The 70,634-nt window shown below is 44.4% G+C and overlaps 3 protein-coding genes and 1 long non-coding RNA gene across 11 annotated transcripts in view; 3 read left to right on the forward strand and 1 right to left on the reverse strand.

Annotated features, from left to right (window-relative positions):
* LOC128344021 (cytochrome P450 2C31-like) overlaps window positions 1-487 on the forward strand; it is an 18,829-nt gene extending 18,342 nt beyond the window's left edge. The window contains exon 10 of the mRNA XM_053293457.1: window positions 1-487. This exon is cut by the window's left edge and continues 382 nt beyond it. The gene's annotated coding sequence lies outside the window, so the exon portion shown is untranslated.
* A 3,795-nt stretch (window positions 488-4,282) lies between these two features.
* On the forward strand, window positions 4,283-39,878 carry FBXW10B (F-box and WD repeat domain containing 10B). 5 transcript variants are annotated; one of them, XM_053292259.1, is made up of 16 exons: window positions 4,283-4,398; window positions 4,859-4,995; window positions 6,707-6,794; window positions 9,499-9,621; window positions 11,134-11,313; window positions 11,392-11,519; window positions 12,729-12,848; window positions 13,591-13,700; window positions 15,269-15,472; window positions 20,432-20,553; window positions 21,206-21,354; window positions 25,243-25,385; window positions 31,815-31,973; window positions 32,906-33,183; window positions 37,934-38,089; window positions 38,549-39,878. In XM_053292259.1, exons 2-16 carry the CDS (start codon window positions 4,888-4,890, stop codon window positions 39,415-39,417), a joined length of 2,937 nt encoding a protein of 978 aa, XP_053148234.1. In that variant the 5' UTR covers window positions 4,283-4,398; window positions 4,859-4,887; the 3' UTR covers window positions 39,418-39,878. The 5 variants fall into 5 exon arrangements, with proteins under 5 accessions (XP_053148234.1, XP_053148235.1, XP_053148237.1 ...); XM_053292260.1 differs by lacking the exon at window positions 6,707-6,794; XM_053292258.1 differs by lacking the exons at window positions 4,283-4,398; window positions 4,859-4,995 and having other exon boundaries at window positions 5,993-6,794.
* LOC128343350 (uncharacterized) lies at window positions 11,679-31,363 on the reverse strand. Of its 2 annotated transcripts, none has more exons than XR_008315488.1 (4): window positions 30,573-31,363; window positions 26,413-26,502; window positions 14,087-22,635; window positions 11,679-13,644 (listed from the first exon to the last, which is right to left on the reverse strand). It is a non-coding gene; the product is annotated as an uncharacterized LOC128343350 (long non-coding RNA). The 2 variants fall into 2 exon arrangements; XR_008315489.1 differs by lacking the exon at window positions 30,573-31,363 and adding an exon at window positions 30,137-30,551.
* A 6,834-nt stretch (window positions 39,879-46,712) lies between the features above and the next one.
* Window positions 46,713-60,332, forward strand: TVP23C (trans-golgi network vesicle protein 23 homolog C). 3 transcript variants are annotated; one of them, XM_053298015.1, is made up of 7 exons: window positions 46,713-46,867; window positions 50,641-50,723; window positions 51,860-52,004; window positions 53,099-53,188; window positions 55,274-55,405; window positions 55,504-55,632; window positions 57,979-60,332. In XM_053298015.1, the coding sequence occupies exons 1-7, from the start codon at window positions 46,805-46,807 to the stop codon at window positions 58,009-58,011; spliced, it is 675 nt and encodes a 224-aa protein (XP_053153990.1). In that variant the 5' UTR covers window positions 46,713-46,804; the 3' UTR covers window positions 58,012-60,332. The 3 variants fall into 3 exon arrangements, with proteins under 3 accessions (XP_053153990.1, XP_053153992.1, XP_053153991.1); XM_053298017.1 differs by lacking the exon at window positions 46,713-46,867 and adding an exon at window positions 47,625-47,741; XM_053298016.1 differs by lacking the exon at window positions 46,713-46,867 and adding an exon at window positions 49,491-49,812.
* Window positions 60,333-70,634: the final 10,302 nt, after the last annotated feature.

The following is a 70,634-nucleotide window of genomic DNA, read 5'->3' on the forward strand; positions in this document are numbered from 1 at the left end:
TATGGTAGTTATTCTAATACAGCTGTTGATCTTGGAATACTGGCTCACATATACACAGCAAAATGCCTGTCTAAGCAACAGGCGAGCTCACTGCTTCCAAGCCCCTTTAAACCTTGCTGGTGTGGCTTGCAAAGGTGAGAAGGTTCTGTATCTACTAAGGGGTGCATGCTTGTACTCCCACTTCCATAGTTCCCAATGGGAATAGCAGCAGGGCCTCCTTGGTAGCCATAGGGCCTCCCCGCCTTCACTTAGCCAGGCAGTGTTACTGCACAGTACATGAACCACTAGTGTTAGCCAGCTCCAGTTCAATATCCAGTAGCTCCTGCCCTACTTCTTACAGCCTACCCAAAATAAGAATTCCAAATAATAATCTGAATGTTTATTGAATTTCAGACCTTGACCCATATAGAATGTTCACTGCTGTCTCTCTCAAATGTAACCAGAGAGCAATTTCTTGTAAACTGCTACCTTAAAGCAAATAAAAACTTTTTAGTGGATTATTCTCAGTGGGATAATAGATAGGATGTGAGCCCTGTTTGTACAACTGAATATCTATATCTATCTATCTGTCTTCTCTCTCTATATATATATTTCTCTTAGGCGTACCCGTCGCTAATCCCATGTGTGGCAGCTCTCGTGAGAGTTCGTGAGCTGCCAGCAGGGGAAGAGGAAAGTGGCGGCGCTGGACAGGCTTGCTTGCGGGCGGGTGGAAAGAAGATGGTTGCAGGTGCAGATAATGGCGGTGGTGGGCGTGTGGGGAGAAAATGGCGGTGGGCGGGCAAAGAAAGTGGCAGGCAGGTGGGTGGCTGGGTGTGGGGAAATGGTGGCAGGGGGAGAACGAGAGGTGCAGATGCTCTGCACCCAGCCCAGCTAATATTAATGGATAACCCAAACAGAATGCTTATCTCTCTTCTTTGCAAGGGTTATGGGTAAAATAAATAACTTCCAAAACTCGAATTTTAAACATCTCTGAAAAAGCTAACTCATGGCAAAAAGTAGCATTTTCCAGAGGAGATCAAATCCCTTTAGAACGTTTGGGCACAACTTAAAAACTTCTATAACAAAGGCTCAAATAAAATATATTCCACATATCAGAAAAAAGTCACAAAGCAGCATAAAAGAATACAGGTGCAGTTAAATAGTATGTGAAGATCTCCTTTAAAGGACAGAAGTCTGAAGAAAACAAAAGACCAAATTCTGGCAGACCTAATGTAAAATGATTACAAAGAAAGCCAAGGAAGAGTTAGAGATTAAATGTTAACAAAGTTATCTGAAATGTTTGAAGCAGGAAACCATGCAGGGAGGCAGTAAGAGCTAAAGATGTAACAGAGAGTGCTCTAAGAAAGCAGGAGCAAAATTTCAGAGAAGCTAAACCAATTCTTTCTATCAGTCTTGATGGCCAAAGATGTTCAGGGAACAATATCCACCCATTCATGAACCATTATTCTTGGAGAGTGCATTTAAGAGAACCCCTATACACACTTATCATCTAGGAAGAATGCCATTGGACACAGTGAGACATTTTTGAGTCAATATCCATAGGATTGTACTGAAAGGATGCAGTTTTAGATCTAAACTTTCACACTGAAAAGTAAACATTCCTCAGGTCTAGACTAAATTTACCTTAGAATTCTTGTCACGTGCGGGACCAAGTGCTAACCTGTTGATCTCTTAACTAAAATATGTTTTGCTAAAATCTTCCTCTTTATCAGAGAATTGGCTGAATGTAGTCAATGTAACAATTTCCTCAAGAAAGAATCAGAAATCACAGGTTCATCAGCCTCGCCTGTTCTACCAAATAATTGGTAGGAAAGCATTCTTAAAGCATATATATTTCTTTTATATGTTTGTGTTGAACATGAAGAAGAAGAATCAATGTGGCTTCTTCAAAGGGGAGTCCTGCCTCACCATCCATATGGAGTTCTTTTATAGTGTTTACAAGCATATAGATAAGAATGAGCCTGTAGATGTGCAAGGCAAAGTGCTGGGTCCATGGAACATCTTAATGGGACGGAACTCTGTTAACATCCATTTCTGCCTCTTCCTCCTGAGTGGCTGTAGATGGATGGGATTCATTCTGAATCATCACCACCATCCCTCTTGTTGCTGGCTATCTTCCTGAAGCTCCATCCCCAATAGTAGACCCCATCCCCAATAGTAGAAGTGCCATTGACATTCTGCTCCTGGAGCTCTTATACAGGATACCACATGTTTTGAGTGTGTGAGATTGTGAACCCACTAGTAATAAGAAGTTGCATATGCTGAAAAGTCTTAGGTTTCCTAAGAGATCCTATGTTCTGCAAGAGTGTGCTTGACCATGCTGTTCAGTGGATCAGATACCACTAGAATACCCTAATCTGCACACAAAAACTAGTCAGTTTTGGACAGGATTCTCTAACTAGGGTTTCAATACTACTGCCTCCTGCTGACAAATGAGTGTATATGCCTTACAATATATTGTGTCTTCAAAAGGCATATAAGTCCCTCACCAAATACTCTTTAAGAAAAAATAGCAAGTATACATTTTCTTAGGGATTAGTAAGTGGTTAAAAACAAAGTAGATGGCAGCAAGAAACTGATAGTTTTCACTGTGTAAGGAAGCAACAGTGGGCTTTCCCCAAAGATCTGCTTTGGAATAAGTGCCATTGAATGAATTCATAAAGGATCCGAAATTTACACTGAGATGGTGGCCACGTTTTCAGAGGATGCCAGATTATTCAAAATGATCAGATCCCAAATAGATTGGGAAATGCTCTCCAAAGATCTCTCCAAACTGGATGACAGGGCAGATGATGTTCTGAGTGAATGCAAAGTGCTTCATATTTGATATTTTGGGGGCATAAAATGCCACACAGCACTGTGCCAAATTATGAGTAAGAGAAGCTTACTTAAATAGTGAAGCCTAGTTAAGTGAGGGAAATGACAGAGGCAGGACAAACTGCACAATGAAACAATAGAATACAAGCGTCCAGGTTCTATTTGGTTACTAATCTGTGACTGCAAGCAAATAGTTACCTGCTAGTGAGCCAGCCCATGGTAATCTGCAGTCCCTCTTTCATAACACTTTGGCCATGAGGCCTCAATCCAAGATGAATGTTTCTCAAGCTAGGTCAAAGAAGTTAATGTTTTTATCTTTAAACATCTTAATGTCTCTGCTGCACCTCCATCTCTGGTTTTGCCATATTTGGCTCTGCATGGGAAAATCCTCTCCTCTAACAATAAACCACTTTGTTTATTCATTGAGGTTATTCACACAATCAAAAAAAATTGTGCTCTACCCAGGTTTGGGTAGTGGCCAGTGGATAACGGGCCACTTGTATATATTTCTCTGTTTCCCCCAAAGCATTAAGAGGCCAGCTGCTCACATGCTTAGCTCAGTAGTGGCTGGACTAAGCAATGCCTTCGTCTAATTCAGCACTTTTCACACTGAGGTCATTCACACAATCAAAAACTGTGTTCTGCCCAGGTTTGGGAGCTCTGTGTGCTCCCAATTTTCGGTTGTGTGGAAGCAAGGTAGGAGGAAAACCTGGGTAGACGTGATTGTGAAGAAGCAAGGTAGGAGGAAAAGCTACCCAGGTTTTCCTTCTACATTGCTTCCACACAATCACTTCTTCCCAGGTTTCCTTCCTACCTTGCTTCCACACAACTGAAAACTGGGAGCACACAGAGCTCCCAAACCTGGGCAGAACAGTTTTTGATTGTGTGAATGACCTCAGTGTGAAAAGTGCTGAATTAGACAAAGGCATTGCTTAGTCCAGCCACTACTGAGCTAAGCATGTGAGCAGCTGGCCTCTTAATGCTTTGGGGGAAACAGAGAAATATATACAAGTGGCCCGTTATCCACTGTCCTGGCACCCACCGTTTTGCATATCTGTGGTTGGGTCATAGGGAACCAGTTTCTTTATTCATAGGGAGAAAATAGGCGGGGGGTGGGGTTGCCTATGGGAACATAGGAAGCTGCCAGATACTGAGTCAGACCATTGGTCTATCTAGCTCAATATTGTCTACACAGACTGGCAGTAGCTTCGCCAAGGTTTCAGGCAGGAATTTCTTTCAACCCTCCTTTTTCCAAGGAGAAGCAAGGGAGGGAACTTGAAACCTTCTGCTCTTCCCAGAACAGCTCCATCCCCTGAGGGGAATATCTCACAGTGCTCACATATGGTCTCTCATTCAACTGCAACCAGGGCAGGCCCTGCTTGGCTAAGTCATGCTTGCTACCACAAGACCAGCTCTATGGTTCCTGAGTGGCTGGAAATAACTTCTGATGTCATTTCCTGCCACCATTTTGTAGTGCTGAGCCATTTCATAGCTCTTTTCTGCAAAAGAAAAATCCCCCCCCCACCCAAAGAACAAAAATCAGAGATTTTGGACGTTTGGTGGGTGTCGGTGTAGAGTAAGGTACTGTGCTTATTTCTGCACCCCCTGCTTTTTCTTGTGATTTTCAGCACACTTCATTGTGCTTAGGCACCTAATCCCCCAATCCCCATATGGTCTCTATTTGAGGATTCATTATCTGCAGCAATAGGTGGGAACAGAAGCCCCACGAATAAAGAGGGCCTCCTGTATGCAGTATACCAGCTGAGCCTATTGAGTGGTGGATCCTAAACTACCTGCCACCAGCATCCCTTTCCAGTGGGAGGGAGGGAAGGAGGAACCTGCCCCACCCCACAGTTCCTCTCACAAGCTAGCTTTGCCTGGTATGATCATTTATGGGGCACTTTGGGCACTTTGCCAGTCCACACTGGAGAAGCTAGTACATTTTTAGTTTAAATTATCACCATGAATTGGGTCTGAAAAAAGGTAGGGGGACAGCAAAGAAACTAATGGAATGCAACAAGGTGGCAATGATGTTTTTCAGAATCTTTGTGCAAAGTGGGCGAACGAAGGATGGCACTTCCAGCCGAAAGAAGCTTGTCTGCAAATAACCAAACTGCATTGTTTGCCTTCTATTTTCTGCTTATCTGCTTACCAAAGAGCAAATGTTGCTCAGTGGATGTGAGTAGCATCTATTCTATAGTAAACACAGCCAGATCTGTTGTGACATTAAATAATAAATATTCTTCAGTAGCTTAACAAAACAAATATGTGATTAATTTGCAAAAAGAAAAATAAAGAAAAGCCACCTTCTTCAGAAACCAGGAAGCAATAGTCAGTGAGGGCAGACTATTGTAAGTTAACTTACTATTGTAAGTTAAATGAAGTACACAGTGAAGAAGAGCCTTCAACAATATTCAGTAGTGGTTGTGGGGATAGGGGCTCAGACAGTAGTCTTTGATGCAAGATTATTAGACGCATTCAAGAGTGCCCCTATTTTTATCTATCAAATATAAGAATATGCAACAAGTTATACCTGGGCTGTCAAGCAGCACTCTACCCACGCCCTTCACCCTCTGTGCCTTTCCTACCCGCAAGTAAAGGATAAAAACTGCTCTCTGATGTCACAATCTGAATTGCACAGGGAGGCTTGATGATAGGATATGATGTCATCAAATCTCCCCCCCCCCCGAGAAGCAGGAAGTAAAGTATTTAGCATATTGCACGGGTGTGCCTTGATGCCATTGCAAGTGCTTCTTTTTTATTTTTAATCTTCTGATTGTACCCATGAGAAGATAACATCTCTAGCCCCTCTCCCTCATTTAGTTCCTTAAATATCAACATAAAAACATATTTGGATGGCTCCCGTTCATGATGAATACACACAAGCATCAACCCTATATTGATAAAATGTGCTTCTGTTAGAGATGCCCCTTCCAAATCCCACAAATGCCCACTCCATAAAGTTAGTTAGCTGCTTTCAGTTTGGCTATTTATTCTCCAAGGCTATGTGACAAGGATCCTATGATTTCAGAGGGCTCTGACTCTCTTAGAACACATCTATGATATTTTAACCCACCCCACCCCTTGCAAGTGATCACTGTGTTCTGCAGTAAAAAATTTGGCCCAGAACAGGGTTTGAGCTTTCCAAAATGCCGAAGTAGCACTCTTGGTCTATTAGAATCTATGTGGTATAGTAGCTGCAAGAGTTTTTACTCAGGCACATTCTAGGAGAATTATGGTAGTAACTGTTTCCTAGGAGTTCTGAAAAATAAAGAGAGAGTTCCACAAACAGAAGCCTTGTAGTGCATCTCTTTCTCTTGTTAGGAGCACTGGCCTGTTGTTTGCTAGAAGGAGATTTAGAGTGAGACAAAGGTGGTGGTAATTAGGAAGCTGTTTGTATTTTGCTGGTTCCTCTTGTGTCTCTTGTACGCCTGGTACAATGAAGAAGGACCAACCAAGGATGCCAAGAGTGCCAGAAATCCTGGAATATACACTAGAATGCACCCCTGACCTACGGTGTGAGAAGCAAACAGACTTGGTTCCTGTTTGCCATCACTGCAAATCCTGCATCTTGTCCTGGAAGATTTTTTCCACTCAAGAGTGGTTTGTACGGGCCAGTCATACTTCCCAGAGGAAATTCCTGATGGGAATACTAAGACGGTTAAAAAATCAGGACCTGCTGATGTATACCTGGAAAATCCTACAGCCTATCAACGGCAAAGACTTCACCTATAGTCGTTCCTGTGCCCGTCCCACCATCACAACCTCTTCCCCTTTGGATCGGGCATTGGATCCAAAGAAGCTGCAACAGTCCATGACAGACCTCTGGAAATGGTTCTTAAATGCTTCTTTCTGGACCAAAGCAAACTATGCATTACTTTTGCTGCAGATGTGTGATATGCAGTTGTTACATATGGCTGCCAGCCTGATTCGTATCCTCTTGATCCCAAAGGAGAAGATTAAGAAGGTGAAAACAGGTAACACACTGTGCAATGTGCTAGGGGGGCTCAGGTCTGTCTCTGATGCTCCATTAGGAATCAAAAACAATAAATGGAGGAAGAAGCACGCCAACTTTATGATCTCACATCCCTAAAATAACCTAAATTGGGCAGCTTCCCACCTGTTTCTGCTTGACCATCAAAGTTTTATCAAAGGAAGGAATTGTCCCAATTTTACATTGGCCAAAGCTCTGGCCAATTACTGATTCTGACATTCTTAAATTCATTTCTCGTTGACTTAACTTCATAGAATAGCATTGTTATGTCCACCTAACCTCATAGCTTACAAGCCTAGTGAACAAAAAACTCTGGAATTCAGCTGCACTGGCTCCCAGACCGTTTCTAGGACCAATTCAAAGTGCTGATTTTAACTTTTAAAGCCCTAAATGGCTTGGGACCGGGTTATTTGAGAGAGCGCCTTGCCCCATCTCTCCCTGCCCAAACCTTAAGATCTTCTTCAGAGGCCCTCCTCTGGATGCCCCTGCCAATTTAGGTGAGGCAGGTGGCTATCAGGGAGAGGGCCTTTTCGGTGGTTGCACCCCGTTTATGGAATAGCTTCCCCGGTGAGGTTTGCCTAGCTTTGTTCTTTTAGATGCCAGATCTAAAAGAACTCTTTGTTCACCCAGGCCTTTTATATTTTGGTATTCAGATTTGATCTGATTTTTAACTATTTTTAAAATGAGGTTTTAAGCTGTATTGTATTGTATTTTGTATTTTCTTTTCTTCTTTTTTGTCTGTTATGATTTAATGTGTTTTTATTGTATGTGTTAATCCTCTGTTGTGAGCCGCCCAGAGAACAATTTGTTATGGGGCAGCTAACAAATAAAGATTATTATTATTATTATTATTATTATTATTATTATTATTATATTACCTAAGCCTATGTGCACAAATGCCATGCGTTTCTCATGCAAACCATCATCCACAAAAAGGGAGTAGATGTATTATGTAAATGCATTGCAGACTTCCCTGCACTGGTGTGGTGTTTATGTGTGTAGCCCCCAGTTCATATTCAACATGTAGTGGTAGGGGTGTGTGTGTGTGTGTGAGAGAGAGAGAGAGAGAGAGAGCGAGAGCGAGAGAGAATGTGAGCCCAAGGCTCACTCCTTGCCCCACCCAGGAAACAAGTGAAATGCTGTCTAGGCAGGAGCACTTCTGAGTAAGATGTTGAGGTTATGGTGGATAGTAAGCAGAAGGTGAGTAAATTGCATGGCCGTGAGCCATGGAACTATTCCATTTTATGTTGAGGGGCATAGCAACATAATTTCCAAGACTCGGGATTCAAGAGAGCCTTTCCATGCAGCCCTAGATACACTGGACTGGTGCCCAGATCTTGTTCCAGGCCCTGACATTAAAGATAGAGGAATGTTGACAATTTGGAAGGAACAGAGCAAGTCAAGGTTTTAGGAAGATGAAGACTGTAGAAAACGAGAAGGATGAAGAAACTGGATGTGCTTAGCCTGCAGAAAAGAAGTTTAATGATGTTCTGAAAAATGTCCATACATTTCAGGCGGTGTTAAGAAAGCTTAACTGAGAACAGGAAAAGAAGAATAGCTGTATTTAGGAAACAGGAGCAGTGGGTCAAGGAGCCAAGGGAGATTTTGGAAGGTAGTTCCATGGAGGTTTTCAAGAAAAGATTGGAAAGGCATCTGTCACGGATGTTTTGCAAATAGTGTTTACTATCTTAAGCCAGTATGCTAGTAGGACTAGGTTTCCCACTGAACCATCCCAATTCAAGGAGGGACTTTATGATGGAGGTAACAGGATAGCGAAGGTTGTGGGGGACAGGGAAACACTGTGCATGTGCCCCAAAATCCACAAGCTCCTTCTGGGACCAATGGTATTGACTGAAGAGGTAGCCCAATACATTGAACAGCACTTGAGCCAATAAAACTTTGTGATGTGAAAGGTAATTCTAGCTACATTGGATCACCTTTATTAGTGCTAAGGTTCCTCACTTTTCTGCCTTTCCATCATCATGTCAGGAAGAGACATGAGCACATAGATACATCTCAGGAAGATGCTAGTCTCCCCTTTTTGGGGAGTCTGGGGTGTGCTGCTTTGGGGTGCTAATTTATTTATTTATTTATTTATTGAATTTATATACCGCCTAGTATAAAAATCTTTAGGCAGTTTACAAAATTAAAACATGCAATAGAACACATTTAAAATTCATAAAAAGATAAAAATTATAGATAAAACACGTTAAAAACACATTCAAATTTTAAAATATAATCTCAGTTGAAGGCCTGGGAAAACAGGTGCATCTTCAGGGTCCTCCTAAAAGCAAACAGAGAAGGAGATGCTCTTATTTCAGCAGGGAGTGCGTTCCAAAGCCATCTGGGGCAGCCACAGAAAAGGCCCGGTCCCGAGTTGCCACCAAACGAGTTTGCGGCACCCATAGTCAGACCTCTGTTTGATTCAAATAGTCTGCTGAAAGCCATAGAATATTGTTGGAAGACTGAAATGCATTTTGAATTTTGAACTAGGCAGTGCCCCAGTCACACATGAGTATCTACATTGCCCCAGTGCCATGCTCTGATTGTGCTGAGGGTGTGTGGGAAACAATGGAGTCAGTTTGTATCCTCTCATCTGGAAAGATTTTATGTAAAATGTTTTTGCTTATCATTTCCTATTTCCTGTGTGATTTGGTTCTGTTTATCCCTGCAAATCTCTCTGGCAGATAAGCTTCTTCAGAACAATCATCTGGAATCTGGCTCTAGTCTGATGAAGCCTAAATCTCTCTCCGCTGTTGTTTCTTCGGTCTTTGAAATCCGTCTTCCTGTAGACAAGAGCAGCATATTTGGTATTACTTGGTATTGCATTTTTTCAGTTATCTTGGGTACAAGTCCAGCAAGGTCTCCACACCGAGTTTGTTTTTGTTTGAGATTTGTATTGAATTTTTAGGGTACCATAAGATTAGATGTGAGAAGTGTTGGCAGGAAGAAAGAGATGAGGTGGTGAAATCAACTAGTGGGGAGAAGAAACTCTTGTGTCCACTGTGTGCCTTTATTATTATTATTTATTCGATTTCTATACCGCCCTTCCAAAAATGGCTCAGGGCGGTTTACACAAAGAAATAATTTACAATTTTAAACAGCACCCTGTTTAGCTGGAATCCATAACATCTTGCAAATTTTACAGAAAAGCTCAAGTTATAACCTAAGGTAGGCCTTAGAAGAACAGCTATCTAGATACTACACTGGATTCCCTGCTAACCTTATCACTGCACCTGCTTCTCCTCTCACGGTTGATGATTTTTTGCAAATTCCTTCCCAGGTTTTAAATTTTTAATTGGTTGCGTTTTTATCCAACCCCACCTCCAAAGGACCTCAGGGCAGCACATGTATTCCTCCATTTTATTCTCACAACAACTTTGTGAGTTAGGTTAGGCTAATGACTGCCCAAAATCTGCAGGGCGAGGGGTTGGTTTTAAAATAATGGCATCCTCCAGTTTCCTTGCGTAACAAAAATCAAATATTTGGGAGTCTGTCCAAGATGGGGCATTGAGTGTACAGGAGGCCGTCGATTACTGGAGTTCTCAATTCGCAGTTTCAGATATTTGCGGTTTGGCTGCATATAACCGGTTTCAATTATTGTGGGGTGAATTTTGGCCTGTGTGCACATTGCATGCTTCCAGCATTTCCAGAGGTATTTATGACTTGTAGGCATTTCTGGAGGCAGTGCGGAACCATGTTGTGTGGAATCTCAAGGGTTTTTGTTTGTTTGTTTGTTTGGGGGGGGGCATTGTTTTGGTTTGGGGGGGCATTGCTGGAGGAGCTGGAGAGCTGGAATGGCAAAGGTACAATGCTGTACTCCTCTTATTTCTCTCTCCCCCCCCCTTTTTTTTCTCATGGTAATTTTTAGCACTTTAAAATGCGCTGGGGAACCTAACCCCATCATTCTCATTGGCAAAAATTTCAATTATTGCTGTTGCAGCATTCACAGTGGTAGCGCAAAACATAACCCCCGTGATAATCAAGGACCTCCTGTACTCATATAAAGCCTTGTTCTATATTTGACAAATGTATGTAGGAGCATATTTGCTTAAAGACACAGACTATTTGTCCTGGGTTCATCCTTTGAGCACATAGAGCAGAGCTGCCCAACTTTGGCCTTCTAGTTGTTAATGGACCTCAGCTCCCATCATCCCCAGCCACAATGACCAGTAGTCTGGGATTAGGGGAGTTGTAGTCAACTGGAGGGATGAAGTTGTGCAGCCCTGATATAGAGGGATGGTTGTGAACTCTTAGTAGTCCAGCCCTTCTTTGGTCATCCCTTAATACGTCCTTTGCCGGCTTTCCTGTCCTTACCATAGATTATCCAGAAATGGAAAAAGTTTGGTCTAAAGACACACATCCGCTGTCTGGCAATGAAGAAGAATCCAGTCACTGTTCTGTTGAACTGAATGACTCCACCTCTTTCCTGAAAGCCCCTACTGTCAACTGTATAGACTTCATTTCCTGCCTGCCCATTCACCTGTCCAAGTACATCTTGGGTAAGGATCCATTTCCTGCCTCGCAGCTTTCTAATCCTTCCCCTCCATAGCAGCTCATAACTCTTTGTGATCCTCTAGGAATGCTGGACCATAAATCTTTGATCAGATGTCTCTATGTGAGTCCATACTGGGCCTTCCTGGTCAAACAAATCAAGAAGGACAAGACAGCTTACCGTTCCCTCCAGAATGAGATTGCTTTATTGCAGGTACTGTGTCTTGGGCTGTACCTTCCCTCTTGGTCACTGTGGAGTTGACAGACATTCCTTCCCTGTGCTTGCCACTTAGCAGGGCCTTTTACATGCAGGGCTTTCCCACTCCCCCACCCCCCCACAATCCACTCCTGATTGGAGTGTGCCAGTCCACATATTCGTTGGATTTAACTCAACCTCCCTGCGGGTTATCAGGGACCAGGACAGCCCGAGGTTATGTCTGGGATAAAAAAATCCTCTATTTCCAGAAGCTTTTGAAAAAAACTCCAGGGTTTCTGCTTTCTCCGAAGGTGTTGATGAAGGTGCTGATAGCTATGCAAATGGTCCATCTAATCCCTTGAATTAAAATGCATCGAATCTGCTGCGAAGCAGATTTGCTCTTCAGATACCCCGAGACATACAGCCATGTGTGAAAAACCTCCAGGTGAACTTCCATTACTTCTCAGGCCCAGAGTGTTTCTTTGTCACTTTTGGATGTTGTTGTTCTTCTCTAGCAAAGGGCTGCCTGACATACTGTGGGGCTATTCACACAACCGGCTGGGTGGGGAAGGCTGGGCCAACTCACCTTCCCCTCCAGACGAACGATTGAGTGTTGCTGGGTGTGCAGACCATGCTCCCAGACAATCCACCCTGCCCCATGCAGCACAGAGCTCCAGAGGCCAGGATGATGTGTCCCAGCCTCTGAATATCCCACAATGCACTGCACAACGTGCACGGTGAATTGGGGGATTCCTCCAGGAGACAAACGCCCTAGGTGCCCATCTATGTGTTCGCTCGGGCTGAACACAGCCCCAGTGAACACATGATCCTGGAGCCCAAGTTAAGGGAGCACTTGCTTGCACTGTAGAACTGGAAAGGGTGCAGAAGAGGGCAACCAAGATGATCAGGGGTCTGGAGCACCTTCCTTATGAGGCAAGGCTACAACACCTGGGGCGTCTTAGTTTGGAAAAGAGGCAACTACGGGGAGACATGATAGTGGTATATGAAATTATGCATGGAGTAGAGAAAGTGGACAGAGAAATTTTTCTTCCTCTCTCACAACACTAGAATCAGGAGTCATCCCATGAAACTGGTGGCCAGCTGTTAAGTATTATGATTTTTGGAACTGCTTATGGTCACTGATCTACTTCTTTAGTTCAGACACCTTTATTTAATGGGCAGTTTCTTACAGTGGTGCCTCCTAATGGTGCCTCTTATCTGTTGCAGGGGTCATGCCCTAAACGAGCAATGGCCAACTATGCCAGAACAGTTAAGGTTGCTATCCCTCAGATTTCTAAAGATGGTGACATCATCCTAAGCAGAAGACAAAGCAAGCAACACATACAGGTGCATTGTGGGTATTATACAGGTGCATTGTGGGTATTATGCATTTCTGGAATTCCCATGGTGGGACAGTTATTTATTTATTTATTTGTCAAATGTGTACACCACCCCAAACTTTCATCTCTTGGTAGTTAACAAGTCTTTCTTTCTTTCTTTCTTTCTTTCTTTCTTTCTTTCTTTCTTTCTTTCTTTCTTTCTTTCTTTCTTTCTTTCTTTTAATTTTTTTACATTTTATATCCCACTCTTCCTCCAAGGAGCCCAGAGCAGTGTACTACATACTTATGTTTCTCCTCACAACAACCCTGTGAAGTAGGTTAGGCTGAGAGAGAAGTGACTGGCCCAGAGTCACCCAGCAAGTATCATGCCTGAATGGGGATTTGAACTCAAGTCTCCCCGGTCCTAGTCCAGCACTCCTTTAGGCTGTGTTCAGTTATTTTCCATTGACTGCTTTGACTTTGTGGACACCTCAAAGATGGAAAACATGTCTCCCGGGAGTTGGGAGCTGTGGCAGCCTCAAGCTATGTTCTTTTCATTGCCATATAAAGGAATAATAATTCAAGGTTGCATGTGTGGGTGTCTAGTCCCAATACATACTGCATGCTGGCTCTCCACTAGAGTAGGCTCCTGATGAATTTCTGTAGTGGGGTGGGGATGAAGCCTCACTTCTGCCAGCTGAAGTAGGAAACCATCTGCTTCTCTATGTGTCTCTCTCTTTTATCATCATTGCTCTTCATTCTGCTTTAAGGAGATTGAATACATGCACAAAGCTTATCACGGCCAGCTGACAGACACCATCAACCTAGAAGAGAGGAACGTCTTATGCAGCAGCTATAATATTCGTGTTCTATTAGACACGTATGTACATTGCACCAATTCCCCCTTTCCCCTCTTCCAGATGTGCCTCAAAATTGCTATCCTACACCAAGTAGAGCCTTTTGCATCCATGGATTCTCCTGCAGAGGTTCAAGTATTTTCCTAATCTTCTATGATATTTTACAAATAACAATCACATACAGCTCTAGTCTATCCCCAGTAGCAATCTCCTACGAGGATCTCTCTCTGTCCTTCCTCCATCCACTGCCTTTGCCTGGGGTTACATGTCAGGTATGGCGGACCTTTCTTGGTTCATACACCAGCATCCACCCCAAGAACTTCCAGATACAGCAAGCATATATGTGTTTGCTCTCGTGGAGTGTGGCCACCATGGAAAAGAAAATTTTGCATATTGATTTTGTTTTCACCTATTAAATACAAACGCCCTCTTTTTCTCTCTCCCATCCATCTGTGGCTTGACTTCTTGGGATTTTTCTTGTGGAGTGAAGCACTTTAGACTAGAAAGAGACCATTTTTATCTGCTAGGGAAGGGGTTCCATATTGCTCATTCATCTGTGGGTCCATCAGCACCCTTGATACAGCTGAAACCTGGGAGAGTGGAAGAAAATAAAATGTCTGCAGGGATCAAGTATTGTAGCCCTGCTATGGTGTTGCTGCAGTTGCAGCTCTTCCTCTTGATCCTGCTCCCAACTAGTAGGACTGGTCCCAAGGCCATAATCTGAAGCAGTGTTCCCTCTAACAGGGATTCCTTCTCAGATGTTGTTCACTACAACTCCCAGCATCCCCAGCTGCAATGGCCTTTGGCTTGGGATTATGGGAGTTGTTGTCAACAACATCTGAGAATCTCTGTTAGAGGGAACACTGGTCTGAAGACATGTGATGCAGTGATGTGCTGAGGCTAAGCAGGTCTGGGTGTGGTCCAACTCGGATGCCAGGCTGCTGGAGAGGAGGATGGCAAAACCGTGCACTTGGTCCTCTTGGCACATGGGCCTTCTCACCTCTCCAGCTTATTGGAGAATGGAGAGAGGAGTTGGTGATAGTATAATCAATGGTAGCAGCTCCTCTCATTCCCACCCTAGGATAGAAGGAAGAAGAAGAGTCACTACTGAGTCCATTCCCCATCCTCTCATTGGCCAGTGGGGACTATGGAGGATGAGATAAGAGGGAGTTGCCATGCAAGGCCCTTGGCAAAGAGACTCAGATGGCAACTCTTTCTCCTAACCTCCCCACTGGCCAATAGAAGCATGTTCTAGAGGCCCCAAAATGATGTAGGGGCCTCTGAGGGGTGCCAGGCAAAGGCAGCAGTGGTGGTGCCTGTCTGTTGGCTGTAGTACAACCACTACTCCCAGCAGGACCTATAACTTCAGGGGTCAGATGGGTAGGCCCACCCGATGGGTGTGATCTTTTGACCAGTGTCCAATCTGGCCAACATGCTGATGCTGCCCCTGATCTGCTCAGTGCCTGGATGGAACATCCCCTGAGAATTCCATGTAGGCTGCTTTGAATTGCCTCATGAAATGAAAGTGGAATATAAACATATCAAACTTTAAAAGATTCTGCCTTCAGCTTCTCCTTCCTTCCTTTCTCAGTATGGATCAAAACAGGGTGATACATTACAGTGGTGGAAAGTTGTTGGCTGTTGGTTCTGCAGACCGAAAAATCCATCTTCTGCATCTGAGTGAGCAAAAAGAAGTCCTTCCTCTCATTCGTGGCCATGCTGGTAGCATCCGAGCCATTTGGCTCAATGAACAGAAAGGATTTATTCTGAGTGGCAGCTATGATCTCAGCATCAGGTGAGCTCAGCTGGTACCAACATCTGTACACTGCATTTGGATACACTATCCAAAGGGCCATAGTACTGAGAAAGTCCCAGATCACTGAAATCAATGTCACTTAAATGCTCAATTTTCATGGAATAAAAGCATACTTAACTTTGCTCCTTGAATCTAAAATTAGCTGGAGTGGGCTGTGTGGCATGTGCTTCTAAGAAGTGAGTTAAACTTGAAATTACCTGTAGAAAAATTGGAGGCTTGATGGGTGAATCCCAGAGTGTTGCTAGAGTGCCTTGGGGACAGGGCAGCACAGAGAGATTCACTTTTGTAGCTGTGACTGAGACTGGCAAGTGAACCTTAAACCTTGAAGGCAAAAACCTATTGGTGAATCCCATTTTTTAAAGTTTGGGAGCCTGATCTCGAACATATATTTAACTTTGGGGAGGTTGAGCAGGACTTAAAAGGCAGAATTATTAATGGAAACCTATAAAATATTTTGGATGGGTAGAATGGTTCTAATCAAAATGTATTTCTTACAAAACCTAGGATTTCTTTTTCAAATTTGCCACTTTATTAACTTTATTATCTCCCCAATCAAACCTGGGGAATGGGATAAGTTAGCTTTGAAATTCATCAGGTCAGATAAACACCTGAGAATAGTTAGAAGTACTTTGATTAGGTCATTCAAAGAAAGAGTTGTAGCACTCCTAGATATAAATTTACACAACCCACTTACAATTTGTAGCAGAACAGGACTCATGGAAAGTTTCCTCTTAATGGTGAGAATTTGAGCAATTATATTTCAAAACTCTGTTGAAGTATGTTCTCTGCATAAAAGAAATTGACTCAGTAATGAGTTTACAGAATAATACTAGGGATGTGCAGAATGTTCTGAGTTTGGAATGTTTTGACTTGAAATGGGCTGTTTCAAGGGTTCGGAGCTCAAAACAGGACACACTTCAAATGAAAGGCTCAGAATGGAATGACCGTGTTACAAGTTGGAGCATTCTGGGCATTCCAAGTGCCAATTTGGTGGGCTTGATTTTGGCACTGGCTTCTGATTGGCTTGTGATCTTCTTGCTGCTAGGTTGGCTGGTCTTGTAGCAAGCATGACTTGTCCCCTTAGCTAAGCAGGGTCTGCCCTGGATGCATATGAAAGGGAGATTAGAAGTGTGAGCACTGTAAGAAATTCCCCTCAGGGGATGGAGCCGCTCTGGGAAGAGGATCTGGGTTCCAAGTTCCTTCCCTGGCATCTCCATGATAGGGCTGAGATAGACTCCTGCTTGGAACCTTGGAGAAGCCACTGCCAGTCTGTGTAGACAATACTGAGCTATATGGACCTATGTTCTGAATCAATATATGGCAGCTTCCTATGTTCCTAAGTTTTGATTTTGTGGTTTTCTTTTCTCAGCACTGAATATAATATGATGTGCTATAGCCGCTATAACAATCTGGTTTGCTGTATCTCAGATTGATAAACCCTTTTTTTAAAAATGGAATAATCCTGATCCAGAAAGTAAGTGAAGTAATATGAAAGATCAGGAGTAACTATATTATATTAATTGATCACACACACACACACGTCCTGCTATTCTGCCTCATAATGGCGGGAGCAGGGTGTTCTTGGGAGGGATGAGAAAAGTACACTGGGAGGTATAATCCCACTAGGGCAGGGCTTCTCAACGTGTGGGTCCCCAGATGTTATTGGACTTCAGCTCCCATAATCCCCAGCCCCAGTGGCCTTTGGTTGGGAATTATGGGAGTTGAAGTCTAATTACATCTGGGGATCCAGAGGCTGAGAAGCCCTGCTCTAGGGTCACCCGAAGCATGCAGGTCATCCCAGCTGCCCAGCTAAAGCAAGCAGACATCGATATAAGAAGGTGCTGGAGGCAGAAGATCACTTCAGTGACAACGACAAAGGCATCATTTCATACTGCGTGGGAGAAAGCAATGGTAAACCACTCCTGTATTTTACCAAGAAAACCACATGTATAGACAAAATAGAATGATTGTCGATGTCGTGCTGGATGATGGGCCCCTCAGGTCGGATGGTACTCAACATGCTACTGAGGAAGAGCTGAGGATCTCCCAGAGTACTGATGGAATTTATGACACAATTAGATTAAAGTCTTTTGGATATCTAGCAGCTGATGTTGCCATGCGTAAAAGAAAATCTGAAGCTGCAAATACAGAATTATAATGGGAATGTGGAACGTAAGGGGTAAGGCAAGGCTGTATACTTTCTTCTTATTTTTTCAATTATTTCAAGTATATGCTGAACATATACTGAGAGAAGCTAGATTGGAAGAAGATGACCGTGGTTTTAAAGTTAGAGGAAGAAACATCAATAACCTGCGCTACTCGGATGACACTACTCTGATAGCTGAGAATGCGGATGATCTGCAAGCTCTAGTAATGAAAGTCAAGGAGCACAGTGAAAAAATGGGACTACAACTAAATGTAAAGAAGACTAAACTAATGACAATGGGTACAGCAACCAGGCTCAGAATTGACAATGAAGACATTGGAGTGGTGGATAGCTTCTGCCTTTTAGGATCAACCATCAACAGTAAAGGATCCAGCAGTCAAGAAATACGCCGCAGACTAGCACTTGGTAGGGTAGCAATGAAGGCCTTGGGAAGGAGATTTCGATGCCATGACGTGTCTATACCTACAAAGATTAGAATCGTTCGGACAATCATTTTTCTCGTGACACTCTATGGATGCGAAAGCTGGACTTTGAAGAAGCAAGATAGAAAAAGCATAGACGCTTTTGAACTTTGGTGCTGGAGAAGACTTTTGAGGATACTATGAACAGCCAGGAAAACAAACAAATGGATCATAGAACAAATCAATCCAGAATTTCCACTTGAGGCATAAATGACCAGGCTCAAACTATCATACTTTGGACACATGCGAAGATCCAGCTCACTTGAGAAGTCCATAATGATGGGAAAAGTTGAAGGAAAGCGAAGAGGACGACCAGCAGCAAGGTGGATGGACTCGATTATGACAGCAATGAATGTACCACTGAGGGACCTTAAAGGCCAAGTTGAAGACAGATCGTCTTGGAGATAATCTATCTATGTGGTCACTAAGAGTCGACACCAACTTCACAGCACTTAATCAATCAAGTAATCAAAGAAATGAACACATTTATTTTCAGGACTTTTGAAAAAGCAACCATATGAATCACAGCTACTCATTCTCTGCCATGAAAAAGTGCCTTGCCAACCTGGTAAGGTAACTACAGGGGAAAGAATGGGAGAGTAAGAGGGGAAAGCTTTAGAGGCCAAACTATTCCAAATTAATTGGGCTGGCTATAGCTTCAGTTTGGCTCCAATTCCACCTGAACTTTACAGTGATTTAGTTCAGGTTGAATTGTGCCAATTTGATTTGGAACCACTGTGGCTTCCAAAGCTCCTCACAGTCTAGCTTTGGTATAGCAATAGAGTATTTTCAAAATAATTTCAAATGAAATTTTTATTTATAATTTGCATATTTCTAAAAATTGTATACTTAATCTATTTTTTATTTTAAAAAATAAAATAAAAGGATGGTACTGAGAACAGAGTTTCTGAGAAGGGCATCTAGATTACTAATAAACCACTAATGTATTGTTTGTGGACCAGTTTAAATACATTCTTTGTTTGTTTTTGTTTTTTAATTATGCAGGCTTTTGAACAGTGTTTCTTGATATCTCATAAGCACAGTTTAAACCTTAATGCTATCTGTCATATTGTACTCCACAAAACCTCACTGTTAAAGGCTAAAATCTTGAACATTCAATATATAACTAAAAAGTTGCAAAAAGTAGTAACCACAGGTAGGCTTTATTGGGCAAGGAGATATAGATGATGGGATGTTGAAACATGGCTGTGCAGATTAAGGTAATTTTGAGTCTCTGATCTGCTGATTCAACCAGGGGCATAATGAGGTTGGCCTTGGGACAAAAAGCAAAGATGGGCCCTTGCCTGTCTCCCATCTCCCTGCCTCCTCCTTTGGAGAGGGGGGAGGGGAGATCAAAGAGCAAGCTGTCACTCAGCTGGTGTGCCCCTCTTCCTCTGCGGCCCAGGGACATTTGTGCCACCCCCTATTTAATTCTAGCTATGTCCATGGATTTAACACATCAGATCTGCACATGCCACATAATTATTGTACCATTTCCTTCTACATGGTAGACAAGGGAAATTCTGGTGTTGAGCAATGTAATAAAACAAACCAAACAATAACAACAACAAAAACTTTGTTAGCCAACTTTGTTAGGCATAACAAATTGTTCTCTGGGTGACTCATAACACAACATTAAGAAACATCCAATAAAACACATAAAATACAACTAACAAATCATGACATAAACAAAAAAATTACAAAATACAAAACAAAAATTTTAAATATTGTTTTTAAAAACTCAGTTTTAAAAATCATTTTTTTAAAAAGCCTGAGTGAACAGAAAGGTCTTCACCTGGCAACCTGGCATCTAAAAGAACAAAGTGACAATGCCAGGTGAGCCTCACTGGGGAGGCTATTCCATAAACAGGGTGCCACAACCAAAAGGGCCTTCTCCCTAGTAGCCACCCACCTCACCTCATTTGGCAGGGGCACTTGGACTAGGGCCTCCAAAGAAGATCTTAACGTCTGAGTCAGGACATATGGGTCAAGGCACTCTCTCAGGTAACCTGGTTGCAAGCCATTTAGGGCTTTAAAGGTTAAAGCCAGCACTTTGAATTGGGCCTGAAAACGCACTAGAGCCAGTGCAGTTAACGAAGCCCTGGCATGATATGACCAAAACAATCCATACGGGGGATTTCTATGCAAAACATATTTCTTCCAAGTATTATTTCCCATTCTGCTGGTTTCACAGTAGTACAAATTAGTAACATTTGGAACGTCTGTGTGGATATGCCTTGAATGTCAACAATGAACAATTCAGTATGTGTGTGTTCCTTTCTTCTCACCCTCTTGATCTGTGTTCTTTAGGATGTGGAATATCATCACTGGGGTATGTATCAAAATTTTTAATGGCCACTCAGGGACCATCAACTGCTTGCATTTGCACAAGAACAAATTTGTGTCTGGAGCCAAGGACTGCATGGTGAAAAGTGAGCAAGTAGAAACTTTATTTCTTCTAGGGGATTAGAGGAAAATCAACAACCTTTGGTTAAATCCATAGAATTATAGTAATCAAATTATAGGGCAATGGAATTCAAGGGCTGAAAAATGATGATGTAATAAATGAAGTTACTAATATGTCCACCATGTTCTCTAAAAAGGGACTATATAATCTCAAACAATTTGCCCTCCTCCTTGGATGTAAGGATCTTGCAACCAGTTATTTTTATGTTTAGATTATATTCCTACACTTACACATCCATGTACACTTCTGAGAGACTATACTCAGCAAAGCATAGATTACAAACAGAGGTGCTTTTACCCCTGGACTTCAGGGCTGAAGTCCAGGGTCTCCACAGCCCCTGGGGGCCCCCAAATCTTCTTTAGTCTGTCCTGGGTGGTGTGGTTGCCCAGCTGAGCATGATGATGCTTAATTTGCAGGGGCGGGGGGCTCCAAAGGCCCAGGCTCCAAACTTACCTAGGTGCACCTTTGATTACAAATGCAAAGAGGAAGAATAAAATTAAATTTTGGTTAAAAACAGCTAAAGAACAACAGTCCTTTCTAAATGTGCTGTGTGTATCCTTTTCTGGTTTAGAGACCTTTAACTAACTAACTGCATTTGTTTTTTCTGTTCCTGACAGTGTGGGATATAGAAAGTGGGAAATGCTTGAAGACTTTGAAGCACAAAGGAACTGTTTGGGCTGCTAAAATGAATGGCACTCACATTGTGAGCGCTGATGACAAGGGTCAGGTGAAAGTGTGGCATGCTGGGACATGTGAACTAATCAAGGTATGACTTATAAGACGCTGGAGCCATTCAGATGACCAGGAGGGCACGGGGAAGGCTGTTCCTGTTCCTAACTCATTTCCCTCCCAGACGATCACTGAACTGTTGCTGGATGTGTGGACTATACTCCCAGATGTTCTGCGCCGCAGGGCGCAGCCCATAGCTCTGGAGGCCAGGATGTGTTGTCTCAGCCTCTGGATATCCAACAATGCACTGTGTGACATCAAATCAAGTTTGAATCGGCCCCAGATTTGAGACAGCAGATTCAAGCTTGGATCAAATCAGACTGATTCATTCTGAACTCAAATTGCAAAAATCGATTTGTGCATATTCCTATAAGGAAAGGTGAAAGATAGGGAGTGTTTCAAGTCTCTCCAGCATTTCCTGACTGTAAGGACAGCTGATGGAAGGGAGCCTTCAGCAGCAAAAATGGTCAGAAGAGGAAAGGCTTAAAGTTGCCCCCACCCCCTTTTAAAAATGGTGTTGGACTTCATCAAACTTTTTTGAAATTCCAAGTATATAAAGTTTAGTGCAGAAGTTCCCAACCTGTGGACCGCCAGATGTTGCTGAACTACAACTCCTGCGACCCCCCAGCCACAATAAATTGTCTCTGGGAATGATGGGAGTTATAGTTCAGCAGTATCTGGAGTACCACAGGTTGGGAACCCATGGTCCAATGGATCATTGCTATCTGCATATTTGGTGAAACACTTAAAGAATTCTAAACGTTTGAGGCAAAATTCTCTTTGCAAAATATATGCTGATTTTTCTTCAGCAAGGCTTGTTCTTCTGTCTGTTTAATAATTCTCGTTTCAATAATGCTTTCTACAAATTTTACTAGGGCAGATGTTAGGCAGACAAATCTGTAATTTGATTCTTTTGCTTGGATTCCTTAAATATTGCTCTGAGATCAGTTACCTTCCCAGTAAGGATGCTGACATTATGATAGCATTTATATCTTTGTTTGGGGTTCAACAGCAAAAGCCCAGGAAGACATTAATCCTGGATATGACACATAGGTAGACTTGAGAGAATAGGCACTGATATCGATGAGAGCAAAGCAAATATATGAGTAGATTTGAAACAGAGACATAACCAGAACTGAACAAGAGTGGGTGGGTAGACAAATGTCCCTGGGCGCCTGAGGGAGGAAGGCTCACCTGCTGGGTGACAGCTTGCTCTTTACTTTCCCCCTCACGCCTCTCTGAACACAGGGGACAGGGGCTCATCTTCACTGTTTATCCCAGGGCCCGCTTCAACCTTGCTATGCCCCTGCTTTGAAACCTGCAAGAGAAGTAAGAGAAGGCAAGAGTAGCAATTTTAAAGTAGAAAAGGTCAGAGCCAAACTGAACAATCCCCCCCACCCCCCAGAAAATTCTGAACTGCACAGTGATATATGGGTATAAATTTGTACACATACTGTGTGCTACTACAACACACACCAGTGCATTTTCCATGTCTGTGTATTCAGACTTTGAGGTTATATACACAACCCAAAACTGTGTTCTACCTGGGTTTGTGAGCTGTGTGTGCTCCCCATTTCTGGTTGTGTGGAAGCAAGGGGGGAGGAAAACCTGGGTAGCTTTTCCTCCTACCTTGTTTCCATGTAATCACTTCTACCCAAATTTTCCTCTTACCTTGCTTCCACACAACTGAAAATTGGGAGCACGCACAGCTCACAAACCCAGGTAGAACAAGATTTTTGATTGTGTGACTGACGTATTTGTTGCCTATTCTATGACAAGTTTGCATAGAGTGGGAGAACGTTCTCAGAACTGGAAAATTGACTGTACTATTGCAGAAGAGTGTTATAATCAGTGATGAAATCTCTGTGGGGAGTAGCTATGGCTTCTGTAGGGAGTGTCTTTGACAAGAGAAAGGAGAAGTTAGTATGCTTGACTAGGATCTGAGTTCTAGAGGAGCCTGAACTATTCACTATATTTTTCTTATTGTTATCAGTCACTTTATACATCTACTAACATAATGCAACTTTTGCATGACTTGAATTTTTAAACGGCACTAATACTCGTATGTAGCCACCTAATGGCACAGCGGGAAAATGACTTGATTATCAAGCCAGAGGTTGCCGATTCGAATCCCCACTGGTATGTTTCCCAGACTGTGGGAAACACCTATATCGGGCAGCAGAGATATAGGAAGATGCTGAAAGGCATCATCTCTTACTGCATGGGAGGAGGCAATGGTAAACCCCTCCTGTATTCTACCAAAGACAACCATAGGGCTCTGTGGTCGTCAGGAGTTGAAATCGAAACCAACTTGACGGCACACTTTACTTAAATACTCTTATAGAACTCCCCTTTTTTGGGGGTGGAGGTAGTGGGGGTGGAACTGCACATTTTGTTTCTGGTTGCACATTAAGAAAAGCCCTGTTTCCGGCAATAAAATGTATATACATAGCTCTTTTCAACAATTAAGTTCACAAAGCAGTATACATTGCAAAAGAAATGGAAACAAAAAAAATGATTTCCTGTCCCAAAGAGGCTTACAAAATAAAAGTCGTGGATACTTATTTTTGAAATTTTATCCTCAGAGTTTTCTTTTTCTGCTTTTAGTAATACAAAGTATTCACATATAGTACACAAAATGGAAATGACAGCAGCCCTGTTTAGACATTATGGTAAAATATGCTGTACACTCGCATACAGCATCTGAAGCGGGGCTGGAAGTCCCAGCCTGGCCCTGTCACTCATCCTCAGCAGTGTGCCATTCATGCCATTGTAAAAAGGCAAATGCCATAACCACGATGGAGGGCATTTCCACAGTTGGGAAGCTGGGGCATTCCAGCCTCCTCATCACAGAAATGCCAGCCATCATGGATATGGTCATGGACACCTCTTCAGACAAACGCCATTATAACCATGAGTGCTACACTGCTGGGAATGAATGACAGGGCCAAGATGGGGCTACTGGCCCTGCTTAGGTATTGTACCCGTGTAGCATTTTTACCATAATGTTTGAATAGAGCTAGCATCTTTTATTAAGACAAAGCAAATGGCTAACACATGGTCTTATATTTTGTCTTCTCAACTAGATTAAAGAGACTCCATTTGTGTGTTCATTGATTAAGTCTGTTCATACAACTAGCCCTGCCCTGGCTTGAGCAGCCCTACCTGGTCAGGGCTGCTCGTGTGAAGCTCCGGGATCAAGGCTGATCCCGGCGCTGCCTCCCCCGGTAGCCCGAGCTTTTTTTATCTGGGCTTTTACCTGGGTTAAAGGGTGTCAGCACACCCTTTACCACACCTCTGCGGTTGTCTATATGCTCAGGTATGTATACACAGAGCTGGGTGTCTAGAGCACCCGGCGTGAGGGGAAATCCCTCAATGCACCACGCTGCTTGCATGGTGCATCTTGGCGTTCCTGGAGGCCATTACTCATTTTCCCGGCCTCCAGAGATCCGCACTGCTCAGAGCAGCACAGATCGTGTGGGCACGCAGTCGTGCACCGAAAAGGTGATCCAACTAAATTGTCTGGGAGAAGGTAGGTTCATCCCTGCTTCTCCCCCCACCTTCCCTCCTTGCCCCTCTCATGGTCGTTGTGTACACGGCCTTATTGTCTTGCTGTCTCTCTCCACTGACACTCACTAAGTTAGTTTAGTAAATGGGCCACATCCCAGATCTTAATAAACATGATTGGTGGAGTAACAGTTGTCCAACTTTTATTAATAGCCAGCCTGCCAGCTATTAAATATATAATTTGTTGAAGATCTTCCAGTAGTACTATTAATTTTATGTTATGAAAAAGTATAGTTGGTGGATTGAGAAGTATGTTATAGCCAGTAGCATTAGTGTTGACTTCACAAAGTAATTAACCTGGTTTAATCATGTGATGCCTACAAATTCCAAAACAGCACAAAAATGTTTCTTTTTCCAGTCGTTAGGAGGACATTTAGGCCCTGTGAGGTGTCTGTCATTTGATGAATGGCATCTTGTGACAGGAAGCAATGATGGCTATATCCTGGGATGGAGCATGGTTGGAAATCACAAGAGATGCCTGATGGCTTTCAGGCACCCCAAGTAGGTATTGTTTATTGCATTCTAAAAGCTACAGGCAGTGATTCATTCATTAGATTTATATCTTGGTAAACCCCTCCTGTCCTGTATTCTGTCAGAGACAACCACAGGACTCTGTGATTGCCAGGAGTTGTCATCGACTTGACGGCACACTTTACCTTTACTTTTCAATCAAAAGATCCTCAAGGCAGCTCACAACCTATTTATGTATGTATGTATGTATATATGTATGTATGTATGTCATGTATATCCTGCTCTTCCTCCAAGGAGCCCAGAGCAGTGTACATGGTTTATGTTTTTCCTCACAACAACCCTGTGAGGTAGGTTAGGCTGAGAGATAAGTGACTGGTCCAGAGTCATGGCTGAATGGGGATTTGAACTCAGTTCTCCCCAATCCTAGTCCAGCATTCTAACCACTACACCAGCATGTGTAGAGGGGTGATTCAGATGATTACCCCTCACACAGAATTAAAGGATGTGCTGAGAATGCATCAGCATGTCCTTGAATGATGTTGGGGCCCCTTGTATGGGGAGCTGCTGGCTGGTGACAGCTTGCTCTTTGCTTTCTCTATCATGCCTCTCCAAAGATGAAAATGGGGACAGGGGCCCACACCACTTTTTTGTCCCTGGGCTCACTCCAACCTTTCTACACTTTTGCATCGATCCCTTTAAATACTAACCAATATGGTGTTTTGTTTTGTTTTGTTTTTAAGACATAGATCCTAAAGAGTCAGTGCTCTTGTAAATGAAAGTAGCATGCTTGCAGATTCAAATATCTAGTCCTTCAGTTTCACTTTCAGTGGTCCTTTAAGTTAATCTGGTTGAGCAGATCTACATCTTTACTGGCAGGCTCCTTATCCACGGTTCTCAAAGTATGTGCAAACTCATAGTAACAGAATACAAAAAGGAAGAATTTGCAATTGTCATGTGTGCTGGTATGAGCAAGATTGCATAAGAACATGAAATAATTTCTTTTCAGTATGGTATATACTAAGAAGCATTTCAAAAGAATTGACTATTGTTCTCTTACTTTAAAACTCCAATATTTGATCCACTTGCCTGGAAATAAATGCCATTGGATTCATAGGATCTTAATTCCAAGTAAGCATACTTTCTTTGGCTGTATTAAAACATAACGTAAACTATCATACTGGATCAGACCAGTAGTCAACTGAGTCTCAGATAAATTCACATGCAAAGCATGATGACAATATACATTTGTCCCCAGTATCTCTGATAGTCATGTTCTAGCTGTCATTTAACAGTTCTGTCCTTCACGGATTTACCTAATCTTCTGAAAAGTCATTTTTGCTGCTGTTTCTAATCCTGAATTCCCTAGGTTAATTACATGTGGCATGGGAAAAAAATCTCTTCTCTTAATCTTGTTTGTTCATTTATTCATTTTATATATTGCCGTTCCTAAAGTGGCTCAGGGTGGTTTACATTAAAATAAAACACACATAATAAAACAATTAAAATTAGAAAACATTTAAACCAGATTAAAACTCATTAAAATTCAAATTCAAACTAGATATCATTAAAAGCCAGGCTTAAAAAGTGGGCCTTTAAGGTTCTTCTGAAGGCCTCCAAGGAAGATGATCCTCTTATATCTAATCCACCTCACAGGGTTGTTGTGAGGAGAAATATAACTATGTACCCCGCTCTGGGCTCCTTAGAGGAAGAGCAGAATATAAATAAATAAATATCCACAGGAAGCACGTTCTACAACCTAGGGGCAACAACTGAGAAGGCCCAATCCCAGGACGCCACCAGATGAACTGGTGGCACCCCAAAACAGACCCCTCTTGATGATCTTAATGAGCAGTGGGGATCTTGTAGAGAAACCAGACCTAAGCCATTCAGGGCTTTAAAACCCTAGCACTTTGTACTTTGCCTGAAAATATAGTGGCAGCCAGTGCAACTGTTTAAGAACAGGCATAATGTGATCTCTCTGGGATAACCCAGAGACCAATCTGGCTGCCACATTTTGAACTAACTGCAGTAACAGAATAGAGCGTATTGCAGTAGTCCAACCTGGAGGTTACCAGCTAGTGTACCACTGTTTTCAGGTCATCCTCCTCAATGGGCAGAGTTGTCAAATAAATTGTAGCTGGTAAAAAGCACTCCTGGCCACAGCCTCAACCTGAGACAACAGGGTGAGATCTGGGTTAAGAGAACTCCCAAGCTGCAAATGTGTTCTCTCTGGGGAAGCATAACCTCATCCAGATCAGGAAATTCTATCCCATTTATGGCCCCCAACAATGAGCACCTCAGTCTCCATTTCAATGAGCACCTGAATTCACTTTATTATCCTTCAGTTTATTATCCTTCATCCCAGAGACCAATTCCTGGGCATCTTAACTGCTTAACATTGCTGCTTATCAATTTCATTGGCAGGATCCAACTTCTTGCAGTTTGAGGAATATTATAAACTCTTTTGTTTTCTAACTCTCTCTGTATTATGCATGATATAAACTTTATCATGATCAAGATTTATTATCATTATTTATTATATCATGCATAATACAGACCAGTTTTCTCAGTTAGAAGGCCCAAACTGTTTTAAGTTATTTTTGTTAATAGATATAAATAAATCAGATGGTCCATTCCTCTTGGCATTTAAGCTGCTTTTTTCTGTATCTTCTTTAGCTCTTTCATGTGCTCTTTGAAGCTGGAAAATCAAAGTATTCTAAATGTAACTGTATTCTAAATGTAACATCAGCGTAGTAGATTTATATTAAAGCTATATGATACTTGCTATTTCATCTTATTTCTGACAGTTTCTAACCTTCAGTTTGCCCTTTTCATTGTATTATGTTGGCCACTTTCAGGCCATAATTTACAAATGACACATTCAGAAATATTATGCAAATATCAGCTATGCTGGGACTGTATTGCTTCAGAAGACAGGTATGGGAATATGTATTTGAACACTCTCCAGGTTCCCTGCCTTCCTTGACAGCCTTTAAAACATAGGTGCACAACTTTGACCCTCTAGCTGTTGTTGGAGTACAACTCCCATCATCCCCAGTCACAGTGGTGAATGGTCAGGCATGAAATGGGCTGCAGTAAAACAGCAGCTGGAAGGCCAAAGCTGTGCTTTAAAACAATCAAGACACCTTTATTTTTGCCTCCTGTTACTGGTGTTGCTATCACCATTCCTGCTGGCAGAGCTAAGCAACACAATGGGCACCTCCTGCAGCCAATCAAATAACAGGTTTCTTTTATATGGGGTGGACTTCCTTGTGAGCTACGACTAAAAAATGGGGGAAGAAACAACTCCTGCCTCTTTGGCTGGGCTGGTAGAGGCTGTGGTGGGAGCCCTTTTGGGTGGCTTTGATCAAGATTAAAGATGGTGAGGGGCTCTAGAGGAGCAGTTGGATTTTGGTTGGGTTATTTGAGGAGTGGGTCTGGTCTGAGATGGTAAAAGAGGTAGCTGGGCTGGCTATGGAAAGCTGGGGCGCAGGGAATATGAGGAAAATTGAAATTAGCTGTATTTCTCAGGCAGCTGCACTGAACAGATTAGACCTCTGCACAAGTGGGGGCTAAAGAGAGCTACCCCCCTCACTACAGGACATCTACTAGAGCTATAGCTGACCCTGCTTATTTTCTACTGGTCTGTCATTTGTTGGGATAAGGGACAGACATTTGACAAAGGACACCCCCTAAAATGAGAGAGATACCTGGCATCCTCTCCACCCAAACTCCCAAAACAATGAAGAAACCTGAAGCATGATGGATGAGTAAAGTACCAAAATACAGGAAACAAGTATCTTCTATCTAGCGATATAATTCTCCTAAATGTATCCTTTGCTAATCCCATGCGTTGCAGCTCTTGCGAGAGTTTGCAAGCAGGTGCCTGGGGAATAGCGACAGGGAGAGGGAGACAGTGGTGGTGGCAGGCGGTTGGCTGGAGGTGGCAGTGGGCCGGCCCAGCCAGCAGGAGTAGGAGGCAGTGGCGGGCTGTCCAGCCGCCGGGAGGAGGAGGAGGCTGCTACCAGGAGTGGGCAGGAGGAGGTGGCGGGCCAGCTTTCCAGCCGGCTGGCCCACCAGCCAGAAACTGCGGGGTGGGGACAAGAAGTGGGCGGGGTGGGGGGGGAGAGAGGAAGTGGGCCATCCGGCTGGCCAGCCTGCCAGAAAGCGTGGACGGGTGGGTGGGGTAAGAAGCGGGGGGGGGGGAAGTGGGCGGTTGGTCAGAAAACCGGCCGTGCCGGTGGTGGTGGTGAGCGATGTTGGGTGGGCTGGCTGGAGGCGCAGATGCTCTGTGCCCAGCCCAGCTAGTATTGAACATTTCTAATAATAAGACAGGGCATATAAATAGTTTAATACATACCTGCTAACTGGGCAAAGAGGCGCCTTTATCTTTATTTAGCAGGGGGAGAGTAACTAGCCCTCTCCACCCCCAGCACAGTACCTCCAGTGACTGTTGCTGGTGTCTATCTTATGTTTCTTTTTAGATTGTGAGCCCTTTGGGGATAGGGAGCCATCTTATTTGTTATTTCTCTATGTAAACCGCTTTGGAAATGTTTGTTGAAAAGCGGTATATAAATATTTTTTGTTGTTGGTTTCTAGGAAGATAGGACCTTGAGAACCACTGATGGCTCTGTGTAGTTCATTTGCTGCAAGAGGTGCCCTTTGGCAGAAACAACAGGAGGCAAAGCCGAACGGGACACTTTTCCTAGGGTAGCCATTACTTTACTGGTTTGACCAGTAAAACTGTTATTATTTTTAAAAATAAAACATTTTTATCTCACCCTTCTTGCAAGGAGCTCAGAGTGGTGTGTCGCTTTTATCCTCACAACAGCCCTGTGGAGTTGCAAGAAAGTGGCTGACCCAAAGTCACCCAATAAGAGGATTTTGAACTGGGTGGGTCAGTGAGGTGGAAAGGATATTTTCCTTGCTCTTCCTAATGTTTTCTGTGCATGTGTGTGTAAGGGATTAATAGAAGCTATTCCCTTGTAATAAGGACAAAAATTGTTGTTTGAAAAGTCATAACAACCGACTGTGCTTCTACTTTCCCTCAGCCATGCATGTTTCTTGTAGAACTCCAGCCTCCATTCTGTCCTGCTTGCCTGAGGGAAATTTCTTTATCATGTCATAGCGGGACACAGGGGCGTAACTAGGTTGGAGAGGGCCCTGAGACAAGATTCTTAAATGGGCCTCCCCCCCCCCCCCGCCGTCACCGCTTACCTCTCCTTCCTCTGGCCTGATGTCTAAATAAAGTTTCAGTGTGTAACTATTTCGTATTAGAAACTGAAAGAAGGGAGTAGTTGTAAGCAAGCGGTAAAACCGCATTAATTTAAATGATGTAATTAACTCAGTTTATCTTCCAAACAAAAAAATATATGAGGTTGGTGGGGGGAGGCCAGGATGAAATTCCCAGGAAGAGCGAAAAGGTGCTGCTCAGAGGGACTGATACTGCCTGTTGGAGGATCGCGCCCCGACCCCCGTTTCTTTCACTTGGTGCCCCGGCGGCAGGCGGGCGCGGGTCACTGTTGGCAGATGGGGGCCAGCCGGTGGGTGGACAGCGAGTGAACGAGCTACTAAAGCGTGTCCGACCTCTGAGGAGGAAATGCTTTTGTCATACACGCAAAACAACAAAACGCCTCTCCTTTTTCTACACCAGCCACCTTTCGGCCAACTCTGTCATTCCTCGGACTGGGGTGTTTCTAGCTGTGACACCACTGCGGCTGTGGCTGCTGCCGAACGTCGGGGTTTTTGCTTTTGTTTTGTAAGGAGGGCACTGAAAGCCAGCAGTTGGAGCCCCCACTTTGAGACTTGGGTGGAGTCATCACACACCCGGAGACTCTTTCTCCTTCTTGGACTGGGAAGTGCCTCTGGCTCCCCACTTCCTCACTTCTCCCCCATGGATCAGCATCCTGGAGACGCTGCCGAGTTTTCCCGTGCAAACGAGAAAAACCCACCGCAATAAAATTAAAGAAAAATACAACCAACCCGCCACCTAATCCAGAGTGCTTGCAGAGGAGTGGTAGGAGCAGGTTTAAGCGGGCGCTCCGGTGTATATGGCTAAGTACCCGCAGACCGTCATTTTGCGTCTTCCTATCCTTGAATCCACAAAGATTATCAGTGCGTGTCTTTTTCTAAAATGCAGTCGAATTCAGGCTGCACTCTTAAACCGGCAACGCAATCCCTGTGCAGAGATTTACTTAAAAGTAAACTCCACTGTGTTCGATAAACTTACTTGCAGGCGCCAGAACAAGGAGGAGAAATTTTTTTTAAAATGAATTCACAAGGAAGATCGGGTAGGTGCTGGGTGAGGGAGAGCCTCTGAGGGGGCCCCCCAAGGCGGGGGCCCCGAGACAACGGCCTTCCCCTGCCTAATTGTAGTTACGCCCCTGGCGGGACAACCCAAACTGTCTCAATATTGTGTAAGAAGAGGTATTATAGTTAAACCACTAATTTTGCTTGTAGGGAGGTACTGTACCTGGAATTCCTCTATCTGAGGGTCATCAGTGGCTGTGCTGATGGGAAGATACGCATATTTAACTTCCTGACAGGAACCTGCCTGAGGGTGATGAGAGCCAATAGCAGAGGTGACCCAGTGGTGTCCTTCTGTGTTGTAGAAAACCGGTAAGTTGGGGCTATTATTTCCCAGTATTGCGCACACTTTTAAAGGGAGAAGGCACATAGCCTTCTTAGGACATTTTGGATTATCCTGAGAAACACAGTATGTAATTATAAACATGCTTACTTCAGTGAGAAGTCTCATGGAACTTAAGGCTTATTCCTGAGTAACTGACATGCTTAGGATCGTGGTGTTAGTGACATATCAAACCTTCTAAATATGATAAATAAATATTTACTTCAGATTCATAACTGAATAAGGCAGGACAAAGTCCTTGGTCTTATGAGGGAGGGGCCCCACTGGTTGGGAAACCCTCTGCTCTTTGCACTCCCCTCCTGCCTCCCTGACTCCGTGGCAAGCTTCATGGAGAGTGTGTGATAATATTAGCAAAGGAGTGAGAGAAACGGCATGCTCAGGATATTCTGTTTGGGGGCCCATCTTCACCTTGTACCTGGGCCTATTTCAACCTTGTTATGCCCCTGCCTAAGCCACCTAATGGCACAGCGGGGAAAAGACTTGCCTAGCAAGCCAGAGGTTGCCGGTTCAAATCCCCACTGGTGTGTTTCCCAGGATATGGGAAAGGATATGGAAACACCTATAAAGGTGTTGGATATGGGAAAGGATATGGGAAACACCTATATCAGGTAGCAGCGATATAGGAAGGTGCTGAAAGCCATCATCTCAGACTGTGCGGGAGGAGGCAATGGTCAACCCCTCCTGTATTCTACCAAAGAAAACCACAAGGCTCTGTGGTCGCCAGGAGTCGACACCGACTCAACGGCACACTTTACCTTTATGCCCCTGCCTACTACCTTTCTCTCTTCTCATATCTGGAAATGAATCTACCTGCTGTAATGCTTTGTAATACTGTGCCTCTTTCTTCTTAATTGCTGCTGTTGACCATAGCGTGTGTTTTCATGATTCCTACTTCTTCTAGCCTGCTGATCAATGCAAAGGGCAGTGTTGTTTTGTTCCAGTTTGATGAGGTGCAGTGGGACTATACACACTCCACTGAGCGACTAATGCAAAGAAAGGAAAAGGGCAAATCTGATGACCCACCTTTCATAATAAAGCCATCTCCGCATTCACATTCTGAGCGACAAAAACGGGCGAAGAAGAAAAACTGGAAGCTTTACAGGACAGAGGACGTTCAGAAGCATGCCATGATTCCGTATGTTACCCGCCGGTCCACCAGAGGATCCACAGCCACACCAGGTACAACATTCTGCCTCTCTTCCCTAATTATAATTTTATGTTGTTGAATGAAGACTTTTATAGAGGCTATTCGCACGGGCCCCACTGGGATAAAGTCCAATCCTGGCAGTGCCTCGGCCCAAGCCCTGGGATTTACCCCAGGCTTTAATCTGGGTTCAAGGGCACGAGTGCACCCTTAACCCCAGGTTTGGGGTTCTGTGTGTGCAGGCAGCCTGTGCACACACACAGCCCAGCGGCAAGAGGGAGCTGAGGGAGGATCCCTCAATATACCAATATACCGCACTCCTGGCACAGTACATTCAGAGATGCCAGAGGACTTCCTCCTCCAGCTCCCTGCTCAGCAGAGTCTGGATGGGAATGGAGATCATGTGTGGGGAGTCAGGCAGGAGCGGGCCTCCTCGCCAGCAAAAATGGCCATGTGAACAAAAATATATATATATATATTATTTATTATTTACGTTTATATACTGCCCTTTGTCCTGGAACCCCAGGAGCACAACAATTTAAAAATAAACTAAAAAGACACAATCATACAATGTCATGTAAAACACAGCTACAAACAGCTCAAAGGCAATCAGAGTCTCTATTTAAGTATTTATATGAGTGTGTAGGACAGTAAGTAAGATGTTGAATGGAAAGGAACAGTTGGATAAAGTCTTCTCCTTTTCTGAAGTTTTCCCATGGCATTTGAAGGCTTGTAATATTATGGCAGGCAGTCTTTTCTTTAGAGTACTAATGATGTGCACTGATATGTTGATTGCATTTGATCCACACACACTGCATTTGGCATGCAATTAAATGATGGTCTGATCCCCCAACATTCCATTCAGGGCATACAGAAGTGAGTGAAAAATTAACCCAGCTCATTACATAAACATTGAGCTGTGCAAAATGGTCAGAAATTAGATTATTCCTTTCACTATTACTACAGTATAAACTGAACTTGGTCCACATTTTGACATGTTTAGAGAACTGAGTGAATTGGCTCTGAAGACTCTAGAGAACTTTTAGGCAGTTGCTGGATAGAGATAGATAGATTTGAAATGCCCCACCATTTATATTGAATATCAAGGGAGTTGATAATCTAATGCAGGGGCTCCCAACCTGTAGTACTCCAGATCAGGGATTCTCAACGTTGGGTCCTCAGATATTATTGGACTTCAACTCCCATAATCCCCAACAGAAGGCCACTAGGGCTGGGGATTATGGGAGTTGAAGTCCAATAACATCTGGGGACCCAACGTTGAGAATCCCTGCTCCAGATGATGCTGAACTACAACTCCCATAATCCCCAGCCACAATAAATTGTAGCTGGGGGTGATAGGAGTTGTAGTTCAGCAGCAACTGGAGTAAAACAGGTTGGGATCCCCTGATCTAATGGAAGGATTTGACAGGTAGTTTGATGGATTGATGGCAATAGAATTGTAGTGACAAAACATAGGCTCTCTTATCTGTCCAGATGAGAAAAATGTTGCCAACATACTTGTAATATGTTGTAAAGGAATTTGGTGCATTGGTCCTAGGGATGGGCCATGACCGGTCCGGAGGCCATTAAAAAGGCCTCCGGACCAGTCCTGACCTGGGCGGTCCGGCACTGGGGTGGGGTGGGGGTACCTTTAAGAGCGGCGGGAGGGTTTACTTACCCCTCCCGCCGCTTTCCCGCTTGCCGCCATAATCTTAAGAGTAATTGGGGCGGCAGGACACCTCCCTGCCGCCCTTTCCCCGACGTTGCTGGAAAAAACTCCCAGCAGTCCTTTGCGCGTGTGCGCAAAGTGCAAAGTGCAAACGTGCGCGCGCAAAGGACTGCTGGGAGATTTTTCCAGCAACGTCAGGGAAGGGGCGGCAGGGAGGTGTCCTGCCGCCCCAATTACTCTTAAGATTACGGCGGCAAGCGGGAAAGCGGCGGGAGGGGTAAGTAAACCCTCCCGCCGCTCTTAAAGGTACCCCCCCCCCCAGTGCCAGACCGCAGTTGGCGGTTCCGTGCACACCCCTAATGGGTCCCGCAGCAATCAGGGACATATTCCTAGCAGCCAAATAGCACATTCAAAGAGAAGGGGAGAGCAGCGAAAAACACTCCCCTTCCCCCTCTTTGTGCATTCGGCTCCTCAGCAGTGCTCTGGGCTGAGCTCCAAAGCAGCCTCTTTGTGAGCATGCAACTCCTGTTCTGCCCTTCTAATACTGCGGAACATGTGAGCCAAAAACTACAACACTAAAATCCAAGGCAGGAATAAAAACAACCTTTCTCTTGATAAAAATACAGATTTCACAACAGACATTAAGTTTCAGCAAGGCAAATAACCCTTCAAAACAAGAGCTTGCCATAAAGGCAGCAGCGGATACATGGGCCTGTCTGGACAGGAAACTCTGTCTCTGGTGCCACCTAGAGTTATAAAACTTCCTCACATTTTGGAACCATGGGGCAGGGGGGTACACATTTTTTGGTTCTCTTTTTCTTCTGGGGGCAGGGAAATGGAAATTAGGAGAGGGTAATCTAAATATATGAAAAATGTATTTCTTCATCAGTTCAAAACTTACTGTAGTACTTTTGGAACATATAATGAATTATATATAGCACATAGTGTATTTACTTGAATAAAAGATGACTATGAATTTAAGATGCCCCCCTTAAAAAATACAGGATATACATACATACAGGTTATATTCAGGCATTTACCTGAAAGGAAGAGGACTCTAAATTTTGGTTTCTGAGCTGCCTCCAAATGGTTGCTGTCCTTCTCTCCCTCATTCTTTCCCAATATTCCTGGTTCCAGCCCCACACCCTTCCCTCTCTGCCCGCATATCCTAAATCAGCCCCACTACTGCATTTCCCTAAAATCCTGGTAGCAATCTTTGCATGTGCAGCTATGTGCTGTGTTGTCTGAGCTGCCATTGCCCCATCTGTGTTGTCTTGAGTCCCAGCCCCCTCCAGTGGGTCATCATCTCAGGCATTATCTCTCCAGGTATGATAGCATCCATCACATTAGAAGGGCCTTGGCTGGGCATGGGGGTGGGTGGAAACCCCAACAGTGTGTGTATATTAAAAGTGGGGACACAATAGGGGAACACAGAAGCAAAAATATCACTTGGGTGTTGACCCTGAGTAGAAGGAATGGATGCTGCAACTACATTTGATTGCCCTCACCTCATTCCCTGATGCTTCAGCATCTGCTATAATGGGAAATCACTGATTGTTTTCTTGTCAGAACAGAATAGAAACTGGATGCATGGTAGATCTTTGTGAGGCCATAACGACATATCGGTTTCAGCTGGATAAGGCCTTTGGTTGTCTGCACACACAGTGGTCATTCAACATCTCTGCTGAGATCTCCATGATCTCAGAGCAGTGAGAGGAAACCATGTAGTTAGTTAATGCCTTTGTGGTTGCAGTGTCTCTACTCTTGATTAAGTCGTTTGGAGAGGCATGAGGAAAAATAGCGAGAGAAAGACTGTGTAGTCTTTCCCTAAAGGTTAATGAAGAATGCAATTGTGAAAGAATGGTAATAAAATTTAAAAATAATAAGGGCAGGGGAAGATCATAATATTAAAACACTGGCTTCTGCTTTAAAAAAAAGATTGCACAAGGTGAAAAGTGTTGGACCTTGGAAGCATCAGCTCTCGGCTGCAATGTCTCATAGTGACTAAGGGGTGGGGTTGGGGGGTTGGGGTCATGGATAAAAGTGCTGGACTCTTCCCCTCTTTGTTCTTCCAGTGTTAGTCTCCATGTTGTCTCTCCAGAGATGGCTGTTTGTTTTGGTCTCTCTCTTCAGCCATGAGCTTCAGCTGAAATTAAGCTGCAGGCTTTTTCACAATTATTTGTAACCTTTTCTTTAAATAAATCCTTGTTCTTCAATATGAAAGAATTGTCTCAAAGCCTCTTGCTTTGCTGCATTGTCACCAAGCTGGTTTTGCTTTTCTATTTGGGGAATGAACTGCCATTCTTCCCCTACAAAAAGAACTGGAAGAAAAGTGTGCTGAGATGTGGAAACAAGGGTGTGTGTTGATGTATCATTGGGAGTCAGCCCTCCCATACATCACCACCAACACAGGTAACCACGCTTCTACAGATTTTGCTATGGCCCTTCCAAACCATTTCCTCATGCAAAATCTTTCCTTTCCATATTCAAGTTAGGAAAAAACTAGTAATTAAACACTGGTATTCCATGGAGTGGCACACAAATTGTGATAGGTAAATATGTGATTGGCAAAACATCATCATGACTGCCAGCAATATTGCCTGTAGGAATCAGCAATGAAGATGGAATAAAGCACTAGGGATGTGCACGGAACCGGGCGGGGGTAGCTCGAAGGGGTCGGAGGTAGGATTTTAAGGGCGTGGGAGGGTGCACTTACCCCTCCTCCCGCTTTCCCCCCGCTGGTGCTGGAGTTTTGTAAAATCCTTTGGGGCGGCAGCATACTTCCCTGCCGCCCCTTCCACTTCCGGCTGAAGAGGAAGAAGGGGCAGCAGGGAGGCATGCTACCGCCCAGAGGGATTTTTAAAAACTCCGGCACTGGCGGGGGGAAAGTCAGGGGATGGGTAAGTGCACTCTCCCCCGCCCTGAAAGCCCTACCCCCCACCCCCGCCGAACGTTTGAACCGGCCAGTGTTTGAACCTGTTCGGAGGCCTGTAAAAAGGCCTCCAAACAGGTTCGTGCACATCCCTACAAAGCACCATCTAGAAAGGTTTTTTAAAATTCATTTAAGTAAGCTAGATGATTACGATTGCAGCCTAAAGTGATCTTTTCTCTTTCAGCCCTACGTTATGAAATGGTGCAGGAACCTCCTCCTAGGACTAGCCAGAATATGCGAACATCCCTAGACTTAAGGCCAAGTGAAAGACAGAAACTCTCTTTTCTTTTCAGAAGAAAGGAGCAGAAAATTGATTCAGATGCTGAAAAAGGCGATTCTGGTATGGAGCCTTGGTGTATTGTTTAGCTGTGTTAAAAGATGCGGATCCTTGTATCTGACTTTAGGCCCATGGAGAGGATTAGTATAGTTTAATAAAGCTGAATAAAATAGAATGAGCTCAGGTAGGAGATGGGGGGAAATTGATTACAACACAGCAGTGAAAGAATGTGAAGCTGGAAACAAAACAGAGCCCAGAGGCTGTAAGCAATGTTGTAGGTCACACAGATATCAAATCCACGTTCTACAATCAGTCTTCTTCATCCCCTCATCACACTCCTGCTTTACATAGAAACTATCTGGAATAGTTATTGCCTTGCTACATCCCTTCTCCACTTAAAGGTGGGAGGCAGCTTATTGGTAGTCAGTACTTTTGATTTTATCAGCAACAATGAATTTGCCTCATCGGAGCTTCTCCAAGGTACTTACTCTCTCTCTCTCTCACTTGTCTTTCTGAAAATAGATGATGAATCAGGATACGAATCTCCATCCTCTGCCTCCTCATTTGGCCAGACTTCTGAGACTTTTGTAAACTACATAAAGAAGAAACCTTTTGATGCCATCACTAATGACCAGATACTGCTTAGCGTCAGCACAATACATCATGCCTACAAGATGGACCAAGTCAGTGTCAACACGGCATACAACATGAAGATCAAAGATGCTTGGGGGCCTCTCCACATCCAGCAAGATCAGCCCAAAATGATTCAGGCTTCCCAAAGTCCAAAGCATCAGCAGACGAATCCATCAACCCAGCTGACACAACTGAAGACTGTCGGTGGCACTCTAGGAATGGAAAGGCTTTCTGCACCCTATGAAACCAAAACCCTACAGCTCAACTTAAAGAATTCCCTGCTTGGGGATAATGTGACATCTTTCATTCCTGCCCCCACTCTTACCCGTTCCAAGTCATGTAGCAGCTTATCAGGAGAGAAGAACATTCAAACCTGCAAGACAAAAATCCCATCTCCACCTAAGAGCGGGAGACAGCTTGTTGGTCTCTTTACGACCTCCACTGAATCTCTCAAAGCACCCCGAATGAAGATTGCACAACCTGATATAGAAGCCCGACGAACAAAACTATTTTTTGCCCACACCCCAAACCCATACCGGCTCAATTCTGGGTTCAAGCTCTTGACAACACACCAAATGAAAGAGTATGAAGAAGCAAAGGTAACTGAGTATCAGGTAAACAAGACAAAAGATAGAGCAAACCGACAAAAAGAATGTAAGAATGCCTGGTTAAGGAAAATTAAAGGCCTTCCTATAGATGATTTCACCAAGGAGGGCAAGGTCTTTGCCCCTGAACTTGGAGAAAATGTTTATATCTGAGCTTAGCTTTTCAGAGCCACCTATTAGCCCTTTCAAATAAATAAACACAAACCACAGAGTTGGCATTGGTGGGTTTAGGGGCTCTTTGAATTTTTGACCTCCACTGCATCCCCTTTTGGAAGACTTTGGCAAATGCTATCCAGTTATTTAGACCTTGATAGTGCTGAGAAGGTGAGTCTGTGCTTCTGGACTGCATTCAGCAGGAGTGGGCTGGCCTTGCTTTCATCTTCAAGCAAAAATGCAATACAATTTTAAAATGCTCCCAGTTTCTGGAGAAAGGCTTATAAGCATGACACTGCAATGATTCTGCTTGTAAGATTTTCTCCAAAGACTTGGTATACACTCATAGTTCAACCCAAAGATGTCTAAACGTGGCAGTTTTGAGGACGATTTCCAGGTATCTGAAAGCCACTACTGACTGATACATATTCACAGAATAAAGAAACCCTGCAATAACAGCCCCTTAAAATGATATCTGCTTTGTACTGAACCCGATTCTTGAGTGAGTTGCTTTACATGTGGGTCTTGTTCACGCCTGACAAATACACACAGAGAGGCGCTTCACATGATTAGTATGATGCGCTGTCAGGGTTTGTGCGGGGAGAGTGGGCTTAGCCCGCTCTCCCCGCATGGCAGGGAGCCATCTGTGGGCGGCTGGATTGGCTACCCACACGGTTGCCGGCTCCATCACGGAGCCGGCAGGGGCGGCGGGGATCAGGGGCTGCGTGGCTCCTGGAAGTCCCAGGATGCCCCGTGCAAATGCAAGCGCTCCATTAACCTCATTTAAGGGCAGGGTTTCCTAGGTGGGCTAGTCCCCACAGAACCACCGGGTTCATGGATGCTTTCCAGTGATTGTAGGAATAGCCTCATGGTGTAGCCATGTGTTAGCAGGTAATTACTTATATAACAGAGTATTTCAGGAGGTAACTCACTCCCATTATAGCAGAAGTTATCAGTCTCAGGGGCAACATCTTGTAAATTATAAGCATGGAGATTCATGTAAGGTTAAACTAATCTACTTTATTCAGAAGTCCATGATGTAAAGAAAGACCTATATCTAGCCACTGGCTACATGGTGGTCAGAGAGAGACTTAGAGAAGCATGGTGCTCAGAGAGAGAGCCAGAAGCATTGTGGGAAGAAGGAAGTCACTCCCAGGAAGTTCCATCCTGAGTCCATTCTATCCATAGAGGGGTCATACAGGCAGAGATAAACAGGAAAGAGAAGGAGACCTTAACTAGCTCTACTCCCAATGCCCCTAGTGGTCATTAGGGTTACTGGTACAAAAGCTTGATGCCATCTGGAGCTGGATCTCCAACACAATGGACCTTGCACATTTGCTCCTCTGCAATTACTACACTGAAATCCCGAAATTCACCCTTTAAAAAGAGGCTTGCCAACTTCTGGCTGTTAAAATCTCCTTGGCAGGAAGTTCAGCCGATCCATCTTATCCTAGTGCAGAATAGCAGTGATTTAGCGTGTCCACCATTGTCACCTTCCTTGTGTGGCACAGCCAGTACAAATCATACAGGATGGCAGACCATGGGATAACACAGTAAATTTCCTTCAGAGAATTTATGTCCATTCATAGAAGAGTGAACCATTTTGAAGAAGACAGACCAAATGACCTTCAGCTTCCCACAAAGCTTTAAAGAAATGGAAGCCCCCTCTGTTCAGTAATATGTAATGCTAGTTACCCCTGTTGTGTGTGCTTATGCCATCCTGACATTGATATAGTGACTTAAACTATGCATAGGCCAAATTACACACATTAAGCCCATTCGCACTACTGGCTATACCCAGGTAGGGCAACCCTACCTGGATACAGCCTGGTCGCTCTCGATCCTAGCCCTTTGCGAAAGGGTAGCCTGGGTTTTTTTACCTGGTCTAATAGTGGAGTAGAAGGGCACAAGTGGGCTGCCTGCAGCCTGAGAATTCGCAAAGCTGAGCGGCAAGAGCATAGCATAGCATAGCAGTGAGGCCCCCCCCACTCTGGATTGGGGCCATGGCAGGACAAGGCTTAAAGCCTCCCTCTTCCCACACCATGATCCCAATCCTGATCAGCAGTTTCCGATGCATGTTATTTATCAAGGGATAGATGAACACTTTGGGCCTAATAGTGGGCTTAATATAAGGTGCTGTTTGGACCGTAGTTAAGACTGTATATCGATCAAGAATCACAGCCTTGTGGTGATTCTACTGAATCCATTTCATGATCCAGGCCAGATCTGGAACAATACTTAAGAATAGTTACAACTCAGTCCAGTTCTAGACCAGGGTGGTTCCCAGAGAGCGAGTCTTATAATGCAAAAAGTGGAGTAGACGGCAATGTTTTGTTTGCCAAATTCAAACCGCAGTTGAAATCTATTGTAAGCAACAATGGGGAAATACATCTGTTTTTCTGCAACACATAAGCAGTGCTATAGGACTACAACACAGCAACAAAATCTGAAAGAAGGCATAGGAAATGTGAAGGGCATTTTGCTTACAGCACAGGGACAGTGTAGGCAGTGCAGAAGCACACTTAAGGGATATGTTGTAACACTGTAGTAGTGTGCAATCTGGAAAGTGCACAGGAGGCTTTACACACAGGGCTTTTATTTTGAATATCCTCTGGCATGGAGTGTGCTAGTCCACATATTAGCTGTATTTCCCCCGAAGTCCCTGTGGGCTATCAGGGAGCAGTGCAGACAGGACTCTGTTTCCCCCCGAATCAAGGCTGCGCCTTCTGGCTTAACCTAAAGTATGTCCAACTTTAAAAAATCCTCTAGTTTCAGTGGCTTTTGGTGGGGGGAAACCCGAGGCTTCTATTTTGCCCTGCTGCTTTCTCTTTTGATGGGTGGAATGGCCATGCCAGTAATTCGGAGTATTCAAAACTCAATGAAGAGGAGTTTACATAGGCTTTAGATATGCAGAATGGATGCAACCTGAGCCTTTTTGTCTGAGTTGATTCCATTAGCCTGCATTTTCTTCATGACACAGAGAAAGCAAAGCTCTGATTTCTGCTTTAAACTTCCCTCCCTGATTCTTAAATCATCTGGGGGTGGGGGTGGGGGTGGGGGCAGGGAGGAACATGAGTTGATGAAGGCAGTCACTCACAAAGGCAAGGGTTAAGCGTTCTGCTGTTTGATCCAGCTTTTGGCAACTTGTCATGCCATCTTCCACTGTAGCTGTCAAACTAACAGCAACAAAGCTCTCTCACTCTCCTCTCTGATGTGATTTGTGATTGGTTGGAGGAAAAACCCAGAGTAAGCCAGTGAGAACACAGGAAAAAGATCACAGGGAATGCGGGGAGGAGCCGATGGCTCTATGGATGGTCCATCTAATCCCCCGAATTAAATTGCCTCGAATCTGCTCCAAAGCAGATTTGCTCTTTGGATACCCCAGGGCATAAAGCCATGTGTGAATAAATTCCTGGTGAGACAAATAGAAAATCAGCAGGAGAACAGGAAAGCAGGCTGGATTGCTTTGCTGTGCTAAACAACAAAAAGACTTTCATCATTAAATTCTTGATGTTGTTGATTGTACTTCACTGCCTAATCTTTGTGGGCCACAACCCTTCATTCTTTGGATTCAGCAAGCCTTAGGCTGCAACACCATCATACAAGATTCATAAGCCCAAGTGTTGCCTCAAACTCTTTATTTCATTGTTGCTCATCATGGGTATTTTGTCAACTGATTGTTTTGGCTACACTCCTCAGAATGAAGATAACCACCTCAGTGGAGAAAATATATTTGCCCAGCCACGTGTAGTAGACATTTCCACCTCTTTTGCTCAAATATGAAACTGATAAAAACCAGCTGGGTGTTTTCCAGATTAGACCCTACAACAGAGTTACTACGGAGCTGCTAAGTGTACTTCCGTACTTGTTCCAGTGTTGTGACACCGCAGTCAGCAGGGTGCCATTCACATTTCCAATGCCTCCTTTTGGATTTTATTGCTGTGGTTTAGTACTGTAGCGTTGTATGTCTGTTGCAAAAAAGCAACTGTATTTCTCCGTTTTCGGGTGGGTACAGCGCTGTTTTGGTGTTGTAAGTGGTGTGGTGTGGACAGAGTAATCGATGTGGATGTAACCGTCGCCACTGCAACCACCCTCGCTGCTGCCCATGCAGCAGCAGCTTTTGCCCCCCTCCCGGCTTCCCTTAAGAAAAGCAGCCACACGGGCTGTGGCAGGGATACTGCTCTGTCTGCGGTGACGAACGTCCTGAGCTCCCTTCTCTGCCTGCCAGTTCGCCAGAGAAGCCCTGCAGAAGCTTGATGGAGGGAGTGTGAGGTGGGGGAGCTGGGGTCCCACAGCCCGGCACAGCCTGGCTCCACCGAGCTTCCCTGGAGCTGACGGGCCAATGGCTGGGCCCTTTGCAAGCCCTCTCCTCCTTTCAGGCCATAAGGGCGCTTCGTTCAGCAGCTGGAGCGCGAGTCCTCAGGTCTGCCTTTTGGCTACCAAAATGGGACAAAGACTGGCCCGCAGGAGGAAGAGGAGGAGGAGGCCATATCCCCCCAGTTTGATGGGGCATGCAAAAAGGAATGAGGGGCCAGTCGTGTCCAGATGGCTGCGAGAGGTGCAGGAGGAGGATACCGGTGGCCACTAGGAAACTCTCCCGCCTGCTGCAGGGACTGACCCCTGCTGGACGGTTAAGATGCACACCCAAAACAGGGTGTGCAGGGGTGGGGATTGACCTCACCACTCCTTTCCTCCTCACGAGGAGGAGCGGCGTCTGGAGAAAGGCATCCGCGCGTGGATTCCAGCAACCTGCTCCTTCCTCAGAAGCTGCTCAGTGCAGCAGGGGGCGGCCACCTGTCTGGCAAGTGCCTGTGGGGCTGCCACCTGCCTGCCACCAAGCCTCACTACTGGGGTGCCTCCAAGCTGCACACGTCTGGGACCTCACAGGGGGCTGAGGCGGAAGGGAAGGTGGGCTTCCCCTCCTCTACACAGTCCCTCCGACTGTTTGCGGTGTGGGGGGGATTCCTCAGGATTTTTTTTTTTAAATTGTTCGCTGGGGTTTGCGCAATTCTCAGCTTTCATTTGCTCCCTACGTCATCATCCCCCGCCTTCTCTGCAACTTCATTGGCCCAAAATGGGGCATGAAGAGCACACAGCATGGATGGTTTCTGCTGGGAAAACACATTGTTCCATGGACTATGCAACAAATGGCTTCCACTGCTTTCTTTACGTTTCCAATGCGATCCTGCCAAGCTGAAGCATTCTACACTGCCCCAAACCCTGTAGAGCGTGTAATCTGGAAAATGCCCTGCAGTCAGCCATGAGTGAACAGAAAAAGCAGACTGTACAGCTAGATTACATTACAGTGGCACTTAATAACATATACAAATAAATAACTAATTAGGTAATAGGATTTCCCCCCTCCTTAGATGCACCATGAGAAGTGAGTGCTGATTATCACAGAACTGATGCTATGACATCATACAGGAACGCCCTATAAAGAATAAAACATTAGAGAGCTTTATATTGCCTCACTCTGTGTGTGTTTGTGTACTCACACAATTATCAGCATACACCCCGATAGGAAGCGCTGCATATTCTGAAGGCTCAATCTCCACAGTACATCCACTTAGAGTAACTACCCTGGTTGCGTAAATTATTTCCCACATTCATCCTACATGTGAAAAATTGAAAGCATTAGTGAATGTAGGAGATCCCACTGGAATCTTCTAAGAGAGCAATATATGATAATCTTGCAGACAGTGTAGCTCCCCACGCCCCCACCCGCATTAGTGTTTAGCAACATCTAATGGCGGAGCGGGGAAGCAATTTCCTAGGGAGCAAGAAGCTGTCAGTTCGAATCCCCTATGGGAAAAACCTTTATCGGGCAACAGCGATAGAGGAAGGTGCGGAAAGCCATCGTCTCATACTGCGCGGGAGATAGCAATGGTAAACCCCTCGTGTTCTCTACCAAGAAAAACACATGGCTTTGTGGTCGCCAGGAGTCGACACCTACTGGACGTCACAATCTTTCCTTTGTAATGCACCACCACGCTTCTGGATACAATTAGGCGCAAACGACTTATGAGAGCAGTCGATCAATTACTGATCTCCCAGCGTAGGTTTCTTTTGAAAGGGAGGGTGGGGCAGGCTGATGGGTGGGGGTCTAGAAAGATGATCACAGCAGCCGCGATTGGGATGCGTTGATCAACCCGTTTCCAGTAGATCTTTCTTAGTTGCAAACAAAATTGTCTCTGCCCCTCAAACTGACTTCCTCCGTGTGCCTCCGTATTTCCCGTCTACGGGTGGGAAAGCCAACTGGGGGATGATTTTGACGACAAAAAATGGCCCACTGGAAGAGTTTTAATCACCCCAGTGCCGCTGTTGTAATAATGCTGGACTGGGGGCTATAAACGCCCTAAAGCAAGCATTCAGTTGAAAGCAAACCCTGCTCCGCGGATTTCCAAACGGGCGTTCTGCGTTTGCATTCTATAGTTTTTCTATTAGAGAAGATGAGAATGGCAATACAATTGTCTGGAAACTGAAATTCCTTGTCGTTTTTGATGCTATTTTCTCCCAATCAAACCTGGGAATAGAGGAAAAGATGGAAGTGCGGTTGGACAGCGGTGTGTCCACACACAAACAAGAGGTACACAGATGTTCGTGCTAACTTTTACATTTTTTAAAAAAGCGTTTTTAAAAATTGCTCTGCCAATGCCGATACATTCATTTATCCCCATATTGTAAAGGGCTAAAATAAGGTGTTGAAACAGCCCTGCAATATATGCCACTGTTATGATTACAGAGAAAGCTGTGGCTGGTTTGGATTTCCGAATCCAGCCAAACATGTGAGGACAAAGTGGACAATGTTACTAGATCTTTTGCTGAACCTGAAGAGGTTTTGCATGGGGCATTTGCGGCTGGACATTCAGACCAGTCCCCCTTTAGTCTGCAACCGAATATTACAGGATCTGCAACAACCCTCTCTCCTGCAATATGAGAACATTGAATAGTATTGACACTGTCTGGCAGAGAAACTTTTGAAAATGTTTAAGAACACACACAAAATCAATTTTTGCTTAAAACGTAGAAAAAACTAGAAGCCTCTGTATTTGCTGCTACCTTTTGTACGTGGGGAGGAACACGCCGTTGGCCAAACACACCTTCACTAAAATCCACAATTACAGCATCGATTTCTATGAGAATCTTTAATTTCCAGCGCGATGCAGAACAGAAGAGTTCAAACGGACCCGGAAGTACGGGCTGAATGTTGTGAGATGAGTTACTCTAGACTTTTGTTTCCCTATGAGCTTCGCAGTCCTTTTTGGATTTCCGGTCTACCATCCAACGATTTTTGCCATTTTAACTTTACCGGAAATAGAATAGTGTGTCACTCTACTATTTTTCTACCACGCTATACCTTCAGCGCCGCGGCTGTCGCCCGGTGATGACGCAAAAAATTTTGCGTGGTGGTGTGACGTGGCGGGAGGCGGAAGCGATGTTACGGCAGGTGAGAATCAGGGGAGGGGGCACTGCTGTTGTTTCTTCTTCCGCGGGGTATACGAGGGGAGTGGGGCAACGCTGGCAGGGTGTTTTGGTGTTGGGGGTCTGATGGGGTCACAATTGGCTCTTGTCAAGGGGTGACAGAACTTGGCTGGCTGCTTTGCTGCTGAGTAGAAGGGTGGAAGAATCTGCCCCCCTCCCCCAATTGTTTTTCCTATAGACAAAGTCTAGAGAGGGCATTGTTTTTGTTTTTATGGTTTTTATTATTATGGTTTTAGTGCACTTTGGGGGGGAGGGGCTTTGTTTCCCCCCCTTTGATTTAGATAGCATATATCTTTAAGATCTCCAGAGAACTAAAAGTTAGCACTGATTGGAATTAAATCCTCTATGACCAAATAAAGACTATTGATGGCTATGAAAGTTTGTACCACCATAAACTAGTAACTCTCTAAGGCACCAGTTTGGCTACAATGCCATGTGCAGTCATTTGGGAGTGAGCCCCCTTGGATTCACTAAACTGAGGTCTTGCAGTAAACTTTCTCTAGTGCTACCTGCTAACACTCATATACTTCTGGCCTCTGTGGGGCCTTCCTCCAGACTTACTTGGTTCTTGCTGAGCTAATGGCTTTTCCAGAGTAAAATAATTAACGCAACTGAAACGAGCTGCAGCAGCCTTCTGACATGCCAAAGTGTAAAGGACTAGAAAAGACTTCTTAGATTGTCTTTTAAAATGCCTACAGGCAGCAATGGACTGGATGAGGGATAACAAATTGAAGCTGAATCCAAGCAAGACGGAGGTGCTCATTGTAGGGGCTCAGAATCTGAGGGATTAGTTCGATCTCCCTGTGCTGGATGGGGTTACACTCCCCCGGAAGAAGCAGGTATGCAGCTTGGGGGTACTCCTGGATCCAGGCCTCACTCTGCTATTTCAGGTGGAGGCTGTGGCCCGGAGTGCTTTTTATCAGCTTAGGCTGATTCGACAGCTGCGGCCATTCTTAGAGGAGGATGACCTCAGAACAGTGGTGCACTAGCAGGTAACCTCCAGGCTTGACTACTGTAATGTGCTCTACATGGGGCTGCCTTTGTACATAGTTCGGAAACTTCAGTAGTTCAAAATGCGGCAGCAAGGCTGGTCTCTGGGGCAACCCGGAGAGACCATATTATGCCTGTTTTGAAACAGCTGCACTGGCTGCCGATATGTTTCCAAGCAAAATACAAAGTGCTGGTTATTATCTTTAAAGCCCTGAACGGCTTAGGTCCAGGTTACCATAGAGAGCGCCTTCTTCGGTCTGATCCCCACCGCACATTAAGATCATCTGAGGAGGTCCGGCTCCAGTTGCCACCAGTTCGTCTGTTGGTGACCCATAGGCGGGCCTTCTCTGTAGCCGCTCATGGACTGTGGAATGTGCTCCCTGCAGACATACATAATTTGAATTCTTTATTGGAATTTAGGAGAGCCCTAAAGACCTACCTGTTCGGCCTAGCCTTCCAGTGCTCCTAAATTGTTTTAAAGGGCCTTTGATGTTTGTGAACCGCCCTGAGCTATTTTGTAAGGGTGGTCTATAAATCGAACAAATAAATAAATATTAAATAATAAATAAAATGACAAAATATTAAAATACCATTTTAACAGCATTCTGTTATGTTATTTCACCTGACCCCCGCTCACCCACTCTTCTGTGGGTCCTCAAAGCTTTCTGCTTCCACTATTCTTTCTGGAAGGGGCATTGTTACACTCAGAATCGCCTGCTCAACAACTGAATTGGTGGAAAGATATCAAAGTTTTGAGGAGTAAAATTTGAAAACCAGACATAAAACTTCATGACCACAGTTGGGTCTTCCCCCTGCCCGCCCCCCATCATTATAATAGGAATCTTTAGGTTTGACTGGGGAAGCACAGACTGACTCAATTGCTTCAGGAAAGGTCTCTTCAGGTATGATGTGATTTCATGGGTTAGTCAAAATAAAAATGTTTGGAATTGCTACAAATTAAGAACAAAGAGCAGCCCTGTCCATGCGGAGAAAAGGGGAGGGGCAAGGCAGTGGGCAGAGGAGGGAGGGGCAAGTACGCAGCTTCTGCCCTGGTTGCCCAGAAAACAGCTGTGAAAGGAGCCTTTGCTCCTGCTCCAAAGAAAGAAAGGTCTTGAAAGGGTGACCATTATAGTTGAACAGTAGAACTCGTGCCTATGAGGCAAACAGGAAAACAGGCCTTGCTGTTTGGTTCATTTGACCTCAGAATTGGTAGGCCTTAGTACTTCTGCGAGGCTTTAGACACCTTTCAGTCTTGTTCCTCATAAGAGGGAAGGGCGGCTGAGTTCCTTGTAAGGGCCGGGTGGGGGGGAGGACGTTTGTTGTGTGACAGGCAGAAACGGCATGTGCCACTTTGGCTAGCACCTGCTGATAATCTGCCTGTACTTCAGCTGCTTGACAGCCAGAACTGAAGTGAACCAGTCTGCATGCCCATAAGAAGCAGAAGGGCCTCTTTACTCTCTGGAACCGAAAAAAGAACTGGGAGGGGGCAATGCTCATTTATTGAACACAGGCCCTTCTGACCTTTTTATGCCACTATGGCATCCTCCATTTGAAAAAGCAGGGAAATCCAATTAAAGCCAAAACCCTCCATTTTACAGGATAATTATGGGTGTGGCAGCTCCAACTGAACGCCAGAAAAACGAGGAGATTCAGTGACCCATGATGTGTAAGCCATTGGGGCATGAGATCTGATGTCCAGTCTGAGATATTGTACTGGCTTACAAAAATCATCACCATGGAAATACTATTTGACTAGGTCTTCCGCTCTCCAGTTTACTACCTGTCTAGGCTGCGTAGGTAACAGCACTCACCATATGCTCAGAGGCACACATTACCAAATTCTTCCTAAACATTGCTGTCCCATGAATCTACTGGTTTTTCTTTTGCCGTAAGCCTATGCAGAAAGTGCGCTAGCCAAAGGTACACCAATTTATTTATTTTTTGTTTTAATTGCGTATAGAAGAGAAAGTGTTTAAAGCAGGATTGTTTTCTGAGTCTGTTCTGTCTTTAGAATTTTGAGTTGATTAATCATTTGTCTTTTGACTAATTAACTGGTTGATGGATTACATTTAGTTCAAAGTTCTTTATTTGCGACCCAAGGCCAGCATAACATAACATAAACAAAACATCTCATAGAATAGAAAAATACAATAAGGAAATGAAATATTTAAATATATAGATGAATATCCACAAACAAATGATCAATAAAAATGTGTGAGTGCATGCACGCCTTAGAAGGAACACTGCTGCCTAGCCCAGCTTTTCCCGCTCATGTGTGAGCTCAGGCTGCTTCCAGCCTGGCCACACACAGAGAATGGGCACCTAGAGTGCCCAATACCTGGGGGAATCCCCCAATGCACTGTGCTTGGCGTGCAGTGCATTGTGGGATACCCAGAGGCTGGAACATGTCCTGGCTCTCCAAAAATGGACCATGTGGGAGTGCGGATGGCCCTCCTACCAACAGTTTGCCAGTTGTCTTGGGGGAAGGTGAGTGAAGTGAAGCCTTTCCCCTGCCTGCCTGGTCATGTGAATGACCCCATTGTCTCGCTAAATACCTTTGTTTTCCCCCAAGGTTTCCCAACTGGAACTTCCTTGGTTTAATACTTGCTGTGCGTAATTCTTAAATTGTCCTGATTTTATTTATTTATTTTATTTATTAAAACATTTTTATACTGCCCAAAACTTACGTCTCTGGGCAGTTTACAACAGAAACTGTCTTCTGTAACCCTTGCCCACTTCCTTCTTCAGGATAGTATTGATGACACAGAAGATGTGTCACTCTTTGATGCTGATGATGAAATGTCCAGAAGGCCCAAGAAATCAAAGATAAAGTAAGTGATTGTTGAAGTGAGTGATTGTATGCTATAGCACCATGACATCAAACTGACATATCTGAAATACAACAAGCTGTCATTTCTTGTGTTTCGTGTCTCCCTCTTGTTTTAGTAGGAATGGATTTGGGGAAATGGGTGTTCTGATTTTGGCCATCTCTTTTGGCACTTCTGGGACAGAATACACATTTACATACACTATATAGTTTACATGTATTGTATTGATCAAAATAAAAGTATATTGGTCTCTGGGTGGGTTGGTGAGCCAATAAGAAACATGTGCAGTTAATATGAACCAGTAAGAAATTTGTTGAGGGAGTCAAATGCAGATGAATCAATTGAAGATAAAGTGAGGATTCTATTCTTAGGATTCTGGAAAACTTACTTTCAGATGTTATTTAGATGGAAATGCCATTGCAGTGCTTGTCTGATAATTGAATGGGAAAATATGAAATAGTGGAGGAGGAAAACCAAGCTCTGTCTTGAAACCTTGAAACTTCATCTCTTTCTTCATATAGCTCTAAATCATTTTAGCACCACCTTTGCCTATATAGCTATCACATAAGGTGCACAGTCAACAACAGCTTGGCCCTAAACAGGTGGTACATCACGCAGCTCCGTGCACAGAGCCCTAACTGCCAAGCACTGCAGTCCTGCAGTGTAGCTCCAGCACAGCCTTTTATATGTGTGCAGGCAGTGCTCAAGCTGCCTTTTTCCCTTGTGCAGTATGTCAGCCACTGTTTTTGTGTCTGAAAGTATTTGATAAAACTCTGGCTTAGGACTGCCTGAATGACTTGCCTGCGCAACTTATTATGTCAGAAGAAAAGAGATGTATGTGGTTGATGCTTATACTGTGTCTGTTCTTTCAGCCAATTGCTGTGTCTGTTCTTTCAGCCAATTTTGCAAGGAAGTGCATGCTCAAAAATTATCTTTTCTGCCTAGACACATGGATGGAACTAGATAGATAGATAGATAGATTCATAATGATGATAATGATGAAGTGTTCTGGTCTCTGTCAAGTGCTATAGTAATTACAATAGGGACTTATGGCTGAAATGGTAAACTGCTCTAAGCCTTTGGACTGAGTAAACATGTAAGTGAATAATTACATTTCTGTCTTGCTGTGTCTTTCACAGACATCCAGTAGCCTCCTTTTTCCACTTGTTCTTCCGGATCAGTGCAATAATAGTCTACTTACTCTGCGAATTGTTGAGCAGCAGTTATATTGCCTGTATGGTGATGATCATCTTGCTTCTCTCATGCGACTTCTGGGCAGTGAAGGTAGGTCATTCATCTTTGGCTTGACTGCACTTTAATTTGCTTTTTGCAAAGAAGGGGGCCTAATCAGGCCCTGTTGAGATGTACATTTCTGCATTTAAACTGAGATTCACTTTTCCTTTTTAATGGTGAGAGGAAGGGAAAATAATTTCTTGTACATACTTTTGGTCTTGGTTGTAGATATGGTTGCTTGCGCTTTTCATCTACTTAGCTGTGTTTGCAGATGCTCTTTTATGTTCTCTCTCACTCCAGATCTCTTCTATGACTGAAAATCCCAATAGTTTTCCTATTTTGTCAATATGTTTGACAGGTTGGAAGGAAGGAGACTGGATAGTGAGATGAAAATTTCATGATGTGCACGAACCTTGGTTTGTGCAGTGGTTCGAAATTGAACCGGTTTGGCAATTCGAGATAGGCTCCAGGGAGTAGGTCGGTGAGCAGCACATTAATAACTGAATAGAACAGGTCCTTACCTGGTGTTGCTGACCACGCACATGGCTTCTGCGTATGCTTGCAGGCCTTGTGCGTGCTGGCAAGTAGCAGCCAGTGTGGGCAGCACCGGGGGGCGGGGGAGGGTGCGAGAGGCACCATTAAGCATACATTAGAGGGTGCTTACCTAGCTTCACAAATCACTGTGTGATCCAAGGTGGAAGGGATTCCTTGGAAACTATTCTTCTGACATTTGACATGGCTTCTGTGGAAAGAAATAGCTCACTTGATCACTGTACCAGTCTCCCTTGTGCGAATGTGCCTCCACATCACTGATAACATACGAGGCTGTCCTGTGCTAACACGTGCTTCAGACCAAGTTGTTCTTGTCCGGCCAATCAGTTGCTGTAAATCCAATGGGATTGCCAAGAATGTGGCCCAAAGGCATTGCATTACAAGTTGAGCAGCTGACATAAGCACAGTAACAGGTGCACTGACAGCTGCCTTTGGGCTGTGTCATGGGCCAGCACAAAAGAAATGGGATCATTGTTCCTTTTGTGTTACATGCCCAAAGCAGAAATGGGGCAGTCTTAGGATTTGACTTTAAGAAACTATATGGCTGCTTCTGCCAGGTGTCCACTTTCATGCTTTATCCTAACTCTTTCTAGAATGTCACAGGGAGGTTGATGGTTGGCCTCCGTTGGTGGAACCAGGTTGATGATGATGGCAAGAGCCAATGGGTGTTTGAATCCAGGAAGGTAAGCATCTCACTGCTTTGTAGGGAAGAATGGAGTTGGTGGTGGTGTATATTGGGGCTAAGGCTGTCTTCCATTCCAGGGTTCTTAGGACACACAAGATAACCAGCTCCAGAGTAATTGTTTGTTGATGTGGTGTGTGTGTGTGTGTGTGTGTGTGTGTGTGTGTGTGTGTGTATACACACACACACACACACACACACACACACATGCATCTCTTCTTGTGACCAAAGGCAAATGCCTAGCTTGTCCCACCCCCTGATTAAGAGATTGCACTACAAAGCCATGTGTGCCCTTTGATGTGAAATGATTGGCATTAACTCATACTTGAGAGTACATTAGAATTGCTGTTAGGCATGTTATGACAAAGCTAATTTTAACCATACAAGGACAGGTTTTTGTTTTTTAAGAGTTGTACTCTCCTGGTTTTTTTGGTGAGCATTTCTGAGCTTGTGGCTCGGTAAAGCCTGAATAATATGATGGCACAGCTTGCTTGAGCACAAACCTACAATGGTGATTCAGACAAGAGCTCCTTTGCAATTTAACATGGAATCTTATACATAATTTGGGCCAATGTAGATCAAACATTGCCTGGCCCTTTGCCATGGAGACTGGTAGCCCGCTGCAAGATTGTGCCCTCCCGTGCTCCCAGCCACTCCCCTCTCACATAGAAATATCCCCTTTTCTCCACTGACCTTCAAGCTGGCTAAAGATTGTGTCAGTAGTGATGTTAGTGGTTTTACACAAACTAGGCTTCATGCACCTGGTTTCAGATCCCTGTTAGGACTGGGGTAAACTCTAGTTAATCATTGGCTATCACTGGTGCCAATGTAACTCCTAACTATGGTGAAAGCTAGCAAAGGGAATTGGTATGAGAGAGGAGTGGGCATAGAGTGTGCCCTTGCACTGAATCCCTTGACCATGTTTGATGCTGTACTGCAGCTCCATCAGCCCTTTTATATTAAAGGACTGTCCAACTGATGAGTACTCATCAGTTACATTGGCACCCCTTCTCATGCCTGAGAGCAAAAGAGTCTTTCCTCTCCAAATGCTCATGGAAGAAATATCCCCTTTGATCCTAGTTGGCCAATAGCGGGACACCAGGTCCTCATTCATCCTGCAAAAGTTGCTGTATAGAAATAAAATGCTATACTACGTTATTCCAAAGATTGCTCTGTGGTGGTAATCAGTAAGGCTGTTCTCATGAGCAGCATACCCAAGTTTGCAGAGCCCTACCTGGGTGGGGCTGCTTATGTAAAGTGCCAGGATCGAGGCTAATTCTGGCACTGCCCTTCTGGGTAGTTCAGAGTTTCTCCCTGGGCTTTTACTGAGATAAGAGGGCGCTTGCGTGTCTTCTTATCTCAGTCCCCGGTTGTTTGTCTGCTCGGGCTGCCTGCAGCCCGAGTAGACACAGCCGGGTGCCTAGAGTGCCCAGCTCCTGGGGAAATGCCCCAATGCACGTGGTGCATTGTGGGATTTCTGGAGGCTGAGCGGCATTTCCCCGGCTGTACGGCTCATGGCAGCACCACTCATGTGGGCGCACGAGCTGCATGGCCTCAGGACCAGACCAAATAATCTGGGGGAAAGTTAGGTGCTATCCTGCCTTCTGCCCTCCCCACCCCAAATAAAGATCATACTGAGGCACAACCTCAGTATGTGTTAGTAAAGTCACCTGGGTACTGTTCTTCACCATTATATGTGCAGTATCAGTGGCCCAACTTCTAGAAGCTGTATTAACAGGGTGTAATTGTATTTATGCCATGTTCGGAAATGATGGGCATTCATTCATTCATTCATTCATTTGAAACATTTAATATACCGCCCACTCCGAAGACTCTGGGCGGTGTACATTTGGCCTAAGTGATCAATATTCCTTGCATTAGGTGACTCCAAGATATTTTTAGTCCTTAGGTACAAGGAAGCATTTGTCCCTGTTTCAGTGGTAGTGGGTGGTCGGGTGTCGGGTCATGAAAATCTTGAGACATGCAATATGCCTATCCATTGAATTACTGGATCCTGCTGATTCAGGCATGGAGTATTATGATTAATAAATTCCAAAGCTACATTTCTTCTTCTTTGCATTCTTAGGCATCTGCTAAAGGCAAGAAAGCCACATCCGAAGCAGAGTCCAGAATCTTCTGGTTAGGACTGATCACATGCCCTTTGCTCTGGGTGATCTTTGCCTTCAGCGCCTTGTTTTCCTTCAAAGTGAAGTGGCTGGTGAGTTAAGCACCTGATTGTTGGGCTGACCTGACTAAACTCATCCCTGCAGGTTACATTGAGGCCTTTATTGTGTCATGTGTCCTCTTCCTTCATAGGCAGTGGTTATTATGGGCTTGACACTGCAGGGAGCAAATCTTTATGGCTATATCCGGTGCAAAGTGGGCAGCAGGAAGAACTTGACCAGCATGGCAACCTCTTATCTCGGCAGGCAGTTCTTGCGGCAGGTATTTCAGATTTTGATCATACTATCCTCTCTATTGCTCCCAGTGTAGGTGTTTGTACTGATTCAGTTCACTTTGTATTCTCTGAATTTTCTGGAGCAATTTCATTTGGCCCAGGGAGTGGAAAGTCCTTTAGAATGCAAGATCCAGTGTTTTCACATCTGTCCTTACCATACTTGGTTGTTCCAGGCCAAAAATGGATATTTCTGCACAATCTCTACTCTGCCTTGGTCTGCTGAGAGGGCATAGCATGGACCTTGAATATATCCTGTTCTATACTTTCCCAGCTACCTGACTACTTATTGAGAGACTATGATATTACTGGGAGGCCTGCAATGTAAAGGTTACCTTCAGAAAGGCAACATCATGTCTATTTATCAGCTCTCCCTGTGTAGACATGATTGTACTCATGCACATGCGCAGACACCCACCCCGCACCTAACTGTCAACAGCAGGGTGCAGACATGCATTTTATTACTGGCTTCTTGTTGGGCAAGGGACATGTATACCAAAGTCACACAAATGGACTCTGAATAGTATTCCTTTGTGTACATGTGTGTGCTCTCTCTCACCCCTTCTCTCTTCCTGTACCTCCTTTCCTGTTCCATGGGGTTTATTTATTTTCTCATTCTCTCTGAAGCCTAATTACTTATTTCTTCCATGTCCTACACTTAGAACATTATTTCTGTTTTTTATATTAGTCATCTAGAGATGTGGGTTTTTATAAATGAAGACCAAGTATGGTGTATTGGATAGAATCTTGGGCTTGGATTTGAGAGACCTGGATTCAAATCTCCACTCAGCAGCAAAATCCACTGCATGATCTTGGGCTGGTCCCTTTCTCCCAGCCTGACCTAATTCACAAGGTGGTTGTGAAGATAAGAGATCATTCCCATATAGCTTCTTGGAGAAAAGGAAAGATGCAAATATGACTGATATAACCCACTGTTTGTAACTTAGGAAGCTGTCTTATACCGAGTTGGTCCATTGGTCTACCTAGCTCAGTATTGTCTGCACTGACTGGCAGCAGCTTTTCCAAGGTTTCAGGCAGGAGTTTTTCTACCTGGAGATGCCAGGGATTGAACCAGGAGCATGCAAAGCAGGTGCTCTGCCACTGAACTATAGTTCCATCCCCAAAGGTAGCATATATGGGTCTCCCATCCAGGCACTGACCATACCAAGACCTGCTTAGCTTCAGAAAGCTGGCTGTATAGTGTGCTCTTAGACCATGTTCTGGGACTTGGCCAATTCCCCTGTCTTTGTACTTAGATCCTTCATTCCTGATGCCTGAAATGTTTAAAAATATAGCATATCACTATCTTTTTCTGAAAACATATGACATCCATAGTTTGGAGCCTTTCTCTAAGACAGTGAAGCCACGTGGCTCCCGGTGGCAGCATGGCAGTGGGTTTTAACCTGAGTTTTGGGTACGAGCGCGTCAAAAAAACAGGCTAATTGATCATGTGTTGCTGCTGTGTGGCTTTACAGAACACCGACACATGAGTAGCCTCCTGACCAGCGTCTGGAGGCTCCCCATTATGCACCACACACTCACCTGGTGCATTATGGAACTTCCAGGAGCCAGGAGGCCTCCAAAATTCTCAGCTGCCAACCATCACCGAGATGGAGCCAGTAATAGTCTGGGCTGGGTGATCATCTGTGGGGAGAGGTAAGTTAACCTGCTCTCCCCGCAGGTCCTCCTGAAGCTCTTCACATGGATTGTGTGAAGAGCTTCAGTGCTTGCTGAGATCTTGGCTCTCCTACCAGCCAGGCTTTTAATGGTTTTTGGCTGTTGTAGAAAATAGAAAGAGCTGTTTCAGATTTATTAGCCTGGCTTTTAAGATCCACATCAGTATCACTTCTGAATAGTTACAGGACACTTGAGGTCAATTGTTCTTTCCATATAGGTGGGGCTTCCAGGTTTAACTGGAATGAAATTGACACATAGCTAATCACATGTAAGTGATGATGGTGGGGATCTTAATACCTTATTCCTGCCAATAAGTTCTAAATAATACCTTCTGGCCAGACAACTCCACATATAGGAGCTGTTCTGAGCAGGATGATCATATCCCTCTGCCCCCTTAATTATATTGTTTGAATTTTTTCTTGGTCTTTGGTGTCAGTAGGCTGCCTACAGTTTTTTTTTTTTTAGCCTGCTGCTACTATGGCAATGTGCCCTGTGCTTATTTGGATTGCCTCTTTGGTAGACCATTTCACATCATAATACAGTGAGCATTATATTTCAGATAGGAACTTCAGCTTCCTGATTCGCCCCCATGCCCCCCCCCCGAATCTAGCTGCCTTCTGTTTAGTTCTGATCTGATGCGACTTTCTTTTCTTTTACAGACTGTGTCCAAAGAGGACCAGGGAGTATCCTGAAGATGACAAAGAGACCCCAATTTTTGCTTTGGTTAATTCTAGAGAATGAGAAATATTACCTTGGCCCCCTGTACAGGAGACTTATAATCTCTGTGTGGATTTTTGTAATTAAATACATCTTCTAGAAACTAATGTTATTTCTCATTACTTACAACATATTTTGCAGAGCCCTTCCTGTTACTTAACTAGCTGCTGGACTCCTTGGGTGATATAGCTATCTTTTACCCTTCAATAGAATATCTAGATGGCAGATAATGACTACTTATGCACTGCATTCCTTAAGTACCATGGGCCATTTCCATGAGTGTTACTGTGAAATCCTGGGCAGTTCCTGAATCTGTTTTGCCCAGGAAACACCAGAATCAAGACTTGAGTAACCTTTATACAAAATTCAAAATCTGATATCTTATCTGCAGAATTGTAATAGTTTTTGGTTTAATTTTTTAAAAGCAAGTTTCTAGCCTTCTGGACAGAGAAGAAAATTTGAAAAACGATTGGGTAACTTTGCCTAAAGGAAAGGAGGCTTGGTAAAGTTTCCAGTTTGCATGGGGAACAATAGGACCAAAGTATTTCCTACTTGCAAAACCAATTCCAACTAAAGATTTTTGGTTTCTTGTTTACTGCCTAGAGACTGCCTAAGCTGGTTGTAAATATTTCCTGACTATGGAGATCTATATTCCTGATATCTGTCAAATACCCATCCTTCAGATTTGCTTTCTGAAGAAGTTCTACTGATTTAGTTAGAGTAGCCCACTGGGATTTCATAGGAACCATCCTTAAATGTGTTTTACCTAAATGGTCAGAATGGGCTAAGCAATGTATCTGCACACCAATGAAGTTGAGTAGCATCTTAGTGGGATCTGTGGAAGATTGAATGTATTTGACCATCCTTTGAGAGAGCCATTTCCTGGATTATGAGTGAAAATGGGTAAAACTTACTCTGGGTTATCTGGGAAGCGAAGCACAGTGATGCAGATGTGCTAATGGCAGTATTTTAGAGTGTGGCCTCTGTTCTTGCCACTGGGAATGACTGACCTATGTGATGATCTGCACTTTGCTATAATATATTTGCAAGCATGACCTAGAAACCTTTCTTCCTTCTCTTGAGATACAGAATGTCACAAATGTTCAGTTCACAGACTTCTCCAGTGTGAGTAATCTACACACATACTGGGGGTTGGGAGAAAGCCTGGGGCCTGCATGTGCACAGAAACACACACCTTATTGCACATGTAAAACATTTTATAAGCTAAAGGCTTGTACATCAGCCCTCAGATTTCTGCCTTGGCCTTGCAATCTAGCCCTACCTTTTCAGCAGTGAATAGATTGGGTGGGTGGGGTGTGGTTATGTACAAATGCACATACATAGGCATGGTTCATACAAAATATTCTACCTTCACAGAGGAGGAACATACAAGCTGAAGGCTTACTCCTGTGCCTTGCCACTTGCAGAGCAAATGCACCGGGGCCATATGAGAACTGATCCTAAACTGCTAGTAAAATGAACACTGGACTTTTTTCTTTTTCTTAATTTAGAGCAACATGAGTGGGAGGTTTTAGACTTCCAGACTGATTCACACACCTTTATCTCAGTCCATGGGAACAAACTAGACGAAACTGAACCAGTCGTGCATGTATACTTACAAGCTCATTTTGACATACTGGGATAATAGCACTTGGCTGCAAACTTACCATAAAAAGCTAACCCCCCCCCTCCCTTTCCTGTAACAGACTGAGATGGGTTGTGGATCAGCTTTTTCACGTTGTGGCTGACTGGGTTACTTTCAGACTCAGTATTAAATGAATTAACATTAATACTTTCTGGATGCAGTCCTCTAATCAAGCTCTCCTTTTTCATTATATGAGCAATTTGCATATTTCTCAAGGTGTTTAAATTGGAGTCTCAGCTGCACTATTCAATTACTATTAAGATGGCAAGATAGCTGCAAAGAAGGATTGATTGTAAAGTAGAATTAATAACATGTTGCCTAACTGTGGCTACACTTCTTTATTGGAAGGAAGAATCTGTTAGTTGGCAAGACTCTTATGTGGGAATATATTTCTAGTTAATAGTTGGGAGGAGGGTTGTTTTTATCTGAATAATATAAGCTTGAGTGTGTGTTTTTTCTGGAGATACAACAGCGATGTATTTAAACTGAAAGATCTGACCTGCATTTTGCATGTTTGTGAAACACTTGAGTTTTTCAGAGGAATATATTTTTTTAAAGTTGTATAAATGGTTAGATTTGTGTGCAGACATCATTTGTCTGCAGTGCTGATGTGTAATGTCTGTTGAAAATATTAATAAGTTATGGTTTTAACCAGGTCTGTAGCCCTCTTTCTTTGTCTGTTTTGCTTGTGGAACTGTTTAACATGAGAAGTTTTTTGATTTGTTTCTAGAATTCCCTAGCGAAATATAAATTGTCCAAGGTTATCTTAAGCTCCCAACTCCTCGGCACTTGATAGCTTTCCCTGCCTTAATTTTCATGAGCCTGCTCTTAGCTAATAGCTATACCTAGGGCTGGTTTATTCAATGACTGCAACATCAGCAGATGACTTGCTTTGTATGAAATGAGCCACTAGATCTAATACTAGCAAGAGATCTTTCATATTGCTTCAACTGCATTGTCTGGTGCAACTGGTGGCGCAGTGGTAAAACTGCCGCCCTGTAACCAGAAGGTTACAAGTTCGATCCTGACCAGGGGCTCAAGGTTGACTCAGCCTTCCATCCTTCCGAGGTCGGTAAAATGAGTACCCAGAATGTTGGGGGCAATATGCTAAATCATTGTAAACCGCTTAGAGAGCTTCGGCTATAGAGCGGTATATAAATGTAAGTGCTATTGCTATTGCTATTGCTATTGTCTCTCAATGGAGTCTGTTTGCACAACTAATTGTATAGAGTTGAAAGTGATGTATTTATATGTATGAACCTGACTTTTGATCTGTTAGTGTTCTCTGCCATCACTGGGTTTCTCACCATATTCTCCTCACCCATAAACTGACTTTCTAGTCTTGGCATTTCTGATCTTCTTCTGAAAATCTACAGAATTTGATCCACAAACCTTGCAGGGGTCACTAGGTCTTTTTTAACCTCATTCCTGGTCACATGCCTGGCCACCTAACAACCACAGATGTATATATTCATTAATTTGATTCATATGCTGCCCTTCCTGAAGTGGCTCAGGGTAGTTTACATTAAAAAGATAGGTCTTTAAGGCTCTCCTGAAGGCCTGCTAGGCAGATAACCCTCTCATATCCATGAGGAGTGCGTTCCGCAACCTAGGGTGACAATTGAGAAGGCCCAATCCCAGGTCGCCACCAGATGAACCGGTGGCATCCAAAGACGGACCCCTCCTGATGATCTTAATAAGCAGTTGGGATCTTGTAGAGAAAGGCACCTCGGGTAACCTGGGCGTAAGTCATTCAGGGCTTTAAATGTAATAACCAGCGCTTTGTACTTTGCCTGAAAACATAGCGCCAGCCAGTGCCAACTGTTTAAGAACAGGCATAATGTGGTGTCTCGAGGATACCCCAGGGACCAATCTGGCTGCCGCATTTTGAACTAACTTACAAACTACAGAAATATTCCTTTTAGGTTGGCAGGCAGAGAAAGTGAAGACAATGGTATCGTTCATATCTGCACAATCTGTAACTGAAAACCCCAAAGAGAACTGCCCTGTACCTATGTATTTACCCTCAGTGTTGTGAATCATTGGATCCATTTTTTCCATAATCCATGTTTTGCATGGATTTTGAATTAAGGGAGAGGACTTCTCTTTTGAGAATAGAACTGTCTAAACCCAGTTACATGCTCTTTACTCTCATCCAGGAATTTTTTCACACGGGGCTTTTAAAGCCCTTTAACTCACATCTCCTCCGGAATGGAGGGGGTGTGTCCACTTATCCACCAGAATTACTCTGAAGCCCCTGCAAGTTATCGGGAAGCAGTTCACACACAATTTGGGTTTTTCACTGTGTGTTAGAGTGAAACTGTAACTGTAGCCTGATTTATATCCGGGGTAACAAAATCCACTATTTGTGTCAGGTTTTTTGGAGACAACTTCAAATTCACAGTAAAGCTTCCCAGTAAACTCACATAACTCCTGCTGTGTGTAAATGTCCCTGTTGATGTAACCTCAGTTCCAGGGGATAAGCTCATTTACACAAATAAAATGACAGGTGATGGTGATGTCATCCTTAGTACTACTTTTGTAAATGCCTTTGTATAGCTTATATTCCACTTCAGTTGTTATATTTGATGAAATCACTTTTCATCAGTTTTGGGAGCTGTGGTTTTGAAGATAGAAGACTACAGCACCCGCCAATTGCAGAAGAAGGGATGTGGGCACAATCCTACTATACAGGATAAAACCAAAGTGACTCCATCAAAAGTACTGAGTTCCACAATACTGGGTCATTTAGGTTCTGTATGCAAATACTTTGCAGAAAAGTGGCTGCTTTTCTCAAGCAGACACTCCCACTCATTCATTTGGTGAACAGACTGCATGCTAATGTTATCCATGCACTCCATCATTTTGGTGGTGACGATGACTTTTGGGGAATATATTCCTACTTGCTAAATACACCCACATTCTTTGGCAAACGGCTATACAGTATTCTAAATGTGGTGGTGTTACCACCATAGAAAGCTTTACCTCAAAGATCCACTAGGTGACAGTGTGCTGTTACAAGTGCAGTAGAATTTAGTTTCCTGCAACATTTAGTTTTCTGAATATTTGAAATAAGAGCTTGATGCTGCTTATTCTATTCAGTGGAATCTGTCACATAAAAATATTCTTTAGCCCTGTGTTCTGAAGAATATGTCCTAATGTACAATCAGTGCACCAAACTGGTACAAAGGCATATATAGCGAGAGGTATTATAGGTGGCTGCCTCATAGTTGTAGCATAAGCATATTGGGGAAGAGCCATAAAGCCTTGCCTTAGGAAGGTTGGTGACCCTGGTAAAGACAGAGTGTAAGTCTGGGGTTTTGAAGCATGCTGTGTCCCAGGACATGATCTGAAAGCACATGCTGCAGCCATTTCCGGATGCCCTGCCAGCTCGTTGACCTTGGGGAGCAGTGCCAATCTCTCACAGACTCTCACCTTGCTCCTCTGTAATGCCAGGTCTGTCCAGAATAAGTCGGAAACCATCCATGATCTGATTCTGGATGAAGGGGCAGACCTGGTATGTATTACAGAGACTTGGTTGGGGCAGGCTGGTGGCCCAGTCTGGTCCCAGCTTCTCCCTCCAGGGTACTCTGTTGAGGAGCAGGTGCATGGATGTGGGTGGGGATGTGGAGTGGCTGTGGTCTATAAGGATAACCTTTCCCTGACCAGGATCCCTGTCGAAGTGTCTGACCATCTTGGATGTGTGTACCTAAGTTTGGTGACCAGGGATAGACTGGGACTTCTCTTGGTGTACCGATTGCTCCGCTGCTCAATGGAGTCCCTAACTGAGCTGACGGACTTGGTCTCGGGTTTGGCATTGGAGTCCCCCTGGCTTGTGGTGCGGGGGACTTCAATGTCCACTTTGGGACCGATTTGTCTGGGGCAGCTCAGGAGTTCATAGCAGACATGACGACTATGGGCCTATCCCAAAGGGTCTAGGGGCCAACAGACATTGCAGGTCACACGCTTGATTTGGTCTTTCACTCTGATCAGGGTGGTGTTCTGTGGGTGGGGACTCCTGTGATTTCCCCATTGTCATGGATGAACCACCATCTGGTTAAGGTTGGACTCACAGTCACACCCTACCTTTGCAGGGGTGAGGGGCCCATTAGAATGGTCTGCCCAAGAAGATTATTGGATCCAATAGGCTTCCAAGAAGCCATGGAGGGATTTAGTGTTGGCTCTGCCGGTGATCCTGTTGATGCCCTGGTGGCGAACAGCAAGTTCACCAGGGCAGTAGTCATGATCGCACCTAAGCATCCTCTCCGACCCACTTCAAAATTGGCCCCTTGGTATATGGAAGCCACGAGGTAGACGACTGGAGCGTAAGTGGAGGAAGACTCGACTCGAATCTGACAGATTACAACATAGAGCACATTTGGAGATCTATGCTCTGGCAATACGGGTGGCAAAGAAACAATTCTTTTCGGCCCGTATTGTGTCCGCAAGTTCATGTCCGGTAGAGTTGTCCAGGGTTGTGAGAGGGCTAGTGAGTGCCCCTCCTCCCTTGAATCAGAATTTAGAACCATCTATTACCTGCTGTGATGTGTTTAATGATTTTTGTTTGGATAACATCTCTCATATTCAGGCATTCTTGGATTTAGACCCCACAATTACTGCAGTGTCTAAATTGGAGGTGTCCAGCAACTCCTCTTATGTGGTTAGGTTGAATCAGTTTCAGTTTGTGACTACTGAGGATGTGGACAAGCTGATTGGAGCGATGCGGCCTACCACCTGTTCTCTTGACCCTTGCCCGACGTGGCTAATACTATCTGGCAGGGAGGTTGTTGTAGAAGGCCTGGTAGAGATAATAAATGCTTCTCTGAGGGAGAGCAGGATGCCTCCTTGTCTTAAGAAGGCAATTATTAGACCACTTCTGAAGAAGCCTGCCCTGAATTCCTCAGAGTTGAGCAACTACAGGCCTGTCTCCAAACTTCCGTGGCTGAGCAAGGTAACTGAGAGGGTGGTGACCTCTCAACTCCAGGCAGTGTTGGAGGAAACGGATTATCTAGACCCGTTTCAGACTGGCTTTCGGGTGGGCTATGGGATGGAGACTGCCTTGGTCAGCCTGATGGATGATCTCCAATTGGGAATTGACAGAGGAAGTGTGACTCTGGTCCTTTTGGACTTCTCTGTGGCTTTCGATACTATCAACCATAGTATCCTTCTGGAGCGTCTGACAGGGTTGGGGGTGGGAGGCACTGCTTTGCAGTGGTTCCACTCTTACCTCTCAGGCAGATTCCAGATGGTGTCTCTCGGGAACTGTTCTTCAAAAACTGAACTTTGGTATGGTGTCTCTCAGGGCTCCGTATTGTCTCCGATGTTGTTTAACAACTACATGAAACCGCTGAGAGAGATCATCAGGAGATTTGGTTCAGGGTGCTATCAGTATGCTGATGACACCCAAATCTATTTCTCCATGTCAACATCATCAGGAGAAGGCATAACCTCCCTAAATGCCTGCCTGGAGGCAGTGATGGGCTGGATGAGAGGTAACAGGCTGAGGCTGAATCCAGATAAGATGGAGGTATTTATTGTGTGGGACTGGAACTCGGGAGATGATTTTGATCTACCAGTACTGGATGGGGTCACACTTCACCAGAAGGAACAGGTACGCAGTCTGGAGGTGCTTCTGGACACAAACCTCTCCCTGGTGTCCCAGGCTGAGGCAGTGGCTAGAGGTGCCTTTTATCAGCTTCGGCTGATATACCAGCTGCGTCCATTTCTTGAGATAAATGACCTCAGAACAGTAGTACATCTGCTGATCACCTCCAGACTTGACTACTGCAGTGCTCTATATGTGGGGCTGCCTTTGTATGTAGTCTAGAAACTGCCTTTGTACGTAGTCCAGAAACTGCAAAAACGTAGTCCAGAATGTGGCAGCCAAGTTGGTCTCTGGGTCATCTTGGAGAGACCATATCACTCCTATCTTAAAAGATCTACACTGGCTGCCAATAAGTTTCCGGGCAAAGTACAAGCTTTTGGTTATAACCTATAAAGCCCTAAACTGCTTGGGCAAATGTCTTATTTGCTATGAACCACACCACCCATTGAGATCATCTGGAGAGGTCCGTCTGCATTTGCCACCAGCTCGTCCAGTGGCTACTCAGGGATGGGTCTTCTCCATTGCTGCCCCGAGGCTTTGGAACACACTTCCTGCTGAAATAAGAGCCTCCCCATCTCTTACAACTTTTAAAAGGTCAGTCAAGATGCATTTGTTCACCCAGGCTTTTAATGAGATATTTTAATTGTGTTTTAATAGTGTTTTAATAGGTTTTTTAATTGTTAAATTTATACCCCGCCTTTCATTAAGAAAATCCCAAGGCGATTAGTTTAAACTCTTTTTAAATTTTAATTGTTGAAACGCGTCAATCTTTTTTTTTGGTTGTTTTTATTGTTTTGTAACCTACCCAGAGAACTTGTGTTTTGGGCGGTATAAAAATAATAAATAAATTTTGCTGAATCAGATCTGGATCTGAATGGAGGACCAGGTTCATCACCATGAGATCCATCATAAAAGAAAAGTGAGATATAAACATGTGGAGGATGGAGCTAATCCTTCAGTTTGTATGTTTGCTTGATTTTGTGTTATGTTTTTAAATGGGTGCCCAACTCCATTTTGTGTATTGCTTCAGTTCAGATACACAAGTTCAAGGTTGCTGTTCTAAAAGTTCTGTCTAGAGATCATTATTTTTTGTCTGGTTTATGTTTGCCCTGATTGGTTAATTCAAAAGAAGTGGACAGAGTTTAAATGTCTAAAACGGGCTACGGCTAGAACAGGAATTAGTGGAAGCTGAAACTCACCAGCTGAAATCACTTGCTGCTAACTAAAGTGTTGAGGGGACACCAGAGAGGGAAGTGAAATAATCCTTAAGAGTCCAGAGCTGAGAAATTGGGAAGCTAAGACCTTTGAAATCACTCTGAGCACTGAATCTTCCAGGGCTAGGTGGAAAGCTGAAGACAGAGGCCTACTGCAGGATAAAGAAAGAGAGCTGACTGCAAGAGCTACTTGGTTAGGGCACAGTATAGTGCAGGATACCTGGATGTGTGTATTCCAACTTTGATTTGTTCCTTATGCTCATATGGTTATTATGTTAGTTTACTAATATTTTGCAAAGGTCTGAACTGGAATGGTGTTTTTGTTTAGTTTTTAGTAAAATTTTCACTGTTTTGATCAAATACTTGTGTCTGTGTCTGTATTCCCCACCCCATGCTTGCTTGCCTCACCACTCTACCCAGTGTAAGTGTGGAGAGACACAGGTCCAGAGAGGTGTTTGGCAGAGAGTCAGTAAAATATAGAGATCTACCTGATGGCTGTGGTAATCATGTTTGTTAAATCATGGAGCTGGTTGAGTTGGTTGTGATAACATCTACAAAAAGTTATAACAAGGAGGTGGGTGTTGGCTTTTATGCATTATAGGTTACACTTTAGAGTACAAGTGATGCTTCTGCGGGGCAACCCTTTTGTGAGGTGGTCACCTCAGACAAAGGATTATTGGAGCACAACAGGGAAGGGAGTTGCATCCTGCCCACCTCCACTGGAGCAGCTCTTCGGGACTGATCTGACCTTTGCATGGAGCACCTCTCCTCACACTCCTTGCAAAGCTTGAAAGAAACATGAAGAGAGAAGAGAAGGCTTCTGGAAACCTCTTTGCCCCTCCTGCCATGTTGATAGCTTGCAAGGGCCAGTTCTAAAAGGAGGCTGGCCCCTATCAGAGCCAAAGGCAGCATCTGGTGCCCCACAGGTGCCAAAATGGGTTGCCCCCATGCTTCTAACTTTTTCGTTGTCACAAACTGATCTCTCAAATTAAGGTAAAACATAGAAAAATAAAATCAATGGCTGGCCATCCGCACAGTGTTAGGAGGGCAGAGCAAGATCTGTGCCTTTGCAGTGAGATGTGCTCCAAGCTGAGCTCAGTCAAAGATTTGTCAGGCAGCCGAGCATCCACACAAAGGGAAAGGGGGTGGGGTTTGATGCTCTTCCCTCTCTCCAAAAGTGCTCTTTGGCTTCCAGGAATATGTCCTTGAGAGTCTTGCTCTGTGAGGTGAGTGAGAGAATGAACAAGTAAACAAACCCTGGCCGTGCTGCAGGGCACTGTCTCCTGCTATAGGCTTCCAGATGTGTGTATGGCGAAATGGAGGAGAACTGATGAAGCCTCCCTAAAATGAAAACGCCTGTGTGGCATTTGCCGAGATGCAAGCATTTCCTTCTTGGTACTGGATGTGAGTTCTTATAAAATGAAACACTTAGTTGACTTCCTCTCTGTTATTAACTGGAAGCAGAGGCTGGTTCCTCTCAGTGATCATTGCTGCCTCCCTTGCGGCACCTTTTATTCTTGACAGGATCAGCTTTCATTAGCACCCCCTTCCCATCTGTAGTCTGTTTCCTTTTCCTGCAGTTCCTCACACCTTTCACTAATTGGGGATAGCTTTTTCTTTGTATCCTTTGTTTGCACTATTATAGGCAGGGCTGCAAGGTTTCCTATTCCCCCACCCCCACCCCCACCCACATTTTCTTTGCTTAATAAGTGACCAGTTAACGTCTCAAACTACTTCCAGGGCATACACGGTATAAAATGTTTTGGGTTTGCTGCAGTTTATCATTGTAATAGTTCTTTCCCAAAGAATCTTGGGAATCTTAGTCACAAGGGGCATGTGCCCCCAGTGTTTGCCTGGGAGCCCCCAACCCTTTGCCTGCCTGTCCCTCATGCCCCCCATGACCAACTTTGCTTGGATGAAGCAGCAGGCCATATTACAGGGGTATGTATGCTCTGGGCCCAGTGCCAGGCATACCCTCCCTGTCCTTCTGTTCACTGAGCCTCTGTAATGGAAAAGGAGGAGCTAACTAAGCATCTTCTCCCCGTTTCATCTTTCATTCTCTTTATCCCTCCCCTTTCTGTTTGCATGCAAAGGGAAAGGAAAGGCACTTGCTCTGGGGGTTGGCTCTTCTGGAGCATAGGGCCCTTGGCCTCAAGCCCAGTGGCAGCACAGCTGCCAACCTCCATGGGAGAAAGTGGTGCATGGTCCTCATGTCCAACAGCAACCTAGCTGTTGGGCTCAACAGAAGAGACTGCAGGTGGCCTTTGTGACCAGCAGCAACCCAGCTCACTCAAAGGGGTGGCAGGCAGCTCAGCTCAGTGGAGGAGGTGGTAGGGACAGCCCAGAAAGAAGGAGGTAACCCATTCCCTCAGATAACCTTCCTCCAAAACCTCTGTTTTTTTTTTTTTTTTAAGTGTGGCAACAAAGCTGCTGCCACAGAAAAAAGTAAAGGTTGAGCGGTGAGATACTAATGCACAGTAAACGCCCCCTCATATCACAAAGTGGAAAGGTCACCACAAGTGACTGGAAAGGGGAAGGAAATTTGAATCCAAATAGGACCCTAGCAACAAGTCAGAGATAACAAGGATGTACTGGTGATTAATGGCTTCAAGAAATGGAAGAGAGGATTGGATTCCTTTAGAAAGCATAAAAAGGTTTAATTCTCAAAAAGAGGGGACTATGTGGGCCTGAGTACTGAATCTTTTAAGAGTTTAGAGAGACCCTTATTGAAGGTGCTAAGAATTCCATCAGAGTACCTTTTGCATAACTACAATTCCCATTGAATCCCACTCCTCCTACATATCTACAGTCACTATGATTCCCTGCAGTTGTTATTGAAGTAGTTAGGCTGAGAGAAGAAACTGAGCTGTAAATCAGGAGGTCCCTGGTTTAAATGTACCTCTTTAATGAATTCATGAGATAAGTCACAGCATATTAGCCCCCACATGTGCAATATATGGGGCTGGTTCATATTATACGTCCCCTAGACCCACCTCCCCATCACACGTGGAAGGAGTGTATATGTCTCTCTTTCCATCCAGCATGCTGTCCTGCTACCATATAATCCCATTATTATAGTCATCTTCAAATGTTATGAGCACCAGCCATGCTCACAAGTACAACTGCAAAGTGTGTGTGTGTGGGGGTGTCCGCTCCGCCCCGCCCTGTCATTCACACCCTTCAGCCTGCCTGTTCACACTTATGTCCCTATTTCTCCAAAGGCAGAGGTGCTGTAAGCGTGGTGGCCAGCATATCTGTGAGCTGCAACTTCCAGCAATCCAGGTTGCAGGCAGCTCATAGAAGCGTTGGCCATCATGCTTACGGTGTCTCCCCCATCAGACAAATAGGGCCAAAAGCATGAACTGGCTGGTTGGAGGGGGTGATTGACAGTGTGGGTAGGACTTCCTCCCCACTTTGTAGTTGTAAGCGTGAGCAGCGTGGATAAGGGAAGAGGGAACATCTTGGCAGGGCAGTGACTGTGTTTGGGCTTCTGCCCCACCTCTTTCTCCAGGTGTGTGCCATCTACCCTCAGCCTCTGTGGCTTTAAAGCTGGGGCTGGGCCAGGGACTGAGGAAGGGAAGAGGGAACATCTTGGCAGGGCAGTGACTGTGTTTGGGCTTCTGCCCCACCTCTTTCTCCAGGTGTGTGCCATCTACCCTCAGCCTCTGTGGCTTTAAAGCTGGGGCTGGGCCAGGGACTGAGGAAGGGAAGAGGGAACATCTTGGCAGGGCAGTGACTGTGTTTGGGCTTCTGCCCCACCTCTTTCTCCAGGTGTGTGCCATCTACCCTCAGCCTCTGTGGCTTTAAAGCTGGGGCTGGGCCAGGGGCGTGAGCCTCTTGGTGAGAGCACAAGGGCTCTCGTCCTTGTGGCTCTCAGCCATGGGGCGAACTGCCTGGAGCCCTGAAGACCTTCTCCTCCTGCCTTGACGATCCATCTTCCACCAAGCAAGAAGTCAGCAGGGACTGTATGAGTCTGGTCTTGGTTTTAAATTAAGCCAAGTAGCCGTGGTGGAATAGTCTGGGGAGATGTGTCTGGGAGAGCAAAAAAGTGGGTCTGGAGTGGGGGCGGCAATATCACGGGTAGCGGGCAGAGGGAGGTATGGCGGTGGGAGTTGGGCAGGCCGTTACAGGGGA

Source organism: Hemicordylus capensis, chromosome 2, assembly GCF_027244095.1.
Source record: "Hemicordylus capensis ecotype Gifberg chromosome 2, rHemCap1.1.pri, whole genome shotgun sequence".
NCBI classification, from domain to species: domain Eukaryota; kingdom Metazoa; phylum Chordata; class Lepidosauria; order Squamata; family Cordylidae; genus Hemicordylus; species Hemicordylus capensis.

What these genes read in the sequence shown, in the direction of transcription:
- TVP23C (XM_053298015.1), top strand. Translation starts at nt 46,805, where the DNA reads ATGACGCAAAAAATTTTGCGTGGTGGTGTGACGTGGCGGGAGGCGGAA. An exon ending in CGGAAGCGATGTTACGGCAG is followed by an intron (nt 46,868 to 50,640) that starts GTGAGAATCAGG and finishes TTCCTTCTTCAG; the next exon opens with GATAGTATTGATGACACAGA. An exon ending in GCGACTTCTGGGCAGTGAAG is followed by an intron (nt 52,005 to 53,098) that starts GTAGGTCATTCA and finishes AACTCTTTCTAG; the next exon opens with AATGTCACAGGGAGGTTGAT.
- FBXW10B (XM_053292258.1), top strand. Translation starts at nt 6,257, where the DNA reads ATGAAGAAGGACCAACCAAGGATGCCAAGAGTGCCAGAAATCCTGGAA. An exon ending in ATTCGTGTTCTATTAGACAC is followed by an intron (nt 13,701 to 15,268) that starts GTATGTACATTG and finishes TTCCTTTCTCAG; the next exon opens with TATGGATCAAAACAGGGTGA. An exon ending in AGCTATGATCTCAGCATCAG is followed by an intron (nt 15,473 to 20,431) that starts GTGAGCTCAGCT and finishes TGTGTTCTTTAG; the next exon opens with GATGTGGAATATCATCACTG.